Below are 72,089 nucleotides of genomic sequence, written 5' to 3'. Positions count from 1 at the left end.
TCTGTGAACTGGTACACTTCAATTGATACCTCCGTATTATTGTCCATTCTTCCTCAGATATAATTATCCCTCCTTCCTTCTCCCATTTTGTTTTAATGTATGAAGTCGAATGTGTTTTAAGATTTGACAACCCCTTATACATGCTTGAAATGATTCTACTACCATTATCTGATTTATATGCTTTTCTAAAGAGCTCTATAGAGCATGTATTTCTTGGTTACATTTTTTAAGCGTCTTAACATATTGTCACATCTGTAAATACCAATAAAAATCTTGTTTTTCTAATAAGTGTTTCTCTTTAAGCATTTCAAAACTGAACAGTGTTCCTTCTTTCAGTGTTGCAAAGAACTGTTATTCCTTTAGCTGTCCAGTCCTTAAATCCAGCATCCAGTTTATTTGGTGTAAAATCCGAGTCATATGCACACCATTTAAGAATTGCAATATCTCCCTCTAGATATATTCTTTTCTTTTTACAATATTTTTATTCAGAAGAGAAAAACAAGATTTACAGAGTGCAACACGTGGATACATCTCAACATAACTTGTGTATATTCATATATTGTAATAAAATTGATCAAAATGTTATAGCATAACACATAAAGGTTTACCACTCTGTAATCAAAAATTTAAAGATAGGTCATACATCATAAAAGAAATTTTTTATATAAAAAAGACAACTCCCTACCAACTACCAAAGTAAAAAGCTGATGGATGACAATGGATAATTAGAAAAAAAAACATATTCACTTAAGAAGAGAAGATAAAAATATACATAAAACTCTGTGCACTGTTAAACTTTATAAATTGGAAAAGTAATTTAGGAAAGGTCCCCAGATATCATAAAAAGATTGTTTCGAATTTAAGTCTGAGCAGTGGATCTTTTCAAAATTTAAATAAGACATAATATCACGTAGCCATTGAAGATGTGTAGAAGGGGTAGACTCCTTCCATTTAAGCAACTTTGTTCTTCTTGCTAAAAGAGAGGTAAAAACTAAAACCTGTAGGTTAAGAGTATTTAAAGTCATATCCTCATTTGCAATAATACCAAGCAAGGCAGTAAAAGGATTTGAGTCAAATTGGACCCTAAAAAGTTGTGAGAAGGTATGGAATACTTCCCGCCAAAACTTTTCAATTTTAGGACAAAACCAAAACATATGAATTAAAGAGGCATCAACAGAGTTGCATTCATTATAAAGTGGAGAAACATTTGAATAAAAACTGGACAGCTTCTGTTTAGAAATGAAAGCTCTATGAACCACTTTAAATTGTAGAAGAGAATGACGAGCACAGAAAGATGATCTATTAACCCGTTTAAGAATTTTATTCCATCTATCATCAGAAATCTGACAATTTAGGTCATCCTCCCAAGCTTTTTTTATTTTATCTAAAAAGTCTTGTCTAGAATCAATCAACAAGTTATAGATACTGGTAATAGAACCATTAACAAAAGGTTTTAAATTTAAAAGATCATCCAGTAAATTTTTATCAGGACCTATAGGAAAAGTAGTTAATTGGAAACGTAAGAAATCTCTAATTTGAAGGTATCTGTAAAAATGTGTTTTTGGGAGTGCAAATTTTGTTGACAATTGGTCAAATGAAGCAAGGGATCCTGAGACAAACAGGTCCCAAAAACACTTAATACCTAGTTCATCCCAATCCTTAAAGACTTTGTCAGTCATGGAAGGGATAAAAAAATAATTAAGGAGAATGGGAGATGATAATGAAAAATTCGCTAAACCAAAACATTTCCTAAATTGAGCCCAAATCCTTAAAGTTTGCTTAAGAATTATGTTGTCTGTTATTTTATTTGCTGGAAAAGAAGAGTATGATCCAAGAAAAGAGACAATAGAGGAATTTTTTACAGAATTAACTTCTAAGGAGACCCATGATGGGCAATCTTTATGATAAATATAATAGGATCAGAAAGTAATATTCCTTATATTGGCAGCCCAATAGTAAAACCTAAAATTGGGTAGGGCTAATTCACCCATCTTTTTATTTCTTTGTAGGTAAACTTTACTTAAACAAGCTTGTTTATTATTCCAAATATAAGATGTTAAAATTGAATCTAAAGAATCAAAGTAGGTCTTAGGAATAAAAATAGGTAAGACCTGAAAAAGATATAAAAATCTAGGAAGAATCTTCATTTTAATCAAATTAATTCAGCCAATTAGGGATAAAGAAAGAGGAGACCATTTAGAAAGCGTCCTTTTCACATAATTAAATAAGGGATTTAAGTTTTCTTTAAATAAATTCTTGAAGTTTTTAGTAATTGTTACACCTAGATATGTAAAATGACTTGTAACAACTTGGAACGGAAATTTGGCATTTGATGACATTAGGTCATTTAAAGGAAATAGCTCACTTTTATGTAGGTTCCGCTTATATCCTGAAAAAGAACTAAACTGGGAAATTAAAGAAAGAACCGAAGGTAAATAAGTTTCAGTGTTAGAGATAAAAAGTCAAATATCATCAGCGTATAATGAAATTTTATGAGTCATACCTTCCCTTAGTATACCAGAAATGTCCTTAGATTCTCGAAATGCTATTGCTAAGGGTTCTATAGCTAAAGCAAAAAGTAAAGGACTAAGAGGGCAACCTTGTCTAGTTCCCCGCTGTAATTTAAAGGGCTTAGAAATTTGAGAGTTAGTAATAACCTGAGTGGTAGGAGACAAGTAAATGAATTTAACCCAACAAATAAAATTAGGCCCAAAATTAAACTTTTCTAAGGTCTTAAAAAGATAATTCCACTCAATCCTATCAAAGGATTTTTCTGCGTCTAAGGATAATATACACTCTGATATTTTTTTGGATGGTGAATATATCGCATTCAATAACCAATGTATATTAAAATGTGAGTAATGATTTTTAATAAATCCTGCCTGGTCATGTGATATAATAGATGGTAAAATATTTTCAAGTCTTCAAGCTAAGATTTTGGATAAAATTTTTGCATCAACATTTAATAAAGAAATCAGTCTGTATGAAGAACATTTAGCTGGATTTTTATTTTTTTTTAAGAATAAGAGAAATAAAAGCTTCATAAAAAGATTGAGGGAGTTTACCTGATTTAAAGGACTCTGATAAAACAGAGGATAAATAAGGTGTAAGTAACGTAGTGAAAGTTTTGTAAAACTCCCCAGGAAAGCCATCAGGTCCTGGGGTCTTACCAGAATGTAAAGCATGTATAGCCTCAGCCACTTCTTCATTGGAAATAGGCTGATCTAACTGTGTTAGACTATCAGCAGACAATGTAGGAATGTTGATATTACTGAAAAAAGCATTCATATATGTATCATCTGAAGAAGAGTCAGACTGATACAATTTAAGGTAAAAGTATTTAAATACATTGTTAATTTCAGAATGATCGGATATCTTAATACCATTATCTTTAAAAATTTCTGTGATTTGACGATTAACTGTAAAAGATATTAAGCGATTGGCTAATAAACTACCAGTTCTATCCCCGTGAATGTAAAATTGAGTTTTATCTCTCAACAGCTGTCATTCAATTAGGTAAGTCAGCAGAAGATTATACTTGGATTGGATTTCAATACGCTTATTATATATACTTGGATCTGGAGATAGGGCATATTTTCGATCAAGATCTTTTAATATTGCTGCTAGGTCAGACCTTTCTTTGTCAGCTTTTTTCTTTATATAGGTAGAGTAAGAGATAATTTCTTCATGAATATATGCTTTAAAAGTAGCCCAGACTATAGTACCAGCAGTATTTCTTATATTCTTTTATAGTAGTTTTCCATATTTTAAGAGTCATGGGTTATCAATGGTATTTATGTACCTTTGCAGGTTGTTATCAGCCAAATTTGCATGTATGGGGATGGGAAGTACCCGCTCCTCAATGTTTTTCCACTGAGCGTCATATGATGGGCTACACCAACATATCACATCTCTCAAATGTGCTGCAAAATAATAATCTCTAAGAGAAGGTAGGCCTCGTCCCCACTTTTCCTTTGCTAATTGCAAAGTTTTGAGATGAACTCTCGGCCTTTTACCCTGCCAAATATACCTTGATAGCATCTTGTTCCATTCATTGAATTGATTTTGATTAATCTCTATTGGTAGGGTCTGAAAGAGATATAACAGTCTGGGCAGTATATTCATTTTAATAGACTCAGTCCTTGAACTGAGACTGAAAAAAGGAATCGAGTTCCATCTTGCCACATCTTCCATAATTTTGTTATATAAAGCCTGATAATTACATTCTGATAATTTTGCCAAATCTTTTGGCATAATGATGCCCAAATATCTGAAAGACTGTGTGCCATGCCCAGGGGTATCGACTTTCAATTTCTCTTGGTGGGCTATAGTAATATTAAAGTAATTGGGTTTTATCTATGTTGATCTTGTATCCTGATAATTGACCATATTGTTCAAAGGATTGCATCAATTTAGGTAAAGAGTATGTTGGTTGCCCTAGATAGATCAAAATGTCATCCGCATAACAAGCCAATTTATGCTCTGTCCCTTTAATAGTAATTCCCCTGATATCTTCATTTTGTCTGATGCATTGAGCTAATGGTTCCAGATATAACGTGAAGAGTAGTGGTGACCATGCACAACCCTGTCTCATGCCTCTTTCTAGGGTAAGACTATTTGATAAATATCCATTGATTTTAATCCTAGCAGTAGGGTTGTCATATAGTGTCTGTATAGTTTTAATAATTGTGTCTTGGAAACCAAATCTATGTAAAACTCTGTAAAGAAAATTCCAATTAACCAAATCAAATGTTTTTTCAGCATCCACGCTTATTCCTATTGCTTCGATTTAATTTTTTTGTATATGATCCATAATGTGAAGTGTCCTTCGTATATTGTCTTGTGTCTGGCGTTGTCGTATAAAGCCTGTCTGATCGTTACAAGTCTGCAAGTTTGCAGACGACACAAAGGTTGGTGGTGTTGTAGATAGTGTAGAGGATTGTCGAAGATTGCAGAGAGACATTGATAGGTTGCAGAAGTGGGCTGAAAAGTGGCAAATGGAGTTCAACCCAGAGAAAAGTGAGGTGGTACACTTTGGAAGGACAAACTCCAAGGCAGAGTACAAAGTAAATGGTAGGATACTTGGTAGCGTGGAGGAACAGAGGGATCTGGAGGTACATGTCCACAGATCCCTGAAAGTTGCCTCATAGGTAGATAGGGTAGTTAAGAAAGCTTATGGGGTGTTAACTTTCATAAGTCGAGGGATGGAATTTAAGAGATGCAATGTAATGATGCAGCTCTATAAAACTCTAGTCAGGCCACACTTGGAGTACTGTGTCCAGTTCTGGTCGCCTCACTATAGGAAGGATGTGGAAGCATTGGAAAGGGTACAGAGGAGATTTGCCAGGATGCTGCCTGGTTTAGAGAGTATGGATTATGATCAGAGATTAAGGGAGCTAGGGCTTTACTCTTTGGAGAGAAGGAGGATGAGAGGAGACATGATAGAGGTGTACAAGATATTAAGAGGAATAGACAGAGTGGACGACCAGTGCCTCTTCCCCAGGACACCACTGCTCAGTACAAGAGGACATGGCTTTAAGGTAAGGGGAGGGAAGTTCAAGGGGGATATTAGAGGAAGGTTTTTCACTCAGAGTGGTTGATGCGTGGAATGAGTCAGTGGTGGAGGCAGATACACTAGTGAAATTTAAGAGACTACTAGACAGGTATATGGAGGAATTTAAGGTGGGAGGTTTTATGGGAGGCAGGATTTGAGGGTCGGCATAACATTGTGGGCCGAAGGGCCTGTAATGTGTTGTACTATTCTGTGTTTTATGTTACATATCAGTATGGGTAGAAACTCCTCTAATTGTTTGGCTATGATGGAGGTAAATAACCTATAAACTACATTAAGAAAGCTGAGATTATCACTTCCTTCCAACTGGGTGGCATTTGTGCCTTTTTTAGAGCCCAGTTCAGTGTGGAGAGTAAAACAGGAATTAACTCATTTTTAAATTCTTTGTACCACTCTGCCGTTTACCCATCTGATCCTTGTGACTTGCTTAATTTAAGCCTACTAATTGCAGCTTTTCGTTCAACTTCAGTTACGTCAGCAGTCATCCTTCTATTTTGTTCTTTGCTTAAAGTGGGTAACTCTAGAGAATTCAAGAAGGTGTCAATTTGGGTTATGCTTCCTCCTGGAACTTTGGAATATAGAGTTTTGTAAAACACTTCAAAAGCTTCTTGAATTTCACTTAGCTTATTTTTTTATCATTTTCATTCTTGGGTCCCTAATTCTATGAATTGTATTTTCTGCTATTTTTTTTTCAGTTTTCATGCCAGTATTTTCATAGATTTTGAACCACTTTCATAATGTCTCTGTTTCAGAAATATTAAGTTTTTCTTGATTTCTTGTGTAGCGAAATTATTTATTTCATTCCTAATTCTTTTAATTTCCCCTGATGTATCTTGTGCCAAATTCTATTTGTGTTTTTCTCTAGTTCCTTTAGCCTATTTTGTAATTCCTCTAATGTTTTATTCCTTATTTTTTTCTTATATGAAGATATCACTATAATTTTCCCTCTTAAGACCGCCTTCAGAGTATCCCATAAAATGGGAGGTGAAACCTCTCCATTATCATTAAATTCTAAGTAGAGACCAATTTCTTTTTTATTTTGTTCCTTAAAGTACGGATCATTGAGTAGACTTGAATTTAGTTTCCAAATAGTATTCTTTGGTTGTAGGTCAAAATCAACAGATAAATATATAGGTGCCTGGTCACTTACATCTATTGTCCCAATTCCACAGGTTTTTTTTGTCTTTGTCTTTTCCAAATGTTATGAAATAGTCTATTCTTGTATATACAGAACGTGGAGCAGAATAATGAGTGTAATCCCTTCTGTCAGGGAAAAGGTCCCTCCATATATCAGCTAAACCAACATCCTCAAAAAGTGTATTAACTTTCTCATGTAAAGATTTTGTTTCATACGTTTTTCTATTGGAAGAGTCTAAGTCTGGTTGTAATTGTAAATTTAAGTCTCCCCCACGTATCAGGAGTCCTTCTGTTTCCATTACCATAATATCAGTAATTTTCTGAAAGAAACCAATATCACTTCCCGGGGGTGCATATATATTCAATAGAGTAACTGAATTTCCATCTATATTCCCCCTTACCAAATATATCTGCCCTCCTTATCTCCCATTTCAAATACTTTTTCAAAATTTAGCTTACTTGAGATAAGAATAGCAACTCTTCTCCTATGTCCTGATTTATATGAGGAGAAAAACAGATTTGTGAAGCCCATTCTCTTTAGTTTTCTATGCTCATTATCACTTAAATGAGTTTTCTGTAAATATACTACATGGACTTGTTCTTTTTTCATTTTGGATAAAATTCTCTTACGTTTGTTTGGATTTAATAGCCCATTTACATTAAAAGAAATGAATTTTACCTTGTCCTTAGCCATCTGTATTTATCTGTCAATGTATCAATGAAATTAGAATAAAACTTAATCGATCTACTCCCTGAACAAATAAGAACCAAGAAACGCAAATGATAATAAAAATGGAAACACGTGTGATTCCAAGGCTGAGGTCTCTAGTAGATGACCTTGCATTGAGCTAGAGGAAATGTCTAGCTATGAGGGATAAACCCTCCTACTTGTGAGTTGAGGGCCCCCATTGCAGTATTCATAAATATCAGTGAACAAATCCATTACACAGAAAAGATTTCCCTGTGTACTCCTATATATATACACACACACAAATATATATATATATACATATGCGCACATATATACACATATATATACATACACACACATATATACACACACATTACACACATACACATATATGCACACATATATATATTCTCATTTTGGTGGGGAAAAGGAGTAAGTGAGCGAATAAAGAATAACAACTAAGTAATATAAAATCCACATTATAATAAATATTTCTCGAGATAGGTATATCACCGTGTACTTTTGCTTCTGTTTAGCTTCTCAACATTTTTAAAGTTAGCCAAACCTTATGGCTCTTCTGAAGGGGGTGAGGACTGTCTTTGGGAAACTCCCGGTCTCTTCCTGATATATTTCTCTCGGCCTCCTCTCGTCTCCTGCCTTCACGATTCTCGCATAACTTTCCAAGTGGAGCGGGGTAATTCCTCCGTCAGGCTTTCCCTCATTTTGGTGATGCTAACAGGCAACCCTCTGGCCTTCATGTCTGTAGTCGCCTCTTCCACTGTCTGGTACAACCGCGTCCCATTGTCATAAAACACTCGAAGTTTAGCAGGGTACGGAGTTTGAAATCTAATCTTATTTTGCTTTAGTACTCGCTTTACTGCAGAGTATTCTTTGCATTTCTGTAGGACCGCGGGGGGGGGGGGGTAACCTTGGTCGAAATATATTCATTTATCCTCTAAAAACACTCTCTTCTTACCCCAGGCCCTTCGTAGAATCTCCACTTTGATGCTGTACCGAAGGAATTTAATTATTATTGAGCGTGGCTTTCTACCCTGGGTAGGTTTTGGGGCAAACGCGCGTTGGGCTCTTTCAACTTCCAGCTCCATAGCCAGGGGAAGATCCAGCGCGTCCCGCAGTAACTTTCCGACAAACTCCATCATAGACGAGCCCTCCGCTCCTTCGGGAACATTGTAGATTCTGATATTTTTCCGCCATGATCTTCCCTCCATGTCAAGCAGTTTACCTTCCTGGTGATGTATGATTTTTATTGTCTTACTCAGTATCCGCTCCACATTTTGAATGCGATCTTCCACCTTCCCAATTCGAGTCTCTGCCACCGCTATTTTTTGCCTTAATATCATGGAGCTGCTGCTCTATTTCTTTCCGGAACTCCCTTATCTCTTTCAGGATTTCAAAGATATTCACCGCTTCGCCTGAACGAGGCCCAGCAGCCACCTCGCTCGCACACGGTAGGGTTGGACAGCCGCTCGCTGCACAGAGTCGCTTTTTTAATTTCCATTTCTTCTCCCCATTCTTGCCCCTCTTTTCAGTTCAAATATTTTTCAAAAAGTATTGTATTTGACAGGTTAACAGGGCTTAATACACGTTTTTCCGGAGGAGCTAGTGACTTAAGCTAGAGTCCATTATTAAAGATGAAATAGTAGCATATCTAGATAGCAGTGATAGGATTGGGCCGAGCCAGCATGGACTTACCAAGGGTAAATCATGCTTGACTAATCTGTTGGAGTTTTTCAAGGATGTAACCAGGAAGTTAGACGGGGGAGATCCAATGGATGTAGTGTACCTCGATTTTCAGAAGGCATTTGATAAGGTCCCACATAGGAGATTGGTGAGTAAAATCAGAGCTCAGGGCATCGGGGGAAGACATTGACATGGATAGAAAACTGGTTGGCAGATAGAAAGCAAAGGGTAACGGTGAATGGGTGTTTCTCGGAATGGCAGGTGGTGACTAGTGGGGTGCCACAGGGCTTGGTATTAGGACTACAGCTGTTTACAATTTACATCAACGATTTAGATGAAGGCATTGAGAATAACATCAGCAAGTTTGCTGATGATACTAAGCTGGGTGGCAGTGTGACATGTGATGAGGATGTTAGGAGAATTCAGGGTGACTTGGATAGGCTGAGTGAGTGGGCAGATACTTGGCAGATGACGTTTAATGTAAATAAGTGTGAGTTTATCCACTTTGGGAGTAAGAACAGGAAGGCAGATTATTATCTGAATGGTGTAGAGTTAGGTATGGGAGAAATACAAAGAGATCTAGGAGTACTTGTTCATCAGTCACTGAAGGTGAATGAGCAAGTGCAGCAGGCAGTGAAGAAGGCTAATGGAATGTTGGCCTTTATTACAAAAGGAATTGAGTACAAGAGCAAGGAAATCTTTTTGCATTTGCTCAGGGCCCTGGTGAGACCACACCTGGAGTATTGTGTACAGTTTTGGTCTCCAGGGTTAAGGAAGGACATCCTGGCTGTAGAGGAAGTGCAGCGTAGATTCTCGAGGTTAATTCCTGGGATGTCAGGACTGGCTTACGCAGAGAGGTTAGAGAGACTGGGCTTGTACATGCTGGAATTAAGGAGATTGAGAGGGGATCTGATTGCAACATATAAGATTATTAAGGGATTGGACAAGATAGAGGCAGGAAATATGCTCCAGATGCTGGGAGAGTCCAGTACCAGAGAGCATGGTTTGAGAATAAGGGGTAGGTCATTTAGGATAGAGTTAAGGAAAAACTTCTTCTCCCAGAGAGTTGTGGGTGTCTGGAATGCACTGCCTTGGAAGGCAGTGGAGGCCAATTCTCTGGATGCTTTCAAGAAGGAGCTAGATAGGTATCTTATGGATAGGGGAATCAAGGGATATGGGGACAAGGCAGGAACAGGGTATTGATAGTAGTTGATCAGCCATGATCTCAGAATGGCAGTGCAGGCTCGAAGGGCCGAATGGTCTACTTCTGCACCTATTGTCTATTGTCTTAAGCTGCCATTCTCGACGATGACGTCACCGGAAAAAACCAAACTACTTGGATTTAACCCTGTTTTCATTCCCTGATGTGTCTACCTCCCCATGAGTCAGCACCTTATACTGTATAAGAACGGATTGTCCAATTTCATGTCAAATTCCTCCAGTCTACCAACTTCAGGCTGCCAGAGTTTAAACAAAACAAAATTCAACTATATCAAAGAGAGTGTGCTATGTTTTATTTGAAGTGTGGTGTGTTCTTTCCTCTGTGCCAATCAATAGTCACTGAGCAGGATATTCCACAGACTACGAGGAAACTAGGCTGCAAACTGATGCAAATCTTTCAAGATGATCAACTTGAGCGAACAAAGCATATAACCTTCTAACCTACAATGGAAATGTAATTAAACCAGCTATTCAACATGTGCAAATACTTTCACAGTAAGGAAGATAAATTATCAGCAAGATTTAATTACGACTATGCTATTGTGGCATTAATTCTCCCAGTAGTTTTTCAACTGATTAATTAGTCCGTAGGTTTTATATTTGGTCTCTCAAAGACAATTCATGGAAAAGCTGGAGGAATACATTGTCATTGTCATTCCTTCCCCAATCTCTCCTACATTGACTGAAAAACAGTTTTGGCAAGATGATTAAAGTCTTGTTGAGCTGTTCATTGCATGACAGTGTATAATGTGACTTTAACCTGTTACTTATCCACCTGGTCTTGTTGTCCAGATCCTGCAGGCATGAACTACCTTTTGCATGAAAGACCTCCACGCCATTGAGCATATCCGCATGGATTGTTGTCACAGGACAGCAGCATCCATCATCAGGGACCCCCCACCACCCAGGTCATGCTCTCTTCTTACTGCTGCCATTAGGAAAAAGGTACAGGAGCCTCAGGACTCACATCACAAGGTTCAATAACCATCAGGCTTCTAAACCAGAGAGGGAAACTTCACCAAACTTCACTTGCCTCATCACTGATCTGTTCCCACAAGCTATGAACTCACTTCCAAGAACGCTTCATCTCATGTTCTCTTTATTTATTGTTTATTTATTTATTATTATTTCTTTCTTTCTTTTTGTATTTGCATAGTTTGTGTCTTTTGCACACTGGTTGAATGCCCAAGTTGATCCTGTCATTCACTGATCCTGTTCTAGTTACTATTCTATGGATTTGCTGTGTATGCCCACAGGAAAATTAATCTCAAGGTTGTATATGCTGGGTGACATATATGTACTTTGATAATAAATTTACTTTGAACTTTGATCTGAGGAGCAAATGGAGCTGAAATCTGCATTTATCAGTGAACAGACCCATTTCCAACATTCTGACGGAAGGGAGACAAGCATGCCCAAAAATCTGGTTTATCCTGGGCTGCAGTCCTCAGTTACATCCAACTGACCAACTGTGATGTCCCTTAGCTACTCATTGACAAAGGATACTGCCCACCTATTGAATGCCTTGGCATCCAATTCACACTGGCAAAAAACAAACACACTTAGAGGAGATTGTATCAAAAAAGATTCCTGAAAGCATTCTTGAAAATCATTACTTTTATTACTGTCCCACTCTGCCAAATCAACAAGATCTAAACCTCTTACTGTGATCACATCCGTTTTGCTTAAAGCTTTCTTCTTACCTGTTAACATAATTCCACCAATGCCAGCCTTCATTACCCATCCTAACCATAACAGTGGTTAAAACCCTACAGTGTTCTGTTCTTGAACACTACCAATAGTAAACTAAATTGGTGTGTTATTGTCGTGTATACTGAGATACAGTAAAAAAGCTTTGTTTAGCGTACCATCGACACAGATCATTTCATCAACAGTGCACTGAGGTAATGCAAGGGGAAGTAATTACAGATTGCAGAATAAAATGTTAAGTTACAAAGAAAGTGCAGCGTAGATAGACAATAATTCCATTACCTGATCAATCTTACTGAAATACGTCTCTTTCACTGCCGCGATTGTTTATCATTAATATTACCATTTCCTACTTTATCCCATTTCCCTTTTTCAACTAAAAGCATTTGAAGGAAAGTATGCCAAAGCTTTTTGTACCATTATGGTGTAAAAGATAATGAACAATAATTTATATTATCTACATTTCAGACCACAATAATGAGCAAGCAGGATATTCTTGTCAAAACAAATTCACCACCAATTTTTCTCTATTGGGTATTCGCTGAAAAAGCACCTTAACATTTTTTATAAGTTCTAAAAATTGGACAACTTTCAGTAATTACTTTCAGCTGGATCTTCATCAATATTGCAGTAGTAGGATATTAAAAGTCGGCACTGCTCTTGGTGCAATTCCTAATTACTGTCAAGAGATTTAGAACACAGAACATAGAACAGTACAGGACCCTCACCCAACGATTTTGTACTGACCTTCTAATCTACTCAATGATCAAGCTAGCCCTCCATTTTTCCATCATCTACATACCTATCTAAGTGAAAGGTCCCTAATGTATCTGTCTCTACCACCACCCCTGACAATGCGTCCCATGCACGTAACATACTCTGTGCAAAATACCTACTCTGACAATCCACCCCCCCCCCCCCCCATACTTTCCTCCAATCACCTTAAATGTAAATCCTCTCAAAATGATCATTGCCAACAGGGAACAAAGACACCACTCACCATCAGATACATCTCTATCAAGTTGTCTCTCATCCTCCTCCACTCCAAAGAGAAAAGCCCTAGCTTGCTTCACCTTTCCTCATGTCATGTTCTCTAACGCAGGCAACATCCTGGTAAATCTGTTCTGCTCCATCTCTAAAGCTTCCACATCTTTCCCATAATGAGATTTGTTCAGTACTTTGATGATAATAATGAGCCAGGACCCTCTTAACATTTTTTTTAATTTTCCAATTGTAGACCAGGATGCACATTTTCATATGATTTTAGAGAAGCAGGTGACCCTTGTCCAAAATGTTGTGGGGGCTGGGTCATTTGAATATTACAAGACTGAGATTGATGGACTTTGTTAAGTCAGCGTATCAAGGGCAGATAAACAAAAAGGGGTTGAATAGTCTACTTCTGTTCTAGCTAGGCAACTTGAAAAGCTGAATGGTCCTCGCCTGGTTCTGACCAAAACCAGCACTTATTAGCTGTCTCTAATGGCTCTTCCTGAGGAGACCGAGGTCCTTTAACTTCTGCCGGACGATGCTGAGGATGTTCTATGAGTCTGTGGTGGCCAGTGCTATCATGTTTGCTGTTGTGTGCTGGGGCAGCAGGCTGAGGGTAGCAGACACAAACAGAATCAACAAACTCATTCATAAGGCCAGTGATGTTGCGGGGGTGGAACTGGACTCTCTGACGGTGGTGTCTGAAAAGAGGATGCTGTCCACGTTGCATGCCATCTTAGACAATGTCTCCCATCCACTCCATAATAGACTGGTTAGGTAGGGGAGTACATTCAGCCAGAGACTCATTCCACCGAGATGCAATACTGAATGTCATAGGAAGTCATTCCTGCCTGTAGCCATCAAACTTTACAACTCCTCCCTCGGAGTGTCAGACACCCTGAGCCAATAGGCTGGTCCTGGACTAATTTCCACTTGGCATAATTTTCTTCTTATTATTTAATTATTTGTGGGTTTATATTGCTATATTTCTACACTATTTTTGGTTGGTGCGACTGTAACGAAACCCAATTTCCCTCCGGATCAATAAAGTATGTCTGTCTGTCTTGTAGTCATGGTGATCAGGCAAGCTGTCATGATGTGCACTGTCAATGTCAGAACACACGTGCGGAGGAAAGGCAGACTCTGATGTAAAGGCAGTGACCAGAGTTGAACAAGAAATCCAAGGGAACATTGGTGGCTTGGCTGAGCAACACTGCGAAACACAACATTCTCAAAACTAGGACCCCGTGATTAGTACTAATCGGGCGTCCACTTAAATAATACAAATAACACAAAATCCCCAAGCCTATCAAAGTTTACATAGCAAACACCAGGAAACCTCATTACAAAGAGCAAGTCACTCGAGAAAAACACAAGAACTCTGAACAATTGATGGCTCTCGTTAAACAACAATTAACCGGTTCAGGTGTTCTAAAAATCTCAGTGGCAACACTGAGGCCCAGTGAGCTCGTTACACAATCAGTAACAGAGGAAATGGCGATACATTTCCAAGTCAGGATATGTGTAACTCGCAGGTGATGCTTTCCTATGGGTATAGGAAGGCTATATCTTTCTTTTCTTGGCAGCAGAGTTCACAAGGTTTAGAAGGTCACTGGAGTAGCCCAGACCAGTAACTGTATTTTATAAATGATACACACTTTTTAACAGTGTTGGTGTACAAGACTGCAAGCAAAACATAAATCAATGTGCTTTGTTTGCAAAAGCAGCTTGATGAAGTTGAATGGTTATTTGAACACAGGTGCTAATGTCTGTTTACCAGCCTTGGGAAATTATTCTTCAAAAAACGCCCAGATTCTGGTTTTAAAGTCATATTCCCTCTCCTCCTATTGACTGATCAGCAAAACAATTATCCTTCCATGCTCCCAAACAATCTACATTGTCAACTTATTGACACGTTGACAGTTCTAACATGAGCCATTTACTTCCCAATGACCTGATAATCAATGCTTAATTTGAGTTCCACCAAGAATACTTAGTCCAAACATGGGTACATCTGGCAAAGGGCACAAGGTGTGTAACGTGAGCGAGCTGAGATTGGCGCAAAGTGTGATCACGATGTGATAAACGTTGTGGCGTGAGGGTTTGAATGTTGTGTGCATGATGACTGGTGGAAGGCAGTGGTAAGTAAGTTATTAAATCATAATTGCTTCTGGACCTCATGTGCTCAACGGTAGTCAGAAGTACACGCAACCAGTTGTTTATCCATAACCGGCAGATGTGATCATTAAACTATCCATTCTTCTCACAAGCTTTCTCTCCAGACTCAATAGGTTTGGAAAACATGGCTCACAGTCCTGCAACGTCACAGAAAGCCCGCCACCTTCTACCGCCATCTGCAAAGTACCCCCAAGGCCAGATGCTCTGAACTGAGCAAAGGTCTCCCACTGACCGGCTGGTAAGTTAAACCAACTAGTTTATATGCTATTTAAACAAAGTCTCGTTCTCCAGTGCCTCACTTGTACCATGAGACTGAACAAAAGAAATTGCTTCTGCCTTAGAGAGACCTAACTTTGTCTAAAATATGTCAGTGGCCCAGTTGTTCTTTATTGGAATAATACAGTTGATTTTATATTCACTTGTTTTGGTAGACCCCACAGATTACCGCATACATTCAACGGAGACCAATGTCATTAGGACTGCTAGTCTCGTGTCAAAACTGAGATTATCAGAGGATAGAATACTTTACAAAAGGAATGACCAAGCCAAAGATAATTACATAATTTATGGGAAAAATGAATAGATATTAGAAAGAGCAATGCACACAGAATGCTAGAGGATCTCAGCAACTATGGAGGGGAATAAACAGTTGATGTTTTGGGCTGAGACCCTTACGGGAAGATTTTTGCCAACTGGTAACTTAACCATCATGACAATATATCTTCAAGATCTTCTAAAATCACTTAAGTGCTTCTATTGTTTAAACCTTTATCTCTGTGTAATTGACAATGCTGAATTCAGTGTCATCACACCCATTACTTCAAAATGTATTCTTGAGAAGTGAACAATAGCTACAAGGCAGCAATTATATTCCATCCACAGAAGTCCTCAGGAAATTCACAGACAGAATGTAAATGAGAGATTGTTACAGTCAGAAGTTTCCACCTGCTTCACAGGGGCAAAAACTATACCAGTGCCCTAGAGAGCAGGGTGAGCTGCCTTAACAACTATCGTCCAGTAGCACTCACAGTGATGAAGTGGTTTGAAAGGTTGATTTTGGCTAGAATCAACTCCTGCCTAAGCAAGGATCTGGACCTGCTGCAATTTGCCTATCACCACAAAAGGTCTACAGTTCATGCGATCTTATTGGCTTTTCACGCAGCCTTGGGTCAACTGAACAATAGTAGTACTGACAGTGTGTCAGGCTGCTGCTTATTGACTGCAGCTCAGTGTTTAACACAACCATTCCTACAATTCTGATCAAAAGGCTCCAAAACCCAGTCTTCTGTACCTCCCTCTGCAACAGGATCCTCGACTTCCTAACCTGTGTGGATTGGAAACAACATCTCCAACTCACTGATAATCAACACTGGCACACTTCACGGATATGTGCTTAGCCCATTGCTCTACTCTCTCTACACCCGTGATTGTGAGGCTAGGCATAGCTTGAATGCCATTGATAAATTTGCTGAAGTCTAACTATTGTTGGCTGAATTTCAAATGGTGTCGAGGTGTACAGGAGCAAGATATGTCACATAGTTGAGTGGTGTCTCCGTCACAACCATAAACTCAACATCAGTATCTAATTGGAATCTAATTGGTATCTAATTAGTCAGGGTATCAAGGGATATGGGGAAAAAGCCGGAAATTGGAACTAGATGGGAGAACAGTTTAGGTCATGGTGGAGTGGCGGAGCAGACTTGATGGGCCAAATGGCCTACTTCTTCTCCTTTGTACTGTGATCTTGAGATCTTGTGATCAGTAAGACCAAAGAATTAACTGTGGACTTCAGAAAGGGCAAGATGAGGGAACATAAACTAGTCCTCATAGAGGGATCAGAAGTGGAGATAGTGAGCAACTTTGAGGAGTTTGAGGAGATTTGGTATGTCAACAAAGACGCTTGCAAATTTCTACAGAAGTACCAGGGAGAGCGTTCTAATTGGCTGCACACCGTCTGGTGTGATGGGGGAGGGGCGGTGATTTGATCTACACAGGATCGAAATAAGCTGCAGAGAGTTGTAAACTCAGTCAGTCCCATCATGAGCCTCTCCAGCATCCGCGACATCTTCGAGGAGGGATGTCTCAAAGGCCATCCATCATTAAGGACCCCCACCACCCAGGACCTGTGCACTTCTCATTGCTACCATCAGGGAAGAGGTACAGGAGCCTGAAGACACACATCCAATGTTTCAAGAATAGCCTCTTCCCCTCTGCCACCAGATTTCTGAATGGACATTGAACCATTGAATACTACCTCACTACTTTTTTCTCTTCTCTTCTTGTATTACTTATTTAAGTTAATATATATTTTAATTATATGTATGAAACACCCCGGTTTCCTCGGCTGTGTAAGTCTAGGGAAGACAACCTCCGTCCCCACCAAACTCATGAGTTGAGGCACGCTCAATCCTCAGATTGTGTAGTTGCTGTGTAATTCGCCACCCTGTTAACGCCACAAGATAACAGACACTGCATATAATTAAAGGAACTATAATTATGAACCTTAACTGAAGGGTTAGTAAAGAATAACAAAAAGAAAAGGGACCCATTCTAATTAAACAGTCAAATGTGCACAAGTTGGAGTTCATCTTGAACTTCTCTGTCACTGACGCTCTGGGCCCTCGGTCAACGTGAAAGCTCACACCATGTTCCGAACGTCGCTCACAATCCATCTCCCACCGGATCGTACGCTACGACCGGTTCTCCCCAATGTCTTCTCTCTTCATCTCCTCGTGAACAGAAAAATCCTCAAGCCCAACCTCAGTGTCCTTCACCAAGAAAACCTCCCTCTAACTGGATGGCACACATTCCACGTCATCCTTTATGTTCAACAATAACCCAAACAGGCTGAAAGCAGAACAGAGCTGCTAAACGAAATACCTACAGCATGACAGGGCATTATATATATATATTTCTCACTGTAATTTATAGTTTTTATTATTATATGTTGCAATGAAACAACAAATTTTACCACATATGCCAGTGATATTAAACCTGATTCTAACGAGAACACAAGACAGCAAAGGCAGGAGAGAGTCCCAGAGCTACATTCGAATCACAATCAGGTTTAACATCATTGGCACATTTGCTGTTTTGTGGCAGCAGTGCATTGCATAATAATCAAAACTAAAAATTACAATAATAACTTTAATAATAATATTGAATTCCATTTGCCATTTTTCAGCCCATTTTTCCTGCATCAGCTTGTATCTCAACCTTGAGTTTACCAACAATAAGGAATCCAGGTTTCTGTGCAGCCAATAGGCCTGTTGGAAGTGTAAGAACTCACCAGATTTGCTGAGGATATTTGTAGAAATTATAAATTTACAAGTTTGATTGAATTCAGTTTCACATTGAATAAGGTGAACTGGAACTTGTTAGCTTGGTATATACGGTATGTAAGACCAGTTAATACATGAAACTCTATAGTGCAGTAACATTTACTTGCCCCCTCATTAACACTGGATGACTATCCATTCAGAGTTATAGAGCTTGCCAAGATTACTCCCCTGAAGTTTGCGTGGCACAACACAGCAAAACTGCTTTAATATATTCAGTGTGTTCAGAGATATCTCTGGAGGAGAAAAGTAGTCCAGTGACGCTTCTGTCTGATATATCTGATGCCAACAGTTTAAAGATGCATTCTGAGCCTGCAGTCTGCTTAGTGTGGCCTCAGTACTGTATCAGTCCACATGATGTTATATCAATACCAGCTAATACATTAACTTTATTAATAGAGGATTGAGTTATCTGCTGTTGAAAATATGGAAGTCTTTTAATCAGGTAACCCAGATGCAAAATGAGATGTACGTGGTAATTAGTTTATAATTAATTCCACCCATGTGCTCTCTTTAAGTAATAAATTCATCAAGTGTCTGAGGGGATGTTATATAGGTGCAGCCCCTCAATGTCCAGTGGTGGCACAAAGTTCTTCCACGGAGCCTTTCTATTGGCTGTACTGAGCTGCAGTACGTCCCTTAGCATGAACTCGTGCAGCCTGAATGAGCCAGGTGGAAACATTCCCTTGGGGAAGACCAACGAGTTTCAGACAGACCAAAATGCATCTTTAACTATCTTGTTGATCTTCCAGCAATGCTCTGTTTCTGTTTCAGTGTGTCACCCTGGAAAAAATGTCATAGACCAGATGGTCCCTTCTTATGCAGCTGCTCAAGACAAGCAGAATTTCCAGACCTGCTTTGCTAACACAAAGCTCACAAACAAAATGCCATTTGCCTGCACCTGATGACCAGGTTCTTGCCTGCCACTGAGAAGGAGCACTGCTCCCATGCTCCCAATTTTTACCTCACTACTCAGAGCCTTCAAATCAGAATCCCAACACCTCTAAGTGGTCAGATTTGATGGTGAAGGCAATAGAAATCACTCAGGTCACTTGCCAAAAAGTATGGTCTCACTCTTCCTAAAGTAAACTGGGATCTCCTAAAGCAGGTCAAACATATCACAGGAAACTGTCTCCCACCTATTGATTTGCACTGCACTACTCTTTACAAAGCAGTTGAATCCAGTTCCTGAAGGTTCGCTAAAGCCCATCTTGGAGAAATCCATCACATACGTATATGATATTCTTTCAAAGGCATTCCCCTGGTCAAAGTTCACCAACTAAGTATTCGCCCATTGCCCATCACATAGCCATTACTATCCCTGAAAAGTAGTAGGCTGTCTGAAAATTTCCGGCCGTTACAGCATAGAATTTGTCCAAGAACAGACTGGATCCTTGAATCTCATTTGCTGATCATTGATTTTTTTTCAGCCTTTGACCTTGGATAGGATCATGTAGTCCAGTTGACAATGATATAGATCTGCAGTTGATGAGGGCAAGACTCTCTCCATCTGCTTGTAGATGAGAGTGCTGGTGACCTTTCCCATGGATTATGACATGCTGCAGTCTAAAAGCATATTGCAACAGGTCAGGATCCATCCACATCCATCAGACCAATCACTTCCAGAAGTTTTATTAATATCGATAGATGGAGCTTGTCGATCCAACAGGATCGGTGACTTGTCCTGACTCTCCTGCCTGCTATTATCTAGGACCTTCATGACACTTTTCTGTACATCGTCTATTTTAGCAAGGTCGACCAGATCTGAGCACAGTGGTTCATCTGTGGCCAATATGATTGAAGCAAGACATATTTCATCCTTCGCAAGGACACTTGCATCCCTCTGAACATCAATATCTTATAGTTCCTCACCATTTAAACAAATATTCCATCATTCTCATTTTTCCACCAAACTGGATAACTCATATTTTTACATTATGCGCCATTCATCATTTATTTGTCTCCTTAATCCATTCTTATCCCAAAGGTTCATTACATGCACCTTACAGAACATAATCCCTATCTTTGTATCATCACTGACCAGTTTTACTACATTTGTTCTCCTCAGTTGAATCATTGTTATAGGACCCTGGCACCAATCCCTGAGAGAACCCAGTGCTCACAACCGTCTGACTCAAAAATGACGTGCCTATTCCTGCTGCAACACACTCAAAATGCTGGTGGAATTCAGCAGGTCAGGCAGCATCTATGGAAGGAAATGATCTGCCAACACTTCGGGCTGAAACTCTTCATCAGAACTCAAGATTTCCAGCACCTGCAGAATCTCACTTTTATTCCTACTGTTCTCCTTCTGTTCAAAGTTCAAAGTAAATTTATTATCCAAGTACCTATATGTCACCATATACAACCCTAAGATTCATTTTTGTGGGTAAACAGTACTCAATAAATCCACAATAGAATAATAACTATAATAGAATCAATGAAAGATCACACCAATTTGGGCATTCCACCCGAGTGCAGAAAAAGAACAATAAACTGTGCAAATACAAAAAGAAAAAAATAATAATAATGAATAAATAAGTAACAAATATTGAAAACATGAGATGACATGAGTCTTTGAAAGTGAGTCCATAGATTGTGGGAACATTTCAATGATGGGGCCAGTGGAGTAAAGTTATTCCCTCTGGTTCAACAGCCTGGTGGTTGAGGGGCAATAGCTGTTTCTGAACCTGGTGGTGTGAGTCCTGAGCCTCCTGTACTTTATTCCTGATGGCAGCAGTGAAAAGAGAGCATGACCTGGGTTGTGGGGGTCCCTGATGTGGATGTTGCTTTCCCTCAGCAACACTTTGTGTAGATTTGCTCAATAGTAGGGAGAGCTTTACCCATGATGAACTGGGCTGTTTCCACAACTTTTTGTAGGACTTTCTGTTCAAGGGCATTAGTGCTTCGTGCTTCCCATACCAGGCTGTGATGCGCCAGTCAATATACTCTCCACTGCACATCTTTAGAGGCCTGTCAAAGTATTAGATGTCATGCTGAGTCTTGGCAAACTCCTAAGCAAGTAGAGGCACTGCCGTGATTTCTTCATAATTGCGCTTACATGCTGGGCCCAGGACAGATCCTACAAAATGATAGCACCGAGGAATTTAAAATTGGATTTTGCTTACTTAAAGGGATAAACTACATGAAGCATTGTTCCCAGAAAGCAGCATCCATCATTGAAATGTTCCCAAAACTTATGGATTCGCTTTCAAGGACTCTAAATTTAGTCAAAAAGGAAAAAAGAAGCATGCTTAAGGTTTAGCTGAAATCAGTTAATTGGGCCAGAAAGAACTAGGTAAGGGATTGGGAGAGTCAAAAGGGGATGTGAAATGCCTTTGGTAAGCAGGATTGAAGAGAATCCCAAGGCAATTTTTACATATGCTAAAAGTAAGAAGAGGGCTCAGTAGATAGTGACTGACTAGGGAAGTTGATGCACCATCAATAACTCTCGGAGACGGGAGGCAAAAGATAGGCTTTTATTAGCTGCAAACGTGACCACAACATCTTGGAGACTGAGGGAGGAGCAGTGCCTCCAATCGCCTTTATACTGGGGTCTGTGGGAGGAGCCACAGGAGCAGTCAGCAGAGGGGGGGCGTGTCCAGACAGGTATACACATAGCTTACCACAGAAGTCAAACAGCATAAGAACAAAAGAGAGAGCAAAAATGAGTAGGAAGCTAGAGGACTGGGATGCTTTTAAAATCCAACAGAAGCCAACTGAAGAAGTAGTGAAGAGAGAAAAGATGTAGAAGGAGCAAGTTACCAGGAAAGTTGATGAAGGAGAGGCAGTGGATGCTGTCTACATGGACTTCGGAAAAACCTTTGACAAGGATCCACATGGGAGGTTGGTCAAGAAGGTTCAGTCACTCGACATTCAGGATTCGTGAGAGAGACCAGAGAGTGGTTGCTGATAACTGCCTGTGACTGGAGGCCTGTGACTCGTGGAGTGCCACAGAGATGATGCCGAGTCCGCTGTTGTTTGTACTCTATATCAGCAATCTGGCTGATAATGAGGTAAACTGGATCAGCAAATTTGCAGAAGACACCAAGATTTAAGTTGTAGTGGACGGTGAGAAAGGCTTTCAAAACCTACAGTGGGTTCTGGACCTGCCGGAAAAATAGAATAAAAAACGGCAGATGGAATTGAATGCAGACAATTGTGAGGGGCTGCACTTGCGGAGGACCGAGCAGGGTAGGCCTTACACGGTGAACAGTGGGAAACTGATGAGTATGGTAGAACAGAGGGAATGCAAATCCATAACTCCTTGAAAGTGCTGTCACAGGGAGACAGGGCCGTAACGAAAGCTTTTGGTGCTTCGGCCTTCATAAATCAAAGTATTGAGTACAGGTGTGGGATATTATGTTCAAGTTGTATAATACATTGGCGAGGCCTAATCTGGAATATTATGTGCAGTTCTAATCATCTACCTACAGGAAAGATTATCAATAAGATTGTAAGAGTACAAAGGAAAAATATGAGGGTGTTGCCAGGAGTTGAAGACCTGTGTTATAGGGAAAGGTTAAACTTCAGTGTCTGGAGTGTAGGAGGATCAGGGGAGATTGGATAGAGGTACACAGAATTATGAGGGGTATAGATAGGGTAAATGCAAACAAGCTTGTTCCACTGAGGTTTGAAAGCTCTACAGGTTAAGGGTGAAAGATGAGATGCTTAGGGGGAACATGAGGAAAAAGTTCCTCACTCAGAGGGTGGTGAGTGCGTGGCACGAACTGACAGTGGAAGTGATGGATGTGTGTTTGATTTCAACATTTAGGAGGCATTTGTATCGGTACAATACATGGATAGGAGAGGTGTGGAGGGCTCTGGTCCAGGTGTAGGTCAATGGGACTAGACAGTAAACAGTTCAGCACGGACTGCATAGGCCAAAGGGCCTGTTGCTGTGTTGTATGACTCTGAAATATGAAGACAAGCTCGCCAATGATATAAAAGTGGATAGTAAAAAATTTCAGATATATAAAGAGCAAAAGAGAGGCAAGAATGTACAGCAGCCCACTGGAAAATGATGCTGGGGATGAAATACTGGGGAGCAAAGAAATGGCAGACAAACTTAATAAGCATTTCATGTCAATCTTCACTATGGAAGCCACCAGCAGCATGCCAGAAATTCGAGAGTGATGGGGCATAATTGAGTGCAGTTGCTATTGCTAAGGAGAAGCTGCTTGGGAAGGTGGAAGGTCTGAAGGTAGATTCGTCACCTGGACCAGATGAAAGACACACCAGGCTTTTGAAAGATGTAGCTGAAGAGTTTGTGGAGGCATTATTGGAAAGCTGAGCCTACTGGGCCTGAACACTTCCCTCTGCAACTGGATCCTAGACTTCCTGACTGGGAGATCTCAGTCAGTCTGGATCGGGAGCAGCATCTCCAACACCATCACACTGAGCACGGGGGCTCCCCAGGGCTGTGTGCTCAGTCCACTGCTGTTCACTCTGCTGACCCACGACTGTGCTGCAACACGCAGCTCGAACCATAACATCAAGTTCACTGATGACACGACCATGGTGGGTCTCATCAGCAAGAACGACGAATCAACTTACAGAGAGGAGGTGCAGCGGCTAACGGACTGGTGCAGAGCCAACAACCTGTCTCTGCATGTGAACAAAACAAAAGAGATGGTTGTTGACTTCAGGAGGGCACGGAGCGACCACTCCCCGCTGAACATCGACAGCTCCTCGGTAGAAATCGTAAAGAGCACCAAATTTCTTGATGTTCACCTGACAGAGAATCTCACCTGGTCCCTCAACACCAGCTCCATAGCAAAGAAAGCCCAGCAGCATCTCTACTTTTTGCAAAGGCTGAGGAAAGTCCATCTCCCACCCCACCCCATCCTCATCACATTCTACAGGGGTTGTATTGAGAGCATCCTGAGCAGCTGCATCACTGCCTGGTTCGGGAATTGCACCATCTCGGATCGCAAGACCCTGCAGCAGATAGTGAGGTCAGCGGAGATCATCAGGGTCTCTCTTCCCGCCATCACAGATATTTACACTACACACTGCATCTGCAAAGGAAACAGCATTATGAAGGACCCCATGCACCCCTCATACAATCTCTTCTCCCTCTGCCATCTGGGAAAAGGTTCTGAAGCATTCGGGCTCTCACGACCAGACTATATAACAGTTTCTTCCCCCAAGCTATCAGACTCCTCAATACCCGAAGCCTGGACTGACACCTTGCCCTATTGTCCTGTTTATTATTTATTGTAATGTCTGCTCTGTTTTTGTGCACTTTATGCAGTCCAGTGTAGGTCTGTAGTATAGCTTTCTCTGTGTTTTTTTTATTACGTAGTTCAGTCTAGTTTTTTGTACTGTGTCATGTAAACCATGGTCCTGAAAAACGTTGTCTCATTTTTACTATGCACTGTACCAGCAGTTATGGTCGAAATGACAATAAAAGTTGACTTGACTTGACTTGATTAGTACTGATCTTTCAAGAATCACCAGATTCTGGCATGTTTCCAGAAGACTGGAAAATTGCAAATGTTACCCTACTTTTTAAAAAGGGAGGGAGGCAGAAGACAGGAAACTAGAGGACAGTTAACCTGACTTCCCTCCAAGAGGACCACAACCTTATCATGGTTTGGAGGCTTGTGTGCCCAAAGACCTGAAGAACTTTGTTGTCTGGAATCAGGGCTTTATGCTTTGGCTCTTGGTAGGGTCACCCATGCCAAACAGGGACACTAGACTAAGAGTGGTCTACCGCTCCTCCAGGTTGGGGGTCAGCTCAGGGCTAACAACCCTGACTGGTAAAACAAAACTATTACTGAAACTGCAATGAAAAACCTTCTATATTTGAGTGCGACCATTTTCCTGTGTCTCAGTCTGGGACTTGCGGGGCTGACAATAGTGAAAACCAAGAGAAAGCTACTAGCACAATGAAGGAAGCCCTGAACACCACCAGAGGTGAAGGTCCTTCACTGCTTCCTAAACACCAGCAATGTAACGGGCAGTAAGTTGGTAGGCTAGACTGGCAAACTAAAGAGACCATTATTAAGGATGAGTTTTCAGGGTTCTTGGAGGCTCATGATAAAACAGGTCAAAGTCAGTATGGTTTCCAGAAAAGGAAATCTTGCCTGACAAATTTGTTGGAATTTTTTTAGCAAATAACAGGCAGAATAGCGTCAGTGAGTGGTGTTTACTTGGAATTTCAGAAGGCCTTTGACAAGGTGCCTCACGTGAGGCTGCTAAACAAGATAAGAGTCTGTGGTATTACAGGAAAGAAGCTACTATAGATAGAAAACACAAAGTACACCGCAGATGCTGTGGTCAAATAACACGTACAAATAAGCTGGATGAACTCAGCAGGTCGGGCAGCATCCGTTGAAAAGAGCAGTCAACACTTCAGGCTGAGACATCCTGACAAAGGGTCTCGGCCCGAAACGTTGACTGCTCCCTTCAACAGATGCTGCCCGACCTGCTGAGTTCATCCAGCTTATTTGTACTATAGATAGAAGATTGGCTGACTGGCAAAAGGCGAAGAGTGAGAACACAAGGGGCCTTTCTGGTTGGGTGCTGGTGACTATAGGTGTTCTGCAGGGTCAGTATTGAAATCACTTTTCTTTTCACGTTATATGTCAATGATTTGGATGATGGAATTGATGGCTTTGTGGCCAAGTTAGCAGATGATACAAAGATAGGCAGAGGGGCAGGTAGTGCTGAGGAAGCAGGGAGTCTGCAGAAGGACTGGGACAGACTGGGAGAATGGGCAAAGAAGTGACAGATATAACATAATGTGGGGAGATGTATGGGCATGCACTTTGATAGAAAGGATAAAGGCAGGGACTATTTTCTGAATGGGAAGCAGATTCAAAAAGCAGAGTGGCAAAGAAATGTGGGAGTCATACTGCAGAATTCCCTAAAGATTAGTATTCACATTGAGTTGGTAGTAATGAAGGCAAATGCAATGTTAGAATTCATTTTGAGAGGATTAGAATATAAAACCAAAGATGTAATGCTAAGGCTTTATAAACGTCAGACCACACTTGGAATATTGTGAGCAAATTGTGGGCTGAGAGGTGGCAGATGGAGTTCAACCCGGAGAAGTGTGAGGTGGTTCACTTTGGAAGGACAAACTCCAAGGCAGAGTACAAAGTAAGTGACAGGATACTTGTAATGTGGAGGAGCAGAGGGATCTGGGGGTACATATCCACAGATCCCTGAAAGTTGCCTCACAGGTAGAACGGGTAGCTAAGAAAGCTTATGGGGTGTTAGCTTTCATAAGTTGAGGGATAGAGTTTAAGAGTCGCGGGGTAATGATGCAGCTCTATAAAACTCTGGTTAGGCCACATTTGGAGTACTGTGTCCAGTTCTGGTTGCCTCACTATAGGAAGGATGTGGAAGCTTTGGAAAGGGTACAGAGGAGATCTACCAGGATGCTGCCTGGTTTAGAGAGTATGCATTATGATCAGAGATTAAGGGAGCTAGGGCTTTACTCTCTGGAGAGAAGGAGGATGATAGAGGTATACAAGATATTAAGAGAAATAGACAGAGTGGACAGCCAGCGCCTCTTCCCCAGGGCACCACTGCTCAATATAAGAGGACATGGCTTTAAGGTAAGAGGTGGGAAGTTCAAGGGGGATATTAGAGAAAGGTTTTTCACTCAGAGAGTGGTTGGTGTGTGGAATTCACTGCCTGAGTCAGTGGTGGAGGCAGATACACTAGTGAAGTTTAAGAGACTACTAGACAGGTATATGGAGGAATTTAAGGTGGGGGTTATATGGGAGGCAGGGTTTAAGGGTCGGCACAACATCATTGGCCAAAGGGCCTGTACTGTACTGTACTGTACTGTACTGTACTGTGCTGTACTATTCTATGTTCTATGTTCTATAAATTGGGGCCCCTTATTTGAGAAAGGATGTGCTGGCATTGGAGAAGGTCCAGAGGAGGCCCACGAGAATGATCCAGAGAATTAAAGGGTTAATGTATGAGTCGCACTTGATGGCTCTGAGCCTTTACTTGCTGGAGTTTAGATAAATGAGTAGCACTCTCATTGAAAACTTTCGAATATTGATAGGCCAAGATAGAGTGGGTGTTGAGAAGATGTTTCCAATAATGGGCAAGGCTCAGAACTGGAGGCACAGCCTCAGAATGCAAGGAGATCCATTTAGGATGGAGATGAAGAGGAATTTTTTCAGCTGGAGGATGGTGAATTTATAGATTCCATTTCCACAAATAGATGTGGAGACTAAGTCATTGGGTATATTTAAAGTGGAGGTTGATAAATTCTTGATTAGTAAGGATGACAAAGGTTGGGGTTGTGAGGGAAATAGATCAGCCTTGACTGAATGGCGGAGCAGGCTTGATGGGCTGAATGGCTCCTATGTCCTCAGGTTTTATGGCTCAACAATAAGGTATATTGTTTATGCTTGGAATCGGTGGATGTTGGTGAAGTACTAAATAAATATTCTGTGTCAGTGTTCACTAAGAAAGACATGGAGAACAGTAATGGCTGTGTGGGGTATTCTAATATCTTTGGGCATTTCCAGATCAAGGAAGATGTGGTGTTAATTCTCTTGAAAAGCATGAGAAAATACATTTCCTGGGGATGATTTGATCTACATAGGCTATGAAGAGAAGCAAGGGTGGAGATTGCTGGGGCTTTAATGAAGATCATTGTGTCCTTTTTAGCAACAGGTGAGGTCCTGGAGGACTGCAGAGTATTTTATCTTGTCCCTTTGTTTAAGAACAGAATTAGAGATAATCTAGGAAATTATAAACTGGTGAGCCTCACATTAGCAGTCTGGAAGCTGTTAGAGATTATTCGTAAGGATAGGATTTATTCACAATTGGAGGAACATGAACTAATTAATGATAGTCAACATGGCTTTTTGTGGGGCAGGTCAGGTCTCACAAACTTAATTGAGTTTTTAAGGAGTTAGCCAAGATCATCGATGAGGGTGGATCACTGGATAATGCCTACATGGACTTGATCCCTTATTGTAGGTTAATGCTTGGGATCTTAGTCTCGGTAGTTCAGAGTCAGAATTTGTGTACCCATGGAAGACCGGGGCAGTGCTGGGAAGGTGTCATTCTCCTAGAGTTCCATGACCTGTGGTGTTCCACAGGGATCGGCGCTGGGACTTCTGCTGTTTATAATATTTATAGATGACTTAGTGGTTAGCAAGTTTGCAGGTGGCACAAAAATTGATGAGTGTCTGCAATGAAGAAGGGTATCAGCAGAATACAGATCAGTTACAGATATGGGCAGAGAATTGGCAGAAGGAGTTTAATCAGGCAAGTGTGGGGTGCTGTACTTTATGAGGTCAAATGTAAAGGAAATATACAGCTATTAGCAGAACTACTAACAGCTTTAATATTCCGAGGATCTTAGAGTTCAAGTGCTTATCCTCCTGAAAGTGGCGAGACAAGTAGACAAAATGGTACAAAAGTAATACAGCACACTTGCCTTCATCACAAGTGGCATAGAGTATGCGAATCAGGAAGTTATCATACCGTTACATAGAATTTAGTTAAGCCTCACTTGCAGTATTCCATGCAATTCTGGTTGCCCCATTATGGGAAGGGTGTGGAGTCTTGGAGAGGGTGCAGAAGAGGCTTACTAGGATATTGCCTGGATTAGAGGACATTAGTTAAAAGGAGAGACTGGACAAACCTGGAGTGTTGGAGACTGAGGGGACATGTCATTAAAAGAGAGGGAAAGACAGGATAGACAGCCAGAATCTTTTTTTTTCAGAATAGAAATGTTGAATACTAAAGGGCATAGCTTTAGTGAGAGGGGGAGAACTTAAGTGGGATATTCAGAGCAAGTTTTTATACAGAACGCGGTAGAGGCCTACAACATGAAGGTTTAATGTAGACACATGAAAATGGAGGGGTATTAATAATATGAAGGATTGATTTAATTTGTCACAATTCTCAGCACAAACGTCATGGGCTGAAGGAAGTGTTCTAGTGATACAGTTCTATGTTCCAACACAGTGGGCCCAGCACCTATCCCTGTTGGCAGAGCATGTTCACAGTCCTCCAAACTGAATAACAACTCTGCTCTACCTCCTACACCAATTGTGTATCAAATTGACTAGCTCACTCTATATCCCGTGTGATCTAACCTTCCTGAGCAACCTATCATACAGGAACTTGTTAATGTCTCCAATCCTGCCCTCATTGATCCCTTCCATGCCTCTTCAAAAAACTCAAGTCAAATTTCACATGCAGAATGTTTCATGCACAAAGTCTTAACCCTTTTCAGTCATTACCTTTCCAAATGCTGATTGGAGCTATCCCTCAGAATCCCCACTCGTAACCTTCCCACCAATAAAGATAGAACATTACAGCACAGTACAGGCGCTTCAGCACGCATTGTTAAGTTGACGTTTTAACATACGGTACTCCAAGGTCAATCTAACATTCCCTCCTAGATTGCCCTTCACTTTTCTTTCATCTGTGTGCCTAACACTGAATCTGTTATATGTCATAATGTACCTGTCTCTACCACCATGGCTGGCAGTGCATCCCAGGCAACCACCATCTCTATGTAAAAATCTCCCTCTGACATTCCCCCTTTGCTTTCTTCCAATCACCTTAAAATGATGCCCTCTGGAATTAGCCATCGCCATCCTGGGAAAGGGAGCTGACTGTTCACTCTCTCTACGCCCCAAATCTATCAAGTCACCTCCCATCCTCTGTCGCTCCAAAGAGAAACAGTCGAGCTCACTCAGTCTTTCCTCATAAGGCATGCTCTCTAATCCAGGCAGAATCCCGGTAAATCTGCTTGCACATGTGGCAAACCGAACCGGAAACAATACTCCGACTGTGGTCTAACCAGCGTTCTATGAGATAGATACATAAATACTTCATTGATCCCAAAGGATATTACAGTGACACAGTCACATTACAAGTGCACAGATATAGAAATTCTGGAGGAGAAGTAAGAAAAATAAAAGAATAATTTACCTTAAAAATAAGATGCACAAGATTTGCAAGTCAAAGATTACACAGTTTACAAGTTCACACTGCTAAGATGGTAGTGCAAGAATTACTGTAATATTTTACAGCACTGCATGTACATTCACACTGTCCAGATAAGAAGTGATACTGCACAGTATTGCACAGGGTGTCCATGATAGCAGGGTGTGGTAAACAGAGCTAAACAGAGGTTAATAACAGTCTAACTGGAGGGAGTCATCACTTCCCAGGATATAGGTTGAATCATTATAGAGCCTAGTGACCAAGGGTAAGAATGACCTCATATAACGATCTTTGCAGTGGCACAGTTGTCTTCACCTATTACTAAAAGTGCTCCACTGTTCAGCCAAGGTGGCATGCAGAGGGTGAGGAACATTGTCCAGAATTGCCAGGATTTTCCAGAGGGTCTTTTGTACCACCACAATCTCCGGTGTGCCAGTTTGACTCCTATAACAGAGCCAGCCTTTCTAATCAGTTTATTGAGCCTGGTGCCATCACCCATGTTGATGCCATTGCCCCAGCACACCACCGCATAGAAGATGGAGCTGCAACAATACGTCCTGGCTCTTCAGTTTTTAAGTACCACAACCATGACCAAACATGATGCAGAAGTCTCTGCTTGGGTCCCTGAACTTTCTTCCGTACCTCTGCACAATGTCCAAGGACACACTTGATTAGGCCCGGTGGATTTATCAAACTTAATATGCCTTAAGACTGACTCCACCTCCTCTGCTGTAATGTGGATATATTCCAGTGCGTCACTATTCATTTCGCTAATTCCTTAGTTTCTATGACCTTCTCCAAGGTAAATACAATGAGAAATATTCACTTAACACCTTGCCTTTCTTCTGTGTCTCCACACATTGATGATCTCTCATGTTTTCTTTCATGTCTCAGAAAAGTGCTAATAGATTAAACAGCTTTTTAGTGAAGATAGATGGCAAGTTAAGTGAGAGTTTTTCAGTATTTGAAAGAGAATAAGTTATTGGGCCACAGGAAATGAAGGAGGCAGGAATGGTTCATGGGATTATTCCATTGAAATTTGATCTAGATGATTAGATGGTGCTTTGTATCACACTAATTAGTAAGATATTAGTAAGATATTCAGTACTCAGCTCCATCTTGACAGCATTGATCCATGCATTACAGTTAGGTGGCATGCAGCCTTGCTTCATCTGATGCATTTAGGCAGCCTTGGTCCAACAACGGTACCCAGGCAGTTTTAGGCAGTACGGAATACCTGTGGTGAATTACTTTGTCCACTTTACCCAAGTAGCATTGCCCAATTACTCACAACCACGTGGTGTTTCTCCAACACATACACCCTAACGGAATTTCTCCAACAACTACACCTAGTCAACAAAGTTGATTCAGCAACACCTGGGCAGCATTGTTGCATGGGATGGTACACTGACATGGCATTGCTCCATCAGGTACACCCTACAGCAAGGCTTCATTGGATACGCCTGACCGGAAGAGATCCACTGGGTTTACAGAGGAGGCACTGCCCATTATCTGCACACTGGTGACTTTCTCCATCCGGTATATCTCACTGGAATTCAGAAAGATGAGGGGGGATCTCATTGAAACCTTTCAAATGTTGAAAGGCCTAGACAGAGTACATGTGGAAAGTATGTTTCCCATGGTGGGACAGTCTCGCTCAAGAGGGCACAGCCTCAGGATAGAGGGGCATCCGTTTAAAATAGAGAGTTCTTTAGCCAGGGGTTGGTGAATTTGTAGAGCTTGTTACACAGGCATCTGTGGAGGCCAGGACGTTAGATGCAGTTAAGGTTGATAGGTTCTTGATTGGACATGGCATCAAAGGTTACAGGGAGAAGGCTGGGGAGTGGGGCTGAGGAGGGGAAAATAGCATCAGTCATGATTGAATGGCAGAGCATACTTGAAGGGCCGAATGGCCTGCTTCTGCTCCTATGTCTTATGGTCTTATCTGCATAGTCATCTTCATCCTGATGACATTTCTCGGTTAACTATGCTTGGGGCTCCATTACTTAATTCCAACTACCTAGACAGCATGGTCCTCATCTGGCATACCCGAGCAACATTGCTCAGTCAGTTACACAGGGGCACCACTGCTTGACCAGCTACTCCCAGTGTCATTGTTTGACTCAGTTCTACCTGGTCAGCTACGCTTGGGTGCATTCTTCTATCTGATTCACATGGGCAATATTGCTCAATCCTTTTCGTTTAGGCAGCATTGCTCTAATAACTTCACTCAGGCACTGCCAGTCCATCTAATACACTTCAGTGGCTCCACACAGTCACCTGAACCCAGGATCCATTGTTCTTTCAAACAATCCAGGCAGAGTTACTCACTCGCCCCTATGGAGGTGGCATTGTTCAATCCAACATTGGCTTGCTTGTTACCTGTAAGGAGTTGGTACAATCTCCCCATGACCGAGAGGGTTTCCTCTGAGTCCTCCTGTTTCCTCCCACATTCCAGAGGTAGACGGGTTATGGGCGCTGAGTTATGAGTAGCTGTGTTGGCACCAGAACCTGTGCGCTGTCCAGCATAATCCTTGCTGATTTGATTTCACGCAAATACGGAGCATTTTGCTGTGTGTTTCTATGTACATGTGACAAACAAAGATAATCTTTATCTGTTATACCCAGGCACCTTTACAGAATCAGCTATACCTGGGCAGCATCGCTCCACCCTTATCCACTGTATCAATGCTGACCTGACTCTGGCCAACTGATATTGTCCCATTCCATCAAGTTCTGGTAGTGATGACCCATCAACATGCTCTACCAGGGCTGTGATACTCAATCAGCTACAGCCAGAGGCTATTCTTCAGTCTGAAACAACTGTGTTATATCACTCAGTCTGATGTAACTGGGCACTTCAATTCCATCCAACCAAACACTCAGCCTCACTCGATCCAAGTGACTGGGCAGCTTCATTCAGTCTTGATGTAGCTAAACTACTTTGCTCAAATCAACCAGCTCGGGTAATGTCACTCGATCCAAGCTACTCACAAAGGATCACTTGGTCTGATCTAAACAAACTACCTCAGTCAATCCAGGCTGCTCAGGCCGCTTTACTCAACCTAACCTACCAATGTGGCCTCAATTCATCTAATGCATCCATGTGTCCTTTTGGACCAGTGCTCTGACATGGTCTTGCTTGAGTAACTAGATGTGGTGACTTTGCTCTTTCTGACTTCTCCAGGTAGCCTAGATTGATCCATCATACCAGGCAGCACTGGTCAATGCTACGAAGGAGAAAGCTGAGAAAATAAATATTTAGACTCTGTAATGTGTGTCACAGATTTGACTAATCACACTACAGTGTAATGTACTGTGGAGAGCATTTTGACAGGCTGGGATGGAGGGGGGGAGGTGGGGACTACTGTACAAGACTGAAAAAAGTTGTAAAATTAGTTAGCTCCATCTTGGGTACTAGAACCGTAGAACATTACAGCACAGAAAAAGGACTTTTGGCCCTTCTTGGCTGTGCCAAACCATTTTTCTGCCTAGTCCCACTGACCTGCACCTGGCCCATACCCCTCCATACACCTCTCATCCATGTACCTGTCCAAGTTTTTTTTAAATGTTAAAAGTGAGCCCACATTTACCACTTCATCTGGCAGCTCATTCCACACTCCTACCACTCTCTGTGTGAAGAAGCCCCCCCCCCAATGTTCCCTTTAAACTTTTCCCCCTTCACCCTTAACCCATGTCCTCTGGTTTTTTTCTCCCCTAGTCTCAGTGGAAAAAGCCTGCTTGCATTCATTCTATTTATACCCATCATAATTTTATACACCTCTATCAAATTTCCCCTCATTCTTCTACGCTCCAGGGAATAAAGTCCTAACCTATTCAACCTTTCTCTGTAACTCAGTTTCTCAAGTCCCAGCAACATCCTTGTAAATCTTAGGAAATCTGCAGATGCTGGAAATTCAAACAACAACACACACAAAATGCTGGTGGAACGCAGCAGGCCAGGCAGCATCTGTAGGGAGAAGCACTGTCGACGTTTCGGGCCGAGACCCTTCGTCAGGAAGAAATGTCGACAGTGCTTCTCCTTATAGATGCTGCCTGACCTGCTGCGTTCCACCAGCATTTTGTGTGTGATCCTTGTAAACCTTCTCTGCACTCTTTCAACCTTATTAATATCCTTCCTGTAATTCAGTGACCAAAACTGCACACAATACTCCAAATTCAGCCTCACCAATTCCTTATACAACCCATCACCGAGGACAAGCCCTTTTCTCTTTGTTACCATCAGGAAGGAGGTACAGAAGCCTGAGGGCACACACTCAGCAATTCAGGAACAGCTTCTTCCCCTCTGCCATATGATTCCTAAATGGACATCAAACTCACAAACACCACCTCACTTTTTTTTAATATATATTCTGTTTTTGCACTATGTTCAAACTATTTAACATGCATATACATACTGTAATTGATTGATTGATTCTGCCTATATTATCATGTATTGCATTGAACTGCTGCTGCTAAGGTAACAAATTTCCTGACACGTGCTGGTGATGATAAACCCGATTCTGATACTTAATGCCTGTCAATTTATTTTCCTTTCACCACTACATAATTAGCTTTTTTCATCGCAGAGTCTTTACCTTCAGTGCAATTTAAATGAGGGAAAGAAAATTATGGGAATCTGCTCTCATTTAGCACTTTTTCCATTACCGATGCTTCATTTATTCTGTAAAGCTCTCCTCTCTAGCAGTCCATTCAACACAAATGGATACATAGTCAGATGATTAAAATCCCAATAATAAGATTACAGGGTTTCCTGAAAGGGTTAAGCCCCAGTGACCAGCAGTATTTATCTGCATCAGTGCATATGGCACGGATTTAGTTGCTAGTTACAAAACGAAAGCAGTTTAATTCATTTATTGTTAAATAACAAGCAAAAGATTCATTATCTTATGAATGTTCTTCGTATAAGTTTTGTCTTGCATTTGAAGTAAACACTTCACTGGATCAAAGCCAATGAGAGGACACTTTCAACGTGCAATAGTAAAATACATCAGCTCCTAACCTCTGTCATAAATATTTAATCAACTCTCTTTAAAGCCTTGTGGATTAGCATTATGGGCTGTGTTGAGAGCTTCGCATGTGAAGTTTTATTTGCCTTAATCTCACAGTCAATATATCAAATTACATTTTGTGGAGCTGCAGTCTGCCTCAACTTTTCCTTAACTGATTGTTGTTAAAAAGGACTAAGCATTGAAAATAAATGCAGTTATAATTTAATAATGCAGCCATCGATTTATTTTTTTCTCTTGCAGATTGTCTTGGGGCTTTGAGAAAGCAGTAGTCCAGAGTGAGGCAGATGGTGACGTGTTTCAGTGCAAAGCCACAGAATCTGAAAGGCATGAGTTTGTCTCACAGGAAGGATCCAGCTAATGTTCTGACCCACCAGTAACACGAAAACCCCTGGGGACACCACATCTAACATAAGCAGCAAACTTTACATGTGAATTTATGCAGCTATGTTTAGACAGCAGGCATTCTTGCTCCAATTAAGGTTTCAATAGCTACAATGATTCTTTGTTAATTAAGAGTATCAAGGAACATGGTCAAGAGGCTGAATGGTCTACTCGTGGACCAAATTACATTCAAAGTGCTGTAAATTGTTATTCTATTCAATCATCAGAAACTTCCCTTCATTAACACTTTTGAAGTAATTCGTGATTTTAAGGGAATAAAATATAGTCTATACAAATACTAAACTACTTAAAGTGCTATTTCTTTTCCACTCCAGATGATGTTTGAAATGTTTTTCCAATGAACTGCACTTCAGTTTATACTGTAATGCTGGCCCAGATCGTTTTCCTTTTCCATCTGCATGAAGCCGTTCGCCTCCCACAGCCTCCGGAATCTGACACTCTGCTCTGCAGACACGGAAGCTGCTTTACAACACGACTGAGCCACTTTTAGTTTCCTTTTATTACTCCATTGTGTCATCATTATGCACAAAAGATTTCAAAGGATTTTCAACCATGTTCATGAATTTGGCATGAATATCATAAAAGCACAATAGAGTTAAACCTAGACTGTTAGCGCAGGGGAGAATTCAGTATCATTTTTAAAAATCACTTTGAAAAGCTGTTTGATGATTTTCCATATTAATTCAGAAATGAAAAGCTTTTAAACTCAGTACACAAGCCTTCCAGGCATATTGAACAGGTAGTCCATACTAATATCTGACAGAGTTTAGCAGTTGGTGCCTTTAATAACTTAACAGCACATTTAGTTTGCACCCTTCAGTATCAAAATGAAATTGTCTTACCTGCTATAAGTGGGGGCTGACTTTCCATCGGCTCGTAGAGATCCAGCTGTTGAACAGGGTATTCTATACTTCACTGAGTAATCTCCACAGCTAAAGCTCTGATTATTGGCCCTCAGGGATCTTTGTCCTTGCAAGGTCAGCGAGCATTTCACTCCTGGAACTAACTGCTCTTGCACTGGAATCAGCCAAGCCCTCACAACAGAGTTTAACAACTGAACAAAATGCACATCTCCCTGTAGCATGCCCACAAAATATCAGAGGAGGGCTCCAGGGCCTGGTACGCTGTTTATTGAAAGAAAAGAAAGCAAACTCTAAAGAGCGGAAGACGGCAGCTCTTAACTGTATGTATGGGGCTCACAAAGCTGAGAGGGAAGGGAGAAGCTCATATACAAAAGCTTTTCGACAGCAACAGAAAAGAAAAATGATCCAATTATGGGAATCTTTTATCCCATTATGTAAAGTGCTGTCTAATGACGTGGTACTGTGAGCAGAAGCACCTCATCGACCTAACTGCTTCTCATGACGTTTTACACTTTTAGTGCTTTTACTGTGGTAAGTGATTCTTTGTACCTGTTCTAAATTATTGAAGGGGTCAGTACAAATGACATTACATTTCTCTAGGAATAACAGTTGCTGAAGGAAATAGGTAGAAAATTGCATTCAGTTTGCAGTTTGTGTAAGCTCCTCTAAAGATATTTTAAAAACTTAATAAACTGTAAAGTTAACAGATACAGTTGTAAATAATTGTGAATGCTATAAACCAAACTAACTTATAAAGGCTATTTGCAAATTTAACAATTGCAGGAAGATAAATTAAAATATGTTAAGAGCAATAAAGCAATATCAACCCTCATTCATAGGACGAAGTTGATTGTTTTTCCATATTCAGACCAGTGAGACAGTTAGTTGAAAACTCTCTGTGTAAGTTGTAATCACTCAATATGCAGATACATAATGACACTCCTCGCCTGCTCCCATTGCTTCAATCATTTGCTAGGATACTCCTTATGAATCGATGTCCAGTCTTCCTCAGGCCACAATAGATAACAAAAATCCTTACAAGAATATAAGAATATTGTAGGTTCCTTGTGGGCTCAGGGCTTGAATAGGTTTCTGAGAACACCCGAGGGATGTCTCGGCTATCTTACTGCAAAGCCATACCTCTCCTTTGACCATTTTCTTCAGGAGGTTTAAGCTCATGAGAAACTTCAGTTTGACTCCAAGAAGTGAAATACTTATCTGTCGAATGACAAACCTTTGAAGGAGGCCCTTTGGGTCATAGTGCCTTGCTAACTCTTTGGAAGGGCTATCCAGTTCATCCTATTTCCCCTACTCTTTCCCCATGGTTTCTAAATAATCCATCAACTTCCATTTGAAGATCATTATTGAATATTCCTCCATCAATATCTCAATCTGTACATTCCAGATCACAAATCACTGCATCCACTTATCCTCTCTGTCCTTTTGCCAATTATATTTAATCTGGGGGCTCTGATTTCGAATCCTGCCACCAAAATCAAATTAGTTACCCTTTGAAAACCCTTCTGGATTTGTCTTAATTTAAGACCTTCATTCCAGTGACACATCAGTAGATTTCCCCTGCACCTTAAGAAAGGCATTACAGTCTATCCTCCCTAAAGCGAGCAGGCCAGATCACCTTTATTCACCATATATATTTACATATATTAGAGCTTTGCAATGTTGCACTGATGTGACATGAAACAAATAAACAACATTCAACAATAATTAAGTATAAAGAATTATATTAAAAAGTTAGAAGAAGATGGAATAAAATGCACATCAATTCATAAATTCCAGCATGTATTTACAATGTCAACAGCATTATAAAAAGTGGTTTAATGTGACTGAGGTAATAGATAGAGGGGGGTGGGGTTTTAACTAGAATAGTTGATCAGATTAACTGCCTGGGAGAAGAAACTTTCAAGATAGTGTGGTTTTTTCGATTTAATAGCCCTATAGAACTTCCCAGAAAGCAGCTTTAGGAAAAGGCAGTTTACTTGGTGGGTAGAGTCCACAATGATTTTTCTCACCTGCTTCTTTGTCTTGGACACACACAATTCCTGCAGTGCCTGCTTGTAGCCATTGACCTTTTCTGCTGTCCTGACTGTTGGCTGCAGTCTCTGTTAGAGGATGCTGCACCAAACCAGACAGTCATGCTCTCTGTGATGGCAGTGTACAATTTCACCAGTGTATTCTGGGGAAGATTAAATTTTACCAACTGTCACAATTGGAGGCTCACCAATGTTTCACAAGGCTTTTCTATTCTATTGTCCTATTTATAAAGCCAAGGTCCATTGTCTTTTTTAATAGCTTTTGCTGTTATCTTCCATTATTCCCTAGCCAATGCAAAACTGCAGATATTGTTGGAAAGACAGCTGAGCTCAGGGCCTGGAATTATGATATTGTAGCCATTAGTGAACTCTGCTGCAGGAGGAACAGGACTGGCAGCTCAGTATTCTGGGCTTCAGTCGTTTAGACACGACAGAGCAGGGGATATTAAAGGGGGAGAGGTGGCGTTACAAGTCAGGGGAAATGCTACGGCAGTGCTCGGTCAGGACAGACTGGAAACCTCGTCTAGTGAGACTTTATGGGTGGAACTGAGGAATGAGAAAGATATAACCATGAGAATATATTATAGACCACCCAATGGTCAGCAGGATTTAGATGAACTAAGAAATATAAGGTTGTCATAGTAGATTATTTAACTATCCACATATTGACTAGGACCCCCATACTGTAAAAGGACTGGATGGGATAGAATTTGTCGAATGTATTCAGGAAAGTTTCCTTAATCGGTACATAGAGTTCCAAATGAGAGAGTGTGCAATACTTGATCTGCTGTTAGGGAAATGAGTCAGGGCACATGACAAAAGTTTGTGTAGGGGAACACTTTGCATCTAATGATTATAATGTTAATAATTTCAAAGTAAATATGAAAAAAGATAGGTCTGGTCCATGGGTTGAGATTCGAAATGAGAGAAAGGCCAATTTTGATGGTATCAGAAAGGTTCTGGCTTGTGTTGATAGCAATAGGTTGTTTTCTGTCAAAGGTGTACTTAGTAAGTGGGGGGCCTATGGAAGTGAAATTTTGAGAGTATAGAGCTTGTCAGAATTAAAGGTAAAGGTAACAGTTTAGGGAACCTTGGTTTTCAAGCGATGTTGTGGCTCTGGTTAAGAAGTAAAAAGGCGGAGCATAGTAGGTAGGAACGGATGAGGTACTTAAGGAGTAAGCAAACACTTGAGAAAGAAATCAGGAGGGCTGAAAGAAAGCTTGAGGTTGCCCTTGCAGACAAAATGAAGGAGAATCCTAAGGAATTCTACAGATATGTTAAGAGCAAAAGGATTACAAGGAACAAAACTGGTTCTTTGGAAGACCAGAATGGTACCGTGTGCGGAGCTAACAGGTGGGGAAGACCCTTTTCCATCTGCCGGAGAAGGTGGCTGCGTGTGATGGTCTCTCGTTCACTGCTCCTAAAGGAAGGTCTTTGCATTCGAGTGTTCTCCCTCTCCCTCAAGGCTTTTGGCGGATGGGCTAGAGCAAGGTCTAATTGTGGATTTGGACTCTAATTCAGTCTTAACGACGTGTTATGTTTCTAGCTCTCGTTCTGACCGCTCTTTTCTGTTACTACTTTTTAAATCTGCAAATAATGAACACTGAGCTGAAATATGCCTTTTGTGTTTTAGATTCTGTGCTTCTGCTCATGTTTTGTTGCCATTTGCGTGCTTTGATGTTTGATGTTTTTATTTGAAAAGGTTGGTTCCTTGGTTCTTCCTTGTTTCGTGACTGTCTGCAGGAAGACACATCTCAGGGTTGCATACTGCATACATACTTTGATAATAAATGTACTTTGAACATTGTATTTACTTTGGAGTCAGGCACAGAGTCCTTAGAGGTGAGGCAAAGCAGCCGCGAGGTCATGGACTCCATACAGATTACACAGGAGGAGGTTTTGCTGTCTTGAGGCAAATTAGGGTGGATAAATCCCCAGGGCCTGACATGGTGATCCATCGCACCCCAGGGGAGGCAAATGCAGAAACTGCAGGGGCCCTAGAAGCAGGGATATCCTTAGTGACAGGTGATGTACCAGAGGATTGGAGGCTAGCTAACGTTGTTCTGCTGTTTAAGAAAGGCTCTAAAAATAAACTGGGAAATTATAGGCCGGAGAGCCTCATATCAGTAGTGGGAATTGTTGGAAGGTGTTCTTGGGGACCAGATATATAAGTATTTGGATAGATTAAGGATAGTCAGTATGGCTTTGTGCATAGTACGTCATGTCTAACCAATCTTAGAGAGTTTTTCAAGGAATTTACCAAGAAATTTGATGAAGGCAAGGCAGTGGATCTTGTCTTTAACAAAGCATTTAACAAGGTCCTACATGGGGGATTAGTCAAGAAGGTTAATTTGCTTGGCATTCAAGATGAGGTAGTAAATGGGATTAGACACGATGAGGAGAAAATCTGCAGATGCTAGAAATCCAAGCCACACACAAAAACTGCTGGAGAAAATCAGCAATCCAGGAAGCATCAATGGAAAAGAGTACAGTCGACGTTTCAAGCCAAGACTCTTCATCAGGACCCAAAAACCTTGACTGTACTCTTTTCCATAGCCCAGTGAAGGGTCTCAGCCTGAAACATCGACTGTACTCTTTTCCGTAGGTACTGCCTGGCCTGCTGAGTTCCTCCAGCATTTTATGTGTGTTAAATGGGATTAGGCATCGGTTTTGTGGGAGAAACCAGAGAGTTGAAGTAGTCTCTGACTGGAGACCTGTGACTAGTGGAGTACCACAAAATCAGTCCTGGGTTCATTGTTGTTGGTCATCTATATCAATGATCTGGACGATAATGTGGTTAACTGGATCAGCAAGTTTGCAGATGACACCAAGATTGGGGGGGTAGTGGACAGTGAAGAGGGTTATCAGAGCTTGCAGTAGGGTCTGGACCAGCTGGAAAAGGCTAAAAAATTGGCAGATGGAATTTAATGCAGACGAGTGTGAGGTGTTGCACTTCAGTAGGACAAACCAGAGTAGGTCTTACACAGTGAACAGAGGGCACTGAGGAATGTGGTAGAACTAAGGGATCTGGGAATACAGGTCCATAACTCACTGAAAATGGCAGCACAGTAAAGAAAGCTTTTGGCACATTGGCCTTCATAAATCAAAGTACTGAATACAGGAGATGGGATGTTACATTAAATGCTGTATAAAACATTGGTGAGGTCTAATTTGGAGTATTGTGTGCAGTTTTGGTCACCGACCTATAGGAAAGATGTAAATAAGGTTGAAAGAGGACAGAGAAAATTTACAAGGATGTTGCCAAGACTGGAGGACCTGAGTTATAAGGAAGATTGAATAGTTTGAGGATTTATTCCGTGGAACATAGAAGACTGAGAGGAGATTTGACAGCGATATACAAACTTAAGAGGGGTCTAGATAGGGTAAATGCAAGCAGGCTTTTTCCACTGAGGTTGGGTGGGACTATAACTAGAGGTCATGGGTTAAGGATGAAATGTGAAAAGTTTGAGGGGTACATGAGGAGAAACCTCTTCACTCAGAGGGTTGTGAGAGTGTGGAACGAGCTGCCAGCACAAGTGGGACATGGGAGCTCGATTTCAATGTTTAAAGAAGTTTGGATAGCTACATGGATGGCGGGGGCATAGATGGCTACGATCTGGGTACAGGTCGATGGAAGCAGGCAGTTTAAGTGTCTCCTAGATGTCCAGAAGGACCTTTTATATGTGCTGTACTTTTCTGTGACTCTATAACAAACAGTGTGAGGCAGAAAGCAGGAAATTGCTGGCTAACCAACCTATCAACTATGATTGGGAAAGTACTAGGTTCCATTAAGCAGGAAGGAGTGGCCATAACATACATATCATAGGTAATGCTAGACCCTGAAGAATAATTATTCCTGCTGTAATACACGGATCTACTTCTCTTAGAGCAATGACTCCCCATAGCACTATTGATCTGTTGTCTTCACGTTTACTGTTCACTCTCCTTCTTGCTCACACTGCAATGTGAATACACTAGTTAGAGCCATCTCCTGCGTGCGTGCTTTTATTTAATAAATATGTAGTTACAAAGACTCAACAAGTTGGCGACAAGTACAAATCTGAATGTCAGGAAATATCACAAACTGCATCAACAGTTACAGGATGAAACAGCGAGAGGAAAGAGTTAAACAGCACAGAGAAGGCCAGCGCGGATGCTAGCAAAGGGACACACGAATGCACAGTACACAGTGAAAGAAGCACAACTAGCAAAGTTAAAGTGAAAATAACATGGTGGTGGCTTCAGTCTGGAAAGTTGATGAATTTGATAGCATTAATGAAGATTGGGAGTCGTATATCGAGAGGGTGGAACTGTGATGTAAGGTGAGCAATGTAGAGGAACAATAGAAAGTCTCCACACTTCTTAGCTTAATAGGTCCTAGGATGTACAGTTTCTTACACAACCTAGCAACCCCTGAAAAGCCAGCAAGCAAGATGGTCGACTAAATTATTACAATTTTACAAATTCATTTGAGCCCTATACCGTTGGTAACAGCTGAGAAATTTGGATTTTACAAACATTTCTGAATACGTTGCAGAACTACGCAGACTTTCCTACTACTGACTTAAGAGATAGACTCTCTGGTGCATTAAGGCACAGGCTTGTAAGTGACACTCAAAAGAGGCTGCTGTCAGAAGGAGACCTAAGCTTAGAACGAGCATAGACCATTGCAATATCATTGGAGACTGCAGCAAAGGATGCAGCAGAACTACAGAAAAAAAAGTTTACAATGTGAAACACACAAAATATCCCCGAATGTTGCAAAAAGCCAAAAATGTTATTGATGTGGCAAATCGTCCCATGATGCAAATGAGTGTAGGTTCAAGGAAGAAGTTTGCAGGAAGTGTCACAGACAAAGTCGCATAGAGAGTATACAAAGCAGAATAAAAGCACAACCAAGTAAAAAGTTTCAAACACAAAACTAAGCAAATATATAAAGTGACCAAATGTAGAACAGGATCAGACAATGCAGAGTCTGACAAAGGTGAGTTGTCATTCCTAGAACTGCATGGCTTTACTGAAGCAGATCACAAAACCATCTGGATCACAATAAATGTGTCTGGTGTAAAACTGAAAATGGAGCTGTACAGAGGGTCAGCTTTGTTTATAATTCCAGAGGCTGATTACAACAGACTGTTTTCTAAGATAACATTAGAGAAGACCTCAGTGGTGCTAAAAACCTACACAGGTGAAAAATTGTCTCCCAAAGGCAAACTGAATGTGAATGTGATGTACAGAGGCCAAACACAGCCGTTAGGGCTTTATGTATTGAAAAGTGGAAAACCAGCACTTTTCAGACATGAATGGTTGAATCCAACTAGACTGGCACTTAATCAAAGCTCTCAACAGACAACGGCGGCCCAGACAGTACCGCTAACCAGAGGCTGGCACGGCTGCTTAATGCTGGTGAGAAGGTGATTGAGAAGGGGAGCAGTAAACTCAAAGGCATGAGGGCCAGAATTGAATTGAATGAAGCAGCAACACCAAGATTCCAAAATGCACACCCAGTACCTTACACACTAGGTCCTAAAGTGGATGCTGAACTGCAGACATAGGCAGTGTCTGGAACTCTCTCCAAGGCTGAGTGGAACAATTGGACCACGGCCATTGTCCCGATGATAAAGAAAGGGAAGGTCGGAGCCATTCACCTATGTGGGGATTTCAAATGAACATCAACTTGTGTACTGTGCAGCAATCCTCCCACAAATAGAAGATATTTTTGCATCTTTGGCATGCAGGGAGAGGTTTTCAAAGATTGACTTGTTACAAGTCTATCTGCAAATGGAGATTGAGATCTTTGGTGTCACATCAGCTCCAGTAATTTGGCAAAGAGCAACAGACCGAGTGCTCCAAGATGACCCAGGGACACAATATTACCCTAATGACATCATCTTGACTGGCAAAAATGATGAAAAGCACCTCCAGAACCTTGGTAAAGTACTTACCAGGATGGGTGAGTTTGGTCTGTGCACAGAGAGAGAAATGTGCGTTTTTCAAGAATGAAATCTCATATTGTGGACATGTCATTGACAAGCATGGCTTACATAAGTCACAAGAGAAGACTGAAACAGTGCGACAGGCACCCAAACCAGAAAATGTGTCACAACTCAGATTATACTTGGACCTTCTAGATTACTACCATTGGTTTCTTCCAAACATTGTTACAATGCTACACCCATTGAACACACAGTTAATGGTCAGAAAGATGTGAAAGAGCGTTCAGGGAAATAAAGAGACTAATAACATCAGATGGACTGCTCACCCAAGCCTGCCCATTAGTCTGGCGTGTGATGCATCCCCTTACGGCATTGGAGCTGTTTTGTCACACATTATAAAGGATGGATCTGAATGTCCAATTGTGTTTGCTTCAAGATCGTTGACAAGCACAGAACGCAATTACGCACAGATCGGCTGAGAGGCCCTTAGTCTAGTGTGGGGAATAAAGAAGTTCCATCACTACCTCCACAGACAAAAGTGTCTGTTTTCAGTCATAGGAAGGGAACTCCAGTGATGCCTGCTACCTGGTTACCACATTGTAAAAGTTCCTCGAAGCCGACTCTTATGACATAGAGTTCAAGGGCACCAAACAACACAGCAACGCTGATGGGTTATCACACCTTCCATTGTCAGCAACCGAAGAAGAAAAGTCTTCATACGGTGACCCAGCAGAAGTGTTCCACACAGCAATGGTGGAGCAATTCTGAAATACAAAGAGAAATGAGGAATGACCTAACATTGTCAAAAGCCAAAGGCATTGTCATGCAAGGGTGGCCAGTCATGGTAATCCTGTGTTTCCAGAGTTCCCAGTGAGACGAGATCAACTGTCGGTATGTCAAAGGATATGGATCTCGTATTGTGGTTCCCTCTAAACTGTTCCCCAGAGTATTAGAGAATCCCCAGAGCTATGTGTGGTGGCCAGGAATAGATAAACAGATTGAAGACTTGGCAAAAAGCTGTTCCAGATGCCAAAAAGTTCAAAATGCACAGCCCACAGGCACTATTACACACATAGGAGTGGCCATCGTCACCATGACAAAGAATACATATAAGAGACTTTGCCGGGCCATTCATGGACTCCGTGCTTCTGATTGTTGTGGATGCTCGTTCAAAGTGTCCAGAGGTTATACTGATGAAGTCAACCACGTCAGCAAAGACTGTCTCTGCCCTGAGGACTATCACCGCCAGAAATGACTTACCAGAGCCATTTGTGAGTGACAATGGGCCACAATACATGTCAGGAGTATTTAGGTTCTTCATGAAGAAAGATGGCATCAGACATTTCAAGTCAGCTCCTCACCACCCAGCAACGAATGGGTTAGCTGAAAGGTTTATCCAAACCTTCAAGAAGTCCATTAAATTGATGGACAAAGAAGACAATTCTCTATAACACAGGGTGGACAATTTCTTTTTTTGTGTATCGGAACTCTGTTCATGCGATGACAAATTAAACACTTGCAATGCTGTTCATGAAATGGAATCTGAGGTCCCGCACAGACCGACGGAGGGAACTGTAGAATAAGCAGTTCAGTCAGTTGCCAAGTGAAGCAGCAAGGAGCTTCAAGATTGGACAGGAATTCCTAGCACGTAATTACCGAGAAGGCAAGTGGACACCTGGTCAGATAGCTACAAGAACTGGACCATTGATATACACAGTGGATGTTGGAGATCAGACATGGAGGCGTCATGTGGACCAGATACAGGATGCGCAACTGAAGATCACACCTGCGTCGACAGCATCCAACAAGACAGACATATTACAGTCACCGAACTTACTCTCGGCGTTGGTCATGTCAGTGACAACAACTGACACCGGCAAATGAGAATGTTGTCTTTGACAAGACACCTGCCAAACCTGACACCACTCCACAGGTCCAGAGGTGCTATCCCGAAAGAAACAGAGCACCACCCAAAAGACTGAGTCTTTAGAACAGTGAAGTTAGTCATGGACTGTCATTGTGAAAGCATGTTTATTTGAATTGGTTTGTGAAGGGGAAATAGAATGTTTTGTGCATATACAGTTTTATATTGCATTAACGTGTGGATCTATTTCTTCTGGAGCAATGACTCCCCTTGGTACTACATGTGATCTGTTGTCTACACATGCACATTGATCCCCCTTTCTTTCTCGCTGCAATGTGAATGCACCAGTTAAAACCACCTCCCGCATGTATGCTTTTATTTAATCGATAGTAGTTGCAAAGACACAATATTTTTGACATTGATATCCCTTTGGAGTCCACATGGCCTTCAACAAAGTCCCACGTGAACAGCTGGTCAAAATGTTTAGAGCCCTTGAGATTCAAAACAAGTTAGTAACTTGAATCCAAAGTTGCTTGGAAGAAGATGATGGTGGGTTTCCTTTGTGCCTGGAAGCCTGTGGCCAATGAATTACACAAAGGTCAGTCATGAGATCTTTACTATTTGTTATATGTATTAATGATTTGGATATGAATGCATTCAGTATGCTTAGCACATCTGCCAGTGGTGCAAAAGTTTGCGAGTGTTGTTGATGGTGAGGAGAATAGTTTTAAATAACAAATTGATCATTTTATAAATTGGGTAGAGCAATGGTAGATGGAATTTAATCCCAATATGTACAAAGTGATGCATTGTGGGAGGTCTTACAAGGATAGGGCAGACACCTTGAATGGTACTGGAGTAGTGTGTGTGCGTTAATTACCACACTATAGGAAAAGCATGATAATACTGCAGAGAAAGTAGTGGAGATTTATGAGGTTCTTGTCTGGGGTGCAGCTATGAGGAGAGACTGAATGGCATAGAGCTGGCGTCCTTGAAGCTGAGGAGGATGAGGAGAAACTGATGGAGGTAAACTAAACTCTGGGTAGCATAGATAGGTTAGATAATGAAAAATCTTTTGCCATGTCAGAAACATCTAAAACTAGAGGACGTAGGTTTCAGGTGAGGAGGAAGAGATGGAGCTCTGATGGAACTTCTTTCACCCAGAGGATGTGATCTGGAATACTCTTACCAAAGAAGATGATGGAAGCAGTTCACTTCAAAAGTACTTAACAAACACTTGAAATCCCAGAATTAAACAAGGCACCAATCATTCAAAGTTCAAAGTAAATTAATTATCAAAGTGCATATAAGTCACCATATACTGCCTTGAGATTCATTTTCTTGCAGGCATTTTGTCACCAGGTTACCTGCATATGGCCCAAGTGCGGAGTGAGAGACACTGAAGCAGGTCAATAGTTCACAGACTTTAATACAAACAGTGTTAAAGGGAAAATAAGCAATAAACGCTAGGCCAAACAGGGCAGCTAACTAAAACCCTCAGAAGGAACACAAAGCCTAGACTGCAGCTGAAAAGAACATCGAAACGTTAAACGAACACCACTAGTCTTCAGAGTCAGTTGACTTGAACGTCCAATTTCTCGGGGAAGGCCGAATGCAAACAAAAGTGAAGTTTTGCTACGCTCTGTCCAAGTCCTGACAAGCACTACGATGACAAGTATGGAGTTAAATACTATCACGATCAAATAATAATTAGCTGACACGTGCAAATTTGCAAGTGTAATTGCTGTATCTACTGCGCTGCCAAATTCGTGGTTGTGACACATTTACAAGAAAATAAAGAAATGCAATAGAATTTATAAAAAACTGTAAGTAACAATAACTGACAAACAATGCACAAAGAAGTCAGATCATGCAAATAATACAAACAGAAATAAATAAATAATACTGAGAACATGAGTTGTAGAGTTCTTGACAGTGAGTTCATAGGTTATTGAGAAAGTTCAGCATGAAGTTATCCGAAGTGGTTCAGGAGCCTGACGATTGTATGATGATACCTCTTTCGGGGGCTGGTGATGTCGGACTCCTGCCCAATGGTAGTAGTGACAAGGAGTATGGGATCCTCGATGATAGATGCTGCTTTCTTGTGGCAATGCTTCTTGTAGATGTGCTCAATGATGTGGAGGAAAGAGATGAGAAGAAATTTCTTCATGCAAAGCATAGTAAGTCCCTAGAATTCTTTATCCAGACAGCCTTTTGAGGGGGGTATTCACCTGGTATAATCAAGAGAGAGGTGGATGTTTCGACATTAAAAGAACCAAATGTGTGATCTGAAGGAACACATGGGACAGGTGGGAGAGTTTGAATGGCCTACTTCCCCTATAATGTTGTGTGCTCTTATTGACAAGCTGTTAGCTGGTGTTGCAACAGGAATTTCAGCAAAAACTATATGTTGCACTGGAGGATTTTAGTGGGAGAAAGGCTATAAGAGATGACTTTGGAGAAGGGAAAGTGGTGTAGAATAGCATGAATTAAAGCTGTGGGCCCTTAATGGACAGTTGCAGGGAGAAGCAACGAAAATGAACAAGAAAAAGAGTTTGTTGCTCCTAAGGTGTCCTTAATGGTCACTTGAAGCCAAACCCAGCTATTGTCAGGATACAGAAGGAGTTCCTATTTGCAACAGATTTTGTGGGACTACAAACTGTCAGCGAGAGGTCCCCAAGGGCCCCTGACTCTGACGCTCTTGCCAGTGCGTTATACCCAAGTCTCCAATTATCCACACCTGGGTTCACTAGCCTGAGTTCATCGATACACAAACCTTCTGGGGCTCTTCAAGGATCTGAGCAAATTCCTGAGCGACACATGCAAACCATTTGGGCAGCTGCTCTTGAAAGATGTGGGATGATGTTTGTTAGATGTTTATTAGCAATTGGCCAAACCTATTAAATGACAACCACATCAGAGCCACATTGTGACACATTAATTATTAAGTCAATGGCTCAGAAATAGGTCTTGGAGAAACTATCATTTAAGTGAGTCAGTTGTCGACATATACAGGCAAAGCTCCGAGAGAGCCATTGGCTGTGATCTTCTTATTGGAGAAGTTTGCTGGTACACATAAGATTTATATAAGTGTACAGTCATGTGTATACAGAGAGTAGAGCAGTGGGCTAAGCACACACCTCTAAGGTGCCCCTGTGTTGACTGTCAGCGAGGAGGACATGTTATCATTAATCTGGACAGATTGTGGTCTTCTGGTTAGGAAGTCAAGTATCCAAATGCAAAGGGAGGTACAAAGGCCCAGGTTCTGCAACTTCTCAATCAGGATTGTGGGAATGATGGTATTAAATGCTGAGCTATAGTTGATGAACAGCATCCTGACAGAGGTGCTTGTGTTGTCTAGGTGGTCTAAAGCCATGTGGAGAGCCATTGAGATTGTGTGTACCATTAACCTATTGTGGTGATAGGCAAATTGCAATGGGTCCAGGTCCTTGCCGAGGCAGGAGTTCAGTCTAGTCATGACCAACCTCTCAAAGCATTTCATCACTGTCGATGTGAGTGCTACCAGGCAATAGTCAGCCCACATTATTCTTCTTAGGCACTGGTATGATTGTTGCCTTTTTGAAGAAAGTGGAAACTTCTGCCCATAGCAGTGAGAGGTTGAAAATGTCTTTGAATACTCCCGCCAGTTGGTTGGCACAGGTTTTCAGAGTCTCTCCAGGTACTCCATCGGGACCTTCCACCTTGTGAGGTTTCACTCTCTTTAAAGACAGCCTAGCTTCAGCCTCTGAGACAGAGATCACAGAGTCATCAGGTGCAGCAGGAATCTTCACAGCTGTAGTTGTGTTCTCCTTTTCAAAGCGGGCAGAGAAGGCATTGAGTTCATCTGGTAGTGAAGCATTGCTGCCATTCATGCTATTGGGTTTCACTTTGTAGGATGTAGTGACCTACAAACCCTGCCAGAGTTGTTGTACATCCAGTGTCGCCTCCAACCTCATTAGAAATTGTCTCTTCACCTTTGACATAGCCCTCCACAAATCATACCTGGTTTTCTGGTACAGGTCTTGGTCTCCGGACTTGAATGTCACAGATCTAGCCTTTAGCAGACGACGTACCTTCTGGTTCATCCACAGCTTTTGATTTGGGTGTAGGGTTCTAAGTAATGTTAACTACTAATGAAATGGTTTCTCTGTTGTGTTATCATGAAATGGCTTTTCTATAGTGTTAACTTCTGAGGTACTGGTGGTCTGTAGCTGCGATGTTTGGGTTATAACTACAGATAACGGGGAGCTAACCAATGGGAGACGTGTTACTCTGTCTTGTATGTTTGGGAACTGAGTTGGTTCACGGGCTTTTCGGGCGAGGCGAGTGAAGAGGAAGGACGAGTGCGGGGAGCACTTCGTGGTCCAGGTACAGCGTTTACTGGAATTCAAGGGTTCGTAGGTTGCCAGCGGTTCGGCAGAGGTTGTTTACGGAAGAACATTGGGTGTATGAGCTCCAACGGATTTTTGTGTGCACGAACTGATAACTTTGATAAGAGTGGCGCCCTTGTCTTTCAGATCTGTTTCTCTACTAACCACACCACAAAATATGAGTTATAAATAATCATTTAATCGCATATTGTGTACTGTCTGATATTTGACGTTGTGGGTTTGTACCGGGCTGCATTACACAGCACCTACACAAACGTGAGTGCAGTACACAGTTTGGCGGGGCAGGCGGCAGCTCCCCCTAGATGAACGTGAGTTAATCGAGCCAAGTGTTATATTTGAACATACAGTAAGTATGGGCCACACATGGTACAGTAAGTATCATCCACACAGGTTTTAATGAAGTCGGTAGAGCACAAAGTGGATGCAGAGAATGCTAGGGAGGACGCAGGCATACATTTGATACCATCCAGGCAAAGGAAGGCATACAGATGACATGTTTGTCCAAGCTTATCTCAAGGATGCAAGAAACGACAAGCATACTGAACCTGAGACAATCATCATGGTGCTTCATTTCCATTAATTCAGGATGCGACCAAACAATCTAGTGCAATTCAGCACCTAAATCAAGTGATTCTATCAGGATGAAAAGAAACATAGAGTGGGGTTCAACCTTCCCTCAGACAATTCATCCCTGTGGGAGATGAACTGGAGAGATAAGATGACCTGACCTTCAGAGATAAAAGAGTAATTGCTCAAGGGAATGATATGTTAAGATTCCTTGCATCCATAAATGCATGATTGTCCCACAAAGTATCTGCTGGCTGGGGATAAATGGGGTACTCAAGGACCATGTAGAATAAAGTGCTTCTCTGGAGAAGACCCAACCAAAATAATAATATTTTCTCATAACACGTACAAATCTCAGGTCAGCTCTGCTCCACCTGGATATGAGAATATATCTGATAACCTCTGATTATTTGCCAAAACTCCTGAGAGACAGAGATCATTTAGAAACTCAAATGTCAGTTTGCCAGTGATGGTACACCTGAATTATGGTCATAGATAATGGGCCACAGTTCACAAAGGGAATTTGTGAGGTTCTCAAAGAACTGACAATTGGACCACAAGCATCCATGCTTTCCACAGAGTAATAGAAAGGCATAAGACACAAAGAGTTTCACAAAGAAGCTAATGAAGAAGAGTAAGTCATTAGAGTCCAATCCACTTCAGGGTTGATCAGCCTTGTTCAATATCCCAATCCGGTGCAGAGATTTACCAGTTGGTCAACTTAATTTCCAACACTAGAAAAGCTACCAGGACCAGAACTACAAAAGAACACACAAGAACAAATGGAGACGGCCAAAAGTAAGGAAAACTAGTACAGAATAGTGCAAAAGTACGCATTGCTAAGAGCTGGAGACAGAGTCAAGATAAGCACCATCACTGTTGGTAATAACCACCCATCTCAAAAAAAGAGGTGGAAGTTCAAGAAGACCACCTGATGAAGGGTCTCAGCCCAAAACGTTGACTACACTCTTTTCCATAGATACCGCCTGGTCTGTTCCTCCAGCATTTTGTATGTGTTGTATCAGCTCCACTTTGGATTCTAATCTAGCATCTAGTTTAGAACCCTGTCCTCATTTCAGTCTTGTATTGTGTCTCAAATCCAGTCTCGGATACAGCAGCATTTGGGTTCCAATCATTCTCGCCTAGGTCTCTTGTCACAGTACAATTAAACTTAACATGGACCCAGTGGGGTATTGGAGCTTTTGCCAGCTGTGGGTAGTCATGGCAAGAAAGCTTCAAGACAGAGCTGGGAGAAACGAGCCCTCCAGGTCACCACGAGCAAAACCATTGTTAGAAGGAAGCTGGAATCGCTCAGGTTGTCGGTTGTTCTGCAGAGTTCGTCCATCTTCTCGCCCTGACAAGATCCAGTGCTGACCCAGGATCTTGCCACAGCTTCCTCGCTCAGTGTCTGAACTCCATTTGTCCTGGTTTCCTTTAGAGAGTGGAAAGGTCCCTCCCCTGACTGAGAGAGCCCTGGCCTGGGCCACTGTGCATTGGGAATGGAGGTGGGAGATCTGCTCTGATCTGGAAGATTTCAAGAATGCTAAGAAGAGGGTGTTCCATCTTCCTGCTGGAGCAAACAGAGCTTCAGACTGTCTGATGAAAGTGCGTCAGGGTAGTCGGTCAGCAGCCAACTACACTATTGAGTTTCAGACTTTGGCCGAGGCATTTGGCTGGGACGGGGAGCCTTGGCCTCTCTGTACTGTCACGGATTGCCTTGCCGTAGGAGAGCCAGTATAGGACTTTGGAGCTCTGATGGAGTCTATCTGCCTCGATAATTGCTTGGTGGAGCATAAGTGAGACTCTCTCAGGAGATAGAAGAGGGCTAGCCCAAGCTGGGCCTCAATGCATCACAGTTCAATTTCCTGTCCTTGGACACTGACCAGCCCGTCTCCTGCACAAGATCCAGTCAAGCCAATGCAAATCAGCGGCAGAAGGCGCTCTGTCGATGAGAGGGCCCAGCGCCGGAGTCGAGGTTGCTGCTGTTACTGTGGGGAAGCAGGTCACCTGTGGGCCGAATGTCCAAAGTTGCGTCTGTCAGGAAACTGTCCAGTGTTGGGAGGACAGTGACGGGAGTAGCCGTTACTCCAAATCTACTGATTCTGTGGCCACGCTGAGGCCGGAGGTCTCCTGGGGACAGAGCCAGCGAGAGCTGAGAGCCTTTGTGTACTCTGGAGCAGCTGGTAAATTACTGGACTTGGGACAACAAACACCTGCAGGAGCTGAGCAGCACATGACCCCAACTGGCCTGGATGGTCACCCCCTTGGAGCCGGGCAGATCCTGCAATAGAAGTAGGTAGAAGGGGGATCTCAGAGGTGAGCTTTTCACCCAGACAGTTGTGGGTTTGTGGAATGCACTGCCAGCGAAGGTGGTAGAGGTGGATACAGCAGGGTCTTTTAAAAGACTCTTAGATCGGTGCATGGAGCTTAGAAAACTATGCAGTGGGGAAATTCTAGACAGCTTCTAGAGTAGGTTACATGGTCTAGACATGGTCCTGATCCCCAACACCTTTGGTTGTCCAAGTATTATCCTTCCGTGAACTGAGAGGAAAGGACAATCATCACAATCAAGTGTTTACAAGAGGGAATGTTTTCAGTTTGGTGTTCCGACCCCCAGACTCCCCTGAGACCAGTGGCCAACAAGGAGGCAGACTTCTGTACGGAATAAACTGAAGCCTTCGGGAATCCCAGTCCTACCCCCACGGGCAGACAAACCGGCTTTAGTCAACTGGACCGTGAGAGTCCTGACCCTGTCTAGTTGGGGTGTGCTGGAACTGGAGACAGAGGGTCTCCAGTTCAGGGGAAAGCCAAGAAGCTCGCCAGGATGTGGCCCAGATTCTGGAGCCCAAGCAGTCAAGCCTAAGGGAACCATTTGCCAGGTCCTGTCGATGGAAAGGCTCGAAGATGTAGACCCTTGGAGCTGAGTCCCAGGAGGACAGAAACTATTCGTAGTGCCTCGTTGCTGTCGTCTGAGGAAATGGATGAGGATTTGGAATCTGTTTCAACTAAAGACTCTAGTGAACCAATGAAGGAGACTCTGAGGTCTGCTGAATTACCTCTGCTGCCTAAGGAGCCTCAGGAGTTGACCTCTGGGGATGGTTGCAACACCAAGCCAGTCAAAATCCCCTCAGTATACAAGGATTTGGAAGAGGCCTTCAGCAAGGGACTCTATCACCCTACTAACCCCATGACTGTGCAATGGATCTACTGCCTGATATGTTCTCAGGCCCAGAGAGAAGTGCTAGGGAGGGGTACATAAAAGAGATATTCACTACTAACTCCACTTTAACAGTTTATATCTTTAGTTTCTAATAGGTTGCAGCATTTCTCTCTCTTTCCCGTGCTGCATCAGCCATGCTTCTTTCTCGTATAGCTTTTTTAAAAATTCGGTAAACCTCGTTTTCATCCCTCCACAAGTGGAGCTTTTTAACATACAACTTTGGGTTTAATTAAAAGGTACCACGAGTGAATCTGCAGATGCTGGAAATAAATAAAAATACAAAATGCTGGCAGAACTCAGCAGGCCAGACAGCATCTATGGGAGGAGGTGGTGACGACGTTTCGGGCCGAAACTCTTCATCCTGATGCCAGCATTTTGTGTTTTTTGGGTTTAATTAACCTGGGTTACACGTCGTTATGTGAAAATTTGATTTTTCCAGCTTGACATAAAGTCCCTATTTACTTGAAAACCTGGAGGAGAGATAATAGCAATAAAAGATCTATTGAAGCTGCAACTATAACACACGGCAGCTGTAACGAGACAATATCAGCAGAGACGAATGTCCAAGACCTCTACCGTGTAACTGTAAAGTAACTGTTAAATCGCACCAAGGGATTTGGTCAGGGATTTCTTGTGTAAGTTTCTGAATCAACTTTCCGTGGATGATCAACTATTTCACCCATAAAACAACAAACAAGATGGCCAGCCACCCAAGATGAAGAACCAGCGTAGGAGAGAAATGTTTCATGATGCAAAGGATTTCATACAGTTGGATGTATGTTTATTTTCATTCAAAGGACCTGAATTTGATTTTCTGCAAGAACTAATTATTTTTGCAGAGACTTTGGTAAGTTACTGAATGAGATTTGTTTTGTTTAAAAGTTGTGTTGGAGATTTGCTGGGAAAGGAGGCAAGCTGTATAGATATATAATTTTTGAATTTCAGTTTGTAGTTATTCTGACTTGAACTGAAACTGAGTTTGACCATAATACTTAAGAACAGGAATTCAATTTGTTTTCTAACTAGGGATAAATAAAAAGAAAAGATTAGTCTGTAAACTTTTAACTAGAAATTAACACTAGATATAATTAGATAGAGAAATTGGAATAACAAAGGTTATTCTAATGAGTGTCACTGATTCTAACTAAACAGGAATTTTGTTTTTGTTTGGTATCTGAGATTTGGAACCTAACAATGTTGGGATTTAACCTATGTTTTAACCTACAATTTGAGAAGAAGGGAAAATTGGATGTGTCGATATTACAGTTGAACAAAGGGAACTATGGAGCTATGAGGGAGGAGCTGGCCAAAGTTCAATGGAACAATACCCTAGCAGGGAAGACAGTAGAACAACAATGGCAGGTATTTCTGGGAATAATGCAGAAGGTACAGGATCGGTTCATTCCAAAGAGGAAGAAAGATCCTAAGGGGAGTAAGGGGCAGCCGTGGCTGATGAGGGAAGTAAAGGACAGTATTAAAATAAAAGAGAAGTATAACATAGCAAAGATGAGCGGGAAACCAGAGGTCTGGGAAGCTTTTAAAGAGCAACAGCAGATAACAAAAAAGGCAATACACCAAGAAAAAATTAGGTACGAAGGTAAACTAACCAAGAATATAAAGGAGGATAGTAAAAGCTTCTTTAGGTATGTGAATAGCAAAAAAATAGTTAAGACCAAAACTGGACCATTGAAGACAGAAACGGGTGAATTTATTATGGGGAACAAGGAAATGGCAGATGAGTTGAACAGGTACTTTGGATCTGTCTTCACTAGGAAAGACACAAACAATCTCCCAGATGTAATAGTGGTCAAAGGAACTAGGGTAAAGGATGAACTGAAGGAAATTTATATTAGGCAAGAAATGGTGTTGGATAGACTGTTGAGTCTGAAGGCTGATAAGTCCCCGGGACCTGATGGTCCGCATCACAGGGTACTTAAAGAGGTGGCTCTAGAAATCGTGGATGCATTGGTAATCATTTTCCAATGTTCTATAGATACAGGAACAGTTCCTGCTGACTGGAGGGTGGCTAATGTTGTCCCACTTTTCAAGAAAGGAGGGAGAGAGAAAACAGGGAATTATAGACCGGTTAGCCTGATGTCAGTGGTGGGAAAGATGCTGGAGTCAATTATAAAAGAGGAAATTACAACACATTTGGATAGCAGTAGAAGAATCAGTCCGAGTCAGCATGGATTTATGAAGGGAAAATCGTGCTTGACTAATCTTCTGGAGTTTTTTGAGGATGTAACTATGAAAATGGACAAGGGAGAGCCAGTGGATGTAGTGTACCTGGACTTCCAGAAAGCTTTTGATAAAGTCCCACATAGGAGATTAGAAAGTAAAATTAAGGCACATGGTATTGGGGGCAGAGTACTGACATGGATTGAAAATTGGCTGGCTGACAGGAAACAAAGAGTAGTGATTAACGGGTCCCTTTCAGAATGGCAGGCTGTGACCAGTGGGGTACCGCAAGGTTCGGTGCTGAGACCGCAGCTGTTTACAATATACATTAATGATTTAGATGAAGGGATTAAAAGTAACATTAACAAATTTGCTGATGACACAAAGCTGGGTGGCAGTGTGAAATGTCAGGAGGATGTTATGAGAATGCAGGGTGACTTGGACAGGTTGGGTGAGTGGGCAAATGTATGGCAGATGCAGTTTAATGTGGATAAATGTGAGGTTATCCACTTTGGTGGCAAGAACAGGAAGGCAGATTACTATCTAATTGGAGTCAAGTTAGGAAAAGGGGAAGTACAATGAGATCTAGGTGTTTTTGTACATCGGTCAATGAAAGCAAGCATGCAGGTACAGCAGGCAGTGAAGAAAGCTAATGGCATGCTGGCCTTTATAGCAAGAGGAATTGAGTATAGGAGTAAAGAGGTCCTTCTGCAGCTGTACAGGGCCCTGGTGAGACCACACCTGGAGTATTGTGTGCAGTTTTGGTCTCCAAATTTGAGGAAGGACATTCTTGTTATTGAGGGAGTGCAGCGAAGGTTCACAAAGTTAATTCCCGGAAAGGCGGGACTGTCATATGTTGAAAGATTGGAGCGACTGGGCTTGTATACACTGGAATTTAGAAGGATGAGAGGGAATTTGATTGAGACATATAAGATTATTAAGGGATTGGACACACTGGAGGCAGGAAGCATGTTCCTGCTGATGGGTGAGTCCAGAGCCAGAGGCCACAGTTTAAGAATAAGGGGTAGGCCATTTAGAACAGAGATGCGGAAAAACTTTTTCACCCAGAGAGTGGTGGATATGTGGAATGCTCTGCCCCAGAAAGCAGTGGAGGCTAAGTCTCTGGATACATTCAAGAGAGAGTTAGATAGAGCTCTTATAGATAGTGGGGTCAAGGGATATGGGGAGAGGGCAGGAACGGGGTACTGATTGTGTATGATCAGCCATGATCACAGTGAATGGCGGTGCTGGCTAGAAGGGCCGAAGGGCCTACTCCTGCACCTATTGTCTGTTTTCTTTTGATTTAGAATTGTTCTTACTCGTGTAAATATTTTGTATATTTTACAGGTCGAATCTGTCGCTGTGATCTACGTAGCACCAGCTGTGATTGCACCGGAGACGGTGGTTGTGCTGGTTCCGGCCTAACTGGAGGTGTCAGCCCACTAGGCGTCAGTGATCCCTCACGCGTGTGCAAGGCACCTGGTATGGGAGTGTCGTGAGGCGTCTGTTTAGGGCTTGGTGTGCGTGGTGTCACCTCGGGTACAGGGTTCATAGTTACTGTAGAGTGTTTGGGGTAGTGGTCTGCTGCTCCTGCGGGTGCCAGGTCGCGGACAGAGACCGTGTCCTCCCACCCATCAGGTAAGAACACGTAGGCATACTGGGGGTTCGCATGTAGTAGGTGAACTCTCTCGACCAGCGGGGAGTATTTATTGCTCTTCACATGTTTCCGGAGCAGCACTGGCCCTGGGGATGTCAGCCAAGCCGGTAGGGTGGTCCCAGTGGCAGACTTCCTGGGAAAAGAAAAGAGGCGCTCATGAGGGGTGGCATTGGTGGACGTGCATAACAGGGAGCGGATGGAGTGGAGTGCCTCGGGGAGGACCTCCTGCCATCGAGAGACCGGCAACCCCTTTGACTTAAGGGCTAAAAGTGTGGCCTTCCACACTGTGGTATTCTCCCTCTCCAGCTGTCCATTCCCCCAGGGATTATAGCTCATGGTCCAACTAGTAGCAATGCCCCTAGCCAGCAGGTACTGGCACAGCTCGTCACTCATAAACGAGGACCCTCTATCACTGGATATAGCAGGGATATCCGAACAGAGTGAAGAGCTGGCGCAGGGCTTTTATGACGGACACGGTAGTGTTGTTGGGGCAGGGGATGGCAAAGGGGAACCACGAGTACTCGTCGATAATGTTGAGAAAGTAGACATTGTGGTCGGTGGAGGGCAGGAGGCCCTTAAAGTCGACACTCAGTCGCTCAAAGGGGCGGGTGACCTTTATAAGTTGCGCCTTATCAGGACGGTAGAAGTGCAGTTTGCACTCAGCGCAGACTTGATAGTCCCTGGTCATCATCCTGATTTCCTCATGGGAGTAAGGCAGGTTCCGGGCTTTCACGAAATGGTAAAATCGGGTGACCCCCGGGTGGCAAAGATCTGCATGAAGGGCATATAGCTGGTCGAGCTGCGCACTGGCACACGCTCCCCGGGATAGGGCATCAGGGGGCTCATTGAGCCTTCCAGGCTGGTACAGGATATCATAATTGTAGGTGGAGAGTTCCATTCTCCACCGCAAAATATTATTATTTTTGATTTTGCCCCGCTGTTTGTGGCTGAACATGAACGCAACTGAGCGTTGGTCGGTCAGCAAGGTGAACCTTTTGCCAGCGAGATAGTGCCTCCAGTGCCTAATAGCTTCCTCTATGGCCTGGGCTTCTTTCTCCACCGCGGAGTACCAAATTTCAGGGCCTTGAAGGGTACGAGAGACGAATGCTACTGGCCTTCCTGCCTGATTGAGGGTAGCAGCCAGCGCGAAGTCAGAGGCGTCACTCTCTACTTGGAAGGGAATGGTCTCGTCCACCGCATGCATCGTTGCTTTGGCAATGTCCCCTTTAATGTGGCTGAAGGCCGCACGGGCCTCGGGAAATGTAGTGGACTTGACCGGGGGTGGGCCTTGTCTGCGTAATGAGGGACCCATTGGGCGTAATAGGAAAAGAAGCCCAGGCACCGTCTGAGGGCTCTGAGGGTGGCGGGAAGAGGGAGTTCTAACAGGGGGCGCATATGGTCAGGATCAGGGCCAATGACCCCGTTCTCCACGACATACTCAAGGATAGCAAGGCGGGTGGTTCTGAACACACACTTGTCCCTGTGATAAGTAAGGTTCAGGGCTTTGGCCACTTGGAAAAATCGTTGGAGGTTGTCGTTGTGATCCGGCCAGTCGTGACCACAGATGGTGATGTTATCCAGATATGGGAACGTGGCCTTCAGTTGGCACTGGTCCACCATCCGGTCCATTCGGTCCAAATCTGAAACGGATTTCAGATCTATGGTCGAGTACACCTTGTACTGAGCTATCTGGTTGACCATATCCGCGATGCGGGGTAGGGGGTACGCGTCAAGCTGCGTGAACCTATTGATGATCTGGCTATAGTCCACAACCATCCTATTTTCCTGCCCGGTCGAAACAACAACCACCTGGGCCCTCCAAGGACTTGTGCTTGGCTCAATGATCCCCTCCCTGAGCAGCCGCTGCACCTCCGACTGAATGAAGGCCCTGTCCCCCACACTGTACCTCCTGCTTTTAGTTGCCACAGGTTTACAGTCAGGGGTCAGGTTGGCGAATAGCGGTGGGGGAGGGATCTTGAGAGTGGAGAGGCTGCAAGTGGTGTCCGTAGCGCGGCTGTTGGCCTGGTGTTGGGTGGGATGCGCGGGTCGGGGTGTGTGTGTGGTCAGTAGCAGGGTATATGGTGAAATCCCACCAAACTGAGGATTCCTGACAGTGAGTGGTGGGAGGGGCCTGTCATATGCCATAGTCACACTTTCGAGGTGGCTCTGGAAGTCCAGCCCCAATAGCACAGGCGCACACAGTTGAGGCATGACCAGTAGCGCAAAGTCCCGATATTCTGTGCCCTGCACCACCAATGTCGCTACACAACCCACCGGATGTCTGTGGAATGCGATTCAGAAGCCATGGTGACCTTTTGGCTTACTGGCCGTGTCACGAGTCCACAGCTTTGCACAGTGTCCGGGTCAATAAAATTCTCAGTGCTGCCCATGTCAAACAGGCAGCTAGTCCTGTGCCCCTCCACCAGGATGTCCATCATTGACCTTGCAAGCTGGAGTGGGGCACTTTGGTCGAGGGTTACGGAGGCCAGAGTTGAATCGCCGTCTTGGTGCCCGGTAAGCACCCGTGGGTCAGGGGCAGGGTGAGGTGGCGCCGACAACGATGGCTGCCCCCATGCCTTGCACGAGGCGGGCAGGCAAGATGGCGGCGACCAAGATGGCAGCCCCCATGCCTCACACACGGCGCTGCCCGACCCCGCTCGTGGTTTAGACTTACAGACCTTGGCGAAGTGGCCCTTTTTCCACAGCTGGAGCAGGTAGCTTCCTGGGCCGGGCAGTGTTTTCGGGGATGCTTTTCGAGTCCACAGAAGTAACAGTGCGCGGACTTGTGACTGGCAGCAGCTGTGGTCGGTTTCGGGAAGTTCGTGGACTCGCGACTGGCAGAAGCCGAGGTCGATTCACTTGCGGGTGGCGGGGTCTGCAGTGTCCATGGGACTGGCGTGGGATCGCGCAGCTGAACAGCGTCAGCATTGTGCAGAGCAGCCTCCAGCGTGTCGGCCAGCTCAATTGTCGAGCATAAGGTAAGATCAGCGTGTTCCAGCAGCTGCTGGCACACGTACACTGACCTGATCCCCGTAACGAAGGCGTCTCATACCAGGAGCTCCACATGCTGTTCCGCCATCAGTCCCCTGCAGTCGCAGGCCCGCACGAGTGTCGGTAGGGCCCAGACAAACTCAGCGCTCGACTCTCCGACCTGCTGCCTGTGCGTCGCCAAGCGATGTTTTGCGTAGACGGTGTTCACCGGCCGCAGGTACTGTCTTTTGAGGGCATCCAGTGCCCCTTGGTAGGTTGGCAGGTCCCTGATAAGGGAGAGTACTTTTGGGCTGACCCTGGAAAGGAGGATTTTGTGCATTGTGGCAGGCTCAGTCACAGGAATCACTTCCAGGTATGATTGGAAGCATGCAAGCCAGAGTTCAAAGGCAAGAGCTGCTTCTGGAGCTTAGGGGTCCAAGTCTAATCTTTCCGGATGTAAAATACTCTCCATGTTTTAAAACTTCCAGCCAGTAAAATTGATGCACCATCAATAACTCTCGGAGAGGTGAGGCGAGATATAGGCTTTATTGACTGGAAGAAAGAACAAGCAGCAAGTGAGCACCACACAACATCCTGAAGACTGAGGAAGGGGCTGTGCCTCCAATCGCCTTTATACCGGGGTCCGTGGGAGGAGACACAGTCTGTGGGAGGGGCTACAGGAGCAGTCAGCGGGGGGGTGGGGGGGGTCAGACAAGCATACGTAGTTCACCACACTGACAATTGAAAGATCTTAGTTGATTCATCTCTTAAGATGTTACACTGCTTTGGTGGTTGCCTGTTTAATGTTCTCATCAACATTGGAATTGGAATTGTTTATTGCTGTCCCAGGCGCTGAAGCACAGTGAAAAGGTCATCTTGCATACTGTTCATACAGATCGAATCATTACACAGTGCATTGAGGCAGAATAATAAAATACAGAATAAAATGTAACATTTACAGACCAAGTGCAGTGCAGGTAAAGAGTAAAGTGCAGGACTGTGAGGCCAGGAGTCCATCTTGTGCTACAATGGAACCATTGAACAGCTTTATAACAGGTGGATTGAAGCTGTCCTTGAGCCTGGTAAAGAGTGCTTTCAAGCTTTTGTATCCTCCACCCAATGGAAGAGGGGAGAAGGGAGAATATACGGAGAGTATGGGGTCTTCGACTATGCTGCCGCTTTATTGTGGCAGTGAGAAGCACAAACAGAGTCCATGAAAGGAAGGCCGGTTGCTGAACATAAACCAATATTTCCCTTCTCTTATTTGTTCAGTAAAACTACTTGTTCACTGTTTTATCCCATTTTCAAAATGAGTAACTCAGGTAAGATGTACCACGTAAGGTAAAAAGTCACACCACTATGTGGTAGGGCAGATGATATCTTAAACCTGGACTATACTTGCTGGCCATGTGTGCAAAGGGTATGAACACTCGCTGATCCTAATCACAGGATAACTCCAAACTGGTTTAATAACAGACACAGTGGGGGTTTTTTTTCATGGAATAAACTTCACCTTTGTGAGACTTTTATTAAGAAAACAATTGAAAAGGAAGGTTGTTTCAGTTGTTGGCTCTGCACTTAAAGCTTGAGTCTTGGATGTAAAGGATTGATTGCTGCACATTTGGGAACTGGATATATGTCATCGATCCTACTCTCTGAAGCTATGCTTAATGGAGCAGGCAATTTAGGGGATGGTTCGCGCTGTGGCTAAAATGGGGGTGGGGTGGTTGCAGTGGGATTTGAGCTTGCTAATTTGGAAGTTGAGGGATGTTAGAGGCTAGCATTTGTTTTGTGGTTTTGGATGAGACGAAGGGAAAAAAGGATCGGGGTGAAGTAGTGGATGTGGGAGACTAGTGAAGGTAATTTACTAACTTGACCAGCTTTCTGTGTCGGAAAGACTCTGTTGATTTGGCCATCGATAGGTACTGCCAGAACAAAGTGGCTCATGTTCTTTTGCATGCTTCAAAGTAAGTGTTGCATGGTTGATGATTTCATACCATGCACCTTATGATGTGGAAGTTGCATTGAGTACAATGATGGACAACACCCAGGTGTGCATGGTCAAATTTCCAAAAATGCAAAATGGGAAAAATAATTTTCAATTACAAAATGCTGAAAACATAATTATACTTATCAAACACGGCTCTTCCATAAAGATGGTAGGGATCAAAAAAGCTTTGCATAATAATTTTATAATGTCTAAAATTCCAGGTGAAATTGTGATTGGGCTAGAAATAGTCAGAATAGCCTCAGCATCTGGAGATAATTGTAGATAAGCTTTAGACCATAAGATACAGGAGCAGAATTAGGCCATTTGGCCTATCGAGTCTGCTCAATGATTTCATCATGACTGATCCAATTTCCCTCTCGGCCCCGATCTCCTGCCTTCTCCCCATATCCCTTCATGCCCTGACCAATCAAGAATCTATCAACCTCTGCCTTAAATACACCCAATGACTTGGCCTCCACAGCTGCCTGTGACAAAGAATTCCACAGATTCACCACTCTCTGCCTAAAGAAATTCCTCCTCTTCTCTTTATGGGAACATACAAGAGAGTTTGATTTTCATTGCTTTGGTATTGCCCTTATCAGTGATCAGACAACTGGTAAGAATTAACAAGATTTTTTCCAAAGTATATCAATGGATGCACCTGGCACATTTGAATTGTTTTGAAACTTCTTGCATTACCAAACCAAGGCTATGATGTTTATTAATAAGATTTCCATTAAATTCTGACTTTACACTATTAAACTTCTGACTTAACACTATTAAACTGAAATATAATCACAATTATATTCATCACTTCAGTAGGTCTGAGTTCCAAAAGTGCACTTTCTGCATTGACCTCCCCTCTGATGAACTTGATCCAGAAGGTCATGTAACATATTTACTTGTATTGACACCAGGTCACTGGAGGGCGTTGACCACAAGGTGGGTGTTGAGAGTGGACCTAAATGCAAGACACAGACACTGAAATACGAGGGACAGGACTAGGTGTGTCCAGAAAGTAAGGGAAGTGGGGAAGAAACAACACTGGACAAGACACAGGCCCTGGATGAGACTAGGATACAGGGCCTGGGCTAGGACTAGACTGGGAAAGCAGGACCTGGGCAAGGAACTTGGAACCTGGACAAGGACTCCGAGCCAGAGACTGGACAGCGACCCGGAACCTGGGTCTTGACCCGGGCTCGGACTCCGGATCCAGGCAAGGACAAGACGTGGCAAGGCAACAGGACTGGACGTGGGGGCAGGACGCGGGACTCCAGGGCTGGACGAGGACATGAAGCTCAGACTAGATCTTGGTCAAGGGAGAGCAAAGCAGAAGCGAGGAGAGGCGTAGCTGGACACGGAAACTGGCCCTGGACGAGACCAGGACTCAGGGCCTGGGCTATGACTTGGACTAGGACATGGACTGGATCCTCCTTGGAGACTTGGACATGGACTGGAACCTTCTCGGAGACTTGGACCCGGACTGGAACCTGCTCGGAGACTTGGACACAGACTGGAACCTTCTCGGAGACTTTGACCCGGACTGGAACCTGCTCGGAGACTTTGACCCGGACTGGAACCTGCTCGGAGACTTGGACACAGACTGGAACCTTCTCGGAGACTTGGACCCGGACTGGAACCTGCTCGGAGACTTGGACACAGACTGGAACCTGCTCGGAGACTTGGACATGGACTGGAACCTCCTCGGAGACTTGGACACGGACTGGAACCTGCTCGGAGCCTTGGACACAGACTGGAACATTCTCGGAGACTTGGACCCGGACTGGAACCTGCTCGGAGACTTTGACCCGGACTGGAACCTGCTCGGAGCCTTGGACACAGACTGGAACCTGCTCGGAGCCTTGGACACAGACTGGAACCTGCTCGGAGACTTGGACACAGACTGGAACCTGCTCGGAGACTTGGACACAGACTGGAACCTGCTCGGAGCCTTGGACACAGACCAGAACCTCCTCGGAGACTTGGACACAGACTGGAACCTGCTCGGAGACTTGGACACAGACTGGAACCTGCTCGGAGACTTTGACCCGGACTGGAACCTGCTCGGAGCCTTGGACACAGACTGGAACCTGCTCAAAGCCTTGGACACAGACTGGAACCTGCTCGGAGCCTTGGACACAGACTGGAACCTGCTCGGAGCCTTGGACACAGACTGGAACCTGCTCGGAGCCTTTGACCCAGAATGGAACCTGCTCGGAGACTTTGACCCAGACTGGAACCTGCTCGGAGCCTTGGACACGGACTGGAACCTGCTCGGAGACTTTGACACAGACTGGAACCTGCTCGGAGCCTTGGACACAGACTGGAACCTGCTCGGAGACTTTGACACAGACTGGAACCTGCTCGGAGCCTTGGACACGGACTGGAACCTGCTCGGAGCCTTGGACACAGACTGGAACCTCCTCGGAGCCTTGGACACAGACTGGAACCTGCTCGGAGCCTTGGACATGGACTGGAACCTGCTCGGAGACTTTGACCCGGACTGGAACCTGCTCGGAGCCTTGGACACAGACTGGAACCTGCTCGGAGCCTTGGACATGGACTGGAACCTCCTCGGAGACTTTGACCCGGACTGGAACCTGCTCGGAGCCTTGGACATGGACTGGAACCTGCTCGGAGTCTTGGACACGGACTGGAACCTCCTCGGAGACTTTGACCCGGACTGGAACCTGCTCGGAGCCTTGGACACAGACTGGAACCTGCTCGGAGCCTTGGACATGGACTGGAACCTGCTCAGAGACTTTGACCCGGACTGGAACCTGCTCGGAGCCTTGGACATGGACTGGAACCTGCTCGGAGCCTTGGACACGGACTGGAACCTGCTCGAAGCCTTGGACACAGACTGGAACCTGCTCGGAGACTTGGACCCGGACTGGAACCTGCTCGGAGCCTTGGACACGGACTGGAACCTGCTCAGAGACTTGGACATGGACTGGAACCTGCTCAGAGACTTGGACATGGACTGGAACCTGCTCAGAGCCTTGGACATGGACTGGAACCTGCTCAGAGACTTGGACATGGACTGGAACCTGCTCAGAGACTTGGACACAGACTGGAACCTGCTCGGAGACTTTGACACAGACTGGAACCCCCTCGGAGCCTTGGACACAGACTGAAACCTGCTCGGAGCCTTGGACACAGACTGGAACCTGCTCGGAGCCTTGGACACAGACTGGAACCTGCTCGGAAACTTTGACACAGACTGGAACCTGCTCGGAGCCTTGGACACAGACTGGAACCTGCTCGGAAACTTGGACACAGACTGGAACCTGCTCGGAGACTTGGACCCGGACTGGAACCTGCTCGGAGCCTTGGACACAGACTGGAACCTGCTCGGAGCCTTGGACACAGACTGGAACCTGCTCGGAGCCTTGGACACAGACTGGAACCTGCTCGGAAACTTGGACACAGACTGGAACCTGCTCGGAGACTTGGACCCGGACTGGAACCTGCTCGGAGCCTTGGACACAGACTGGAACCTGCTCGGAAACTTTGACACAGACTGGAACCTGCTCGGAGCCTTGGACACAGACTGGAACCTGCTCGGAAACTTTGACACAGACTGGAACCTGCTCGGAGCCTTGGACCCGGACTGGAACCTGCTCGGAGACTTTGACCCGGACTGGAACCTGCTCGGAGCCTTGGACACAGACTGGAACCTGCTCGGAGACTTGGACACGGACTGGAACCTGCTCGGAGACTTTGACCCGGACTGGAACTTGCTCGGAGCCTTGGACACAGACCAGAACCTCCTCGGAGCCTTGGACACAGACTGGAACCTGCTCGGAGACTTTGACCCGGACTGGAACCTGCTCGGAGCCTTGGACACAGACTGGAACCTGCTCGGAGACTTTGACCCAGACTGGAACCTGCTCGGAGCCTTGGACACAGACTGGAACCTGCTCGGAGACTTTGACACAGACTGGAACCTGCTCGGAAACTTGGACACAGACTGGAACCTGTTCGGAAACTTGTACACAGACTGGAACCTGCTCGGAGACTTTGACCCGGACTGGAACCTGCTCGGAAACTTTGACCCAGACTGGACTTGACTCAGAGCCCGAGATTTGGACTGGACTTGGATACGGACTGGAACCTCCACAGAGCCTTGGACTTAAACACAGGAACACTGAACCTTGGACTGGAGACCAGGAACACTGAACACAGAGCCGGGACCCCTCCTTGGGAACAGGAATTAGGGCTGGGCCTCATACACAGACACGAAACACGGGGACACAAAGAGACAGTTCCAAGCTCAACGATAGATAGTTCCTTCTGTTGGCGTGGCACAGCTCCAGTCTCACTCTGGCGGCTGAACTTGACAGTGATACAGGCGGGGATGCAGGCGTGGGTAGTTGGCAAGGCTCCAGGTGTGGGTAGATGGCGAGGCTCCAGGTGTGGGTAGTTGGCGAGGACGCAGGCGGAAGGTAGCAGAATGAAGGGGAGGGGAAGGGAACAGTCCTGCCTCAGGGTAACAGCAAAGATGGCCTGACTCACCCAACAGAGGCAAGGACAGGCAGGGACAGATCCAACTGCAGGGTAACAGCAAAGACAGCCTGACTCACCCCACGGAGACAAGGACAGGATATTGACAAGACGAACCAGCAACCACACTCGAAACCAGGGCCACTTATATTCCCAGCCCTCATATGAGAATCAGGTGCCTGAGATTAAGCCCAACTGAACCAATGGACAGCCAGAAGACCCAGAGTCCGGAGTCCACGGTCTGGACCATGAACCGGAAAGCAGACTTCACGGACCAGACCATGACAGCCACTTGACTTTTACCAATCTTGAGTCAGCTAAAAGAAGAAATAGTAATGCATCTTTAACAACAGTGAGAATGCAGGGTTACCCAAAATTAAATTCAAGCTTAATTAGTTAAATTTTGTGATCAGATTGCAAAATTGAACTTGCAGGTCAGTATCTTTAGAAGGCTGGAAGTGATCTATCAGAGATGGAAGCGATTGATAGGTTATACTGTATGCTGGAAGTTGTTTTCTCTGGTGAGAGAGAGTTAAACACAATTTCGGGATTACTTTGACTAAAATCTAGGGCATTGTTTTCATGCTTTGGAAGTATGGAACTCTCTTCGTGTTACAGGGTTAATTGAAATTTTCAAAACTGATATCAACAGATTGTTGTTGGGTTCAAAGGACGTGGCTCAAGAGCACACAGATGGAGTTGTCAGATTGTCCACAAGCTGACTGATAGCAGAACAGCCCTGAGGACTAATAGCTCACTTCTCCCAATATCTTTTTGAACCTGTCCTCAGCATCCTCAACCCAAGTATGATTTCTTTTTAGAAAGTGCCACTTAGGAATTCATAGGTTTAGGAGTTGGAGTATATATTCTGATAAAAGCCAACATTCATCCCAATACAGCACTTACCAAGCAATTATGAGCACATTAAAGAATGCTGAAAAAGCAATCGATTAAAAAAATAAACCAAATAGATATTCATGCATATCCTTAATGATACTGCACAAAAAAAAACAATTCACTGATTACTGAAGGGTTGCTGTGTCTGCAATATGATTACAGCTCAGAGAAAACTAAGTGCTTTTTTAATTATTACCTCCTTCCAAATACCTTTGGCGTCAAAGCAAACTGGAAGGAAAAGGAATGGGAATGTGTTGTTAAAATCTGTACCATGTGGTCAACACTCTAGACCCTTCAGCAATACTGTATATACTTATTTAACTCCTTAACATAAAGCCAGGCCAGTGTTATGTTTCTGGGAATTTTGGACAAAGGTTGGGTTTGAAACCTTTTGTTTTACAAGAGATGGTAACCAAACTCCACTCTGTTACACCTATGCTCATTCAACTGTGACAATTTATGTTTATGATATATCAAATACAGCTGTGAATTTGATCATAACCATCAAATTCAAGTTGAACCACTAAGTTCAAATAATCTCAGCTCTAGTTCCCCCTTTCCCTCACTTCCTGGGCTGCAAGACAAATGATGTCTTGTCCTGCCCTTGGCTTATGCATGGAACATGACTTCAGCTCATTCAAAGATTCTGAAGTTCTATTGGTGGCCTCCAACTACTTATTCAATTTTCTACGTTTATAAAGCATTGGGATCCATTGACCTCTGAAAAAAAAAATCATTAAATTGTGTTTTATGCGATAATTTGCCATTTAGTTTCATTAAACTATGATCAACTTATACTAAAGTTCTCAAATATCATCAGTCACCATCTTACGAGCAAGCTCATCGTGGTACTCATTAGTCATATGGCAGTCAGAATCTTTTTTTATGGTACAAAGACTTCAGAGGATAGACTAGTGTGAAGAAATTGCATAAGCTTGGCTTCCATTCCCTCGAGTATTGCTGAATGAAGAATAATCTGGAAAAGGTGTTTAAAAATTTTAATGAATTTTCAACATTTTAATATGAGTTAAATTGTCTTTTCCTAAACCTCACTTTTATTATCCTTAATTATTTGGATGGAGGTTCGGAGTTATTGGCACTACTGTATATGTACTTAATATTATTCAATGGCCCATGTTGGTTAGTTTTTTCTTCTCTTTTTTTTGGGTACTTCTTTTGTTCGCAATTACCATGAGTTTGGGAGGTTATTATATATTGATTATCATCTATTTGAATGTCTATTTAAACTATTAACTATGTACTCTCAAACTCTCTGTATTCATGTTTCATTTATGTTTGCTTAAAAATTAATAAAAAGATTTAAAAAGAAAAAAAAATTTAAATGATTTCAATGAGATAGATGATACCATGAAATGGTGTAAGAACTGTGTCTTCTGGTGACATAAAAAAATGGAAGAATCAAACTTAAAATCCAATCTATTTTGAATGAGAGTTAATGCTATTGACATAGTCCAATTAAAAATTATGGCAATTGGAATTCAACACATAAAATGGACTGGGGAAAGTTAATTTTCTCCACTGACCCATTGCTGTTGGTAAGTACAGAATGCCATTGCTGCTGTGACTACAACACTTCCACCCATAAGGCGTTGATCGTTGGATATGGAGCTGATGTTTCTCCTGGCTGGACAGTCAAGGACTCTCTGTTCAAATTAAATGTCAGCTATTAAATGACAGGAAAGTTCATCACCCAGAGGTAGTGAATCTTTTAAGTTGACTTTCTGCGGGAGCTGTGGAGGAACAATTACTGACTATATGCAAAACAAAGATCATTAGGACAAATCAAGTCAACTTTTATTGTCATTTTGACCATAACTGCTGGTACAGTACATAGTAAAAATGAGACAACGTTTTTCAGGACCATGGTGTTACATGACACAGTACAAAAACTAGACTGAACTACATATTTAAAAAAACACAGAGAAAGCTATACTACAGACCTACACTGGACTGCATAAAGTGCACAAAAACAGTACCGGCATTATAATAAATAATAAACAGGACAGTAGGGCAAGGTGTCAGTCCAGGCTTCGGGTATTGAGGAGTCTGATAGCCTGGGGGAAGAAACTGTTATATAGTCTGGTCATGACAGCCTGAATGCTTCGGAGCCTTTTCCCAGACGGCAGGAGGGAGAAGAGATTGTATGAGGTGTGCATGGGCTCCTTCATAATGCTGTTTGTTTTGCGGATGCAGCATGTAGTGTAAATGTCCGTGATGGCGGGAAGAGAGACCCCGATGATCTTCTCAGCTGACCTCACTATCTGCTGCAGGGTCTTGCGATCCGAGATGGTACAATCTCCTAACCAGGCAGTGATGCAGTTGCTCAGGATGCTCTCAATACAACCCCTGTAGAATGTGATGAGGATGGGGGGTGGGAGATGTACTTTCCTCAGCCTTCGCAGGAAGTAGAGACGCTGCTGGGCTTTCTTTGCTATGGAGCTGGTGTTGAGGGACCAGGTGAGATTCTCTGCCAGGTGAACACCAAGAAATTTGATGCTCTTTACAATCTCTACTGAGGAGCCGTCGATGTTCAGAGGGGAGTGGTCGCTCCGTGCCCTCCTGAAGTCAACAGCCATCTCTTTTGTTTTGTTCACATTAAGAAACAGGTTGTTGGCTCTGTACCAGTCTTTTAGCCGCTGCACCTCCTCTCTGTAAGCTGACTCATCGTTCTTGCTGATGAGACCCACCACGGTCGTGTCATCGGCGAACTTGATGTTATGGTTCGAGCTGTGTGTTGCAGTACAGTCGTGGGTCAGCAGAGTGAACAGCAGTGGACTGAGCACGCAACCCTGGGGAGCCCCTGTGCTCAGTGTGATGGTGTTGGAGATGCTGCTCCCGATCCGGACTGACTGAGGTCTCCCAGTCAGGAAGTCTAGGATCCAGTTGCAGAGGGAGGTGTTCAGGCCCAGTAGGCTCAGCTTTCCAATCAGTTTCTGAGGGATGATTGTGTTGAATGCTGAACTAAAGTCTATGAACAGCATACGAACGTATGTGTCTTTTTTGTCCAGGTGGGTTAGGGCCAGGTGGAGGGTGGTGGCAATGGTGTCATCTGTTGAGCAGTT

The sequence above is a fragment of the Hypanus sabinus genome, chromosome 5 (genome assembly GCF_030144855.1).
Source record: "Hypanus sabinus isolate sHypSab1 chromosome 5, sHypSab1.hap1, whole genome shotgun sequence".
Lineage (NCBI taxonomy): Eukaryota > Metazoa > Chordata > Chondrichthyes > Myliobatiformes > Dasyatidae > Hypanus > Hypanus sabinus.
Note: the sequence above shows the minus strand (reverse complement) of the source record.